The sequence below is a fragment of the Vespula vulgaris genome, chromosome 9, assembly GCF_905475345.1.
Source record: "Vespula vulgaris chromosome 9, iyVesVulg1.1, whole genome shotgun sequence".
NCBI lineage: Eukaryota > Metazoa > Arthropoda > Insecta > Hymenoptera > Vespidae > Vespula > Vespula vulgaris.
The window spans coordinates 2188418-2258969 of NC_066594.1; the positions used below are offsets into that span (position 1 = coordinate 2188418).

General features: G+C 36.7%; 5 protein-coding genes, 1 long non-coding RNA gene and 8 other non-coding genes across 23 annotated transcripts; 7 read left to right on the forward strand and 7 right to left on the reverse strand.

The window, feature by feature from the left end:
• Positions 1-2182: 2182 nt before the first annotated feature.
• LOC127066264 (uncharacterized) lies at positions 2183-4542 on the reverse strand. Its single transcript, XM_050999765.1, has 6 exons — positions 4117-4542; positions 3892-4036; positions 3385-3653; positions 3074-3312; positions 2708-2979; positions 2183-2598 (listed from the first exon to the last, which is right to left on the reverse strand). The coding sequence occupies exons 1-6, from the start codon at positions 4251-4253 to the stop codon at positions 2497-2499; spliced, it is 1164 nt and encodes a 387-aa protein (XP_050855722.1). The 5' UTR covers positions 4254-4542; the 3' UTR covers positions 2183-2496.
• A 147-nt stretch (positions 4543-4689) lies between these two features.
• Positions 4690-8326, reverse strand: LOC127066274 (uncharacterized). Its single transcript, XM_050999783.1, has 3 exons — positions 7727-8326; positions 7183-7384; positions 4690-5267 (listed from the first exon to the last, which is right to left on the reverse strand). Exons 1-3 carry the CDS (start codon positions 7911-7913, stop codon positions 5126-5128), a joined length of 531 nt encoding a protein of 176 aa, XP_050855740.1. The 5' UTR covers positions 7914-8326; the 3' UTR covers positions 4690-5125.
• LOC127066284 (uncharacterized) lies at positions 5182-6045 on the forward strand. The gene is made up of 3 exons (XR_007782349.1): positions 5182-5299; positions 5392-5449; positions 5615-6045. It is a non-coding gene; the product is annotated as an uncharacterized LOC127066284 (long non-coding RNA).
• A 2524-nt stretch (positions 8327-10850) lies between the features above and the next one.
• Positions 10851-19916, reverse strand: LOC127066275 (uncharacterized). 5 transcript variants are annotated; one of them, XM_050999787.1, is made up of 4 exons: positions 19814-19916; positions 18132-19177; positions 16792-16924; positions 10851-12184 (listed from the first exon to the last, which is right to left on the reverse strand). In XM_050999787.1, exons 2-4 carry the CDS (start codon positions 18352-18354, stop codon positions 12013-12015), a joined length of 528 nt encoding a protein of 175 aa, XP_050855744.1. In that variant the 5' UTR covers positions 18355-19177; positions 19814-19916; the 3' UTR covers positions 10851-12012. The 5 variants fall into 5 exon arrangements, with proteins under 5 accessions (XP_050855744.1, XP_050855746.1, XP_050855745.1 ...); XM_050999789.1 differs by having other exon boundaries at positions 18132-18400; positions 18976-19881; XM_050999788.1 differs by having other exon boundaries at positions 18132-18400; positions 18899-19881.
• A 1819-nt stretch (positions 19917-21735) lies between these two features.
• LOC127066269 (uncharacterized) lies at positions 21736-24150 on the reverse strand. Of its 6 annotated transcripts, none has more exons than XM_050999772.1 (9): positions 23955-24150; positions 23752-23841; positions 23483-23545; positions 23353-23418; positions 23243-23284; positions 23077-23148; positions 22914-23032; positions 22761-22813; positions 21736-22004 (listed from the first exon to the last, which is right to left on the reverse strand). In XM_050999772.1, the coding sequence occupies exons 1-9, from the start codon at positions 24030-24032 to the stop codon at positions 21736-21738; spliced, it is 852 nt and encodes a 283-aa protein (XP_050855729.1). In that variant the 5' UTR covers positions 24033-24150. The 6 variants fall into 6 exon arrangements, 5 of the variants coding, with proteins under 5 accessions (XP_050855729.1, XP_050855727.1, XP_050855728.1 ...); XM_050999770.1 differs by having other exon boundaries at positions 22614-22813; XR_007782328.1 differs by having other exon boundaries at positions 21912-22004; positions 22614-22813; positions 22914-23021.
• A 7482-nt stretch (positions 24151-31632) lies between these two features.
• On the forward strand, positions 31633-31704 carry Trnaq-cug (transfer RNA glutamine (anticodon CUG)). The gene has a single exon. It is a non-coding gene; the product is annotated as a tRNA-Gln (tRNA).
• Positions 31705-31828: 124 nt separating this feature from the next.
• Positions 31829-31900, forward strand: Trnaq-cug (transfer RNA glutamine (anticodon CUG)). The gene has a single exon. It is a non-coding gene; the product is annotated as a tRNA-Gln (tRNA).
• Positions 31901-31989: 89 nt separating this feature from the next.
• On the forward strand, positions 31990-32062 carry Trnaq-uug (transfer RNA glutamine (anticodon UUG)). The gene has a single exon. It is a non-coding gene; the product is annotated as a tRNA-Gln (tRNA).
• An 82-nt stretch (positions 32063-32144) lies between these two features.
• On the forward strand, positions 32145-32216 carry Trnaq-uug (transfer RNA glutamine (anticodon UUG)). Its single transcript has one exon. It is a non-coding gene; the product is annotated as a tRNA-Gln (tRNA).
• Positions 32217-32311: 95 nt separating this feature from the next.
• Trnaq-uug (transfer RNA glutamine (anticodon UUG)) lies at positions 32312-32383 on the forward strand. The gene has a single exon. It is a non-coding gene; the product is annotated as a tRNA-Gln (tRNA).
• An 84-nt stretch (positions 32384-32467) lies between these two features.
• On the forward strand, positions 32468-32539 carry Trnaq-uug (transfer RNA glutamine (anticodon UUG)). The gene has a single exon. It is a non-coding gene; the product is annotated as a tRNA-Gln (tRNA).
• Positions 32540-32887: 348 nt separating this feature from the next.
• Trnay-gua (transfer RNA tyrosine (anticodon GUA)) lies at positions 32888-32977 on the reverse strand. Its single transcript is given in 2 exon segments — positions 32888-32923; positions 32941-32977. It is a non-coding gene; the product is annotated as a tRNA-Tyr (tRNA).
• Positions 32978-40017: 7040 nt separating this feature from the next.
• Trnaq-uug (transfer RNA glutamine (anticodon UUG)) lies at positions 40018-40089 on the reverse strand. Its single transcript has one exon. It is a non-coding gene; the product is annotated as a tRNA-Gln (tRNA).
• Positions 40090-48686: 8597 nt separating this feature from the next.
• LOC127066195 (uncharacterized) lies at positions 48687-50501 on the reverse strand. Its single transcript, XM_050999621.1, has 2 exons — positions 49615-50501; positions 48687-48972 (listed from the first exon to the last, which is right to left on the reverse strand). Exons 1-2 carry the CDS (start codon positions 50490-50492, stop codon positions 48687-48689), a joined length of 1164 nt encoding a protein of 387 aa, XP_050855578.1. The 5' UTR covers positions 50493-50501.
• Positions 50502-70552: the final 20051 nt, after the last annotated feature.

The window sequence follows — 70552 nt, forward strand, 5'->3', positions numbered from 1 at the left end:
TAAGAGGGAAAAGGATTTTCATTATCGACCAACCACGATTCACATAGTAGGTACCTGTCCATCCATCGTCACCCAACAAACACGATCATCCGTCATTCTATCGAAGGGTGTTCGAAATTAAAACGGATCCCGTGGCTCCTAAACTCGATTATACGAGTTCTAACCACCTGGCGACCCCACTATATTTCTTTCTCTCTTCACCACAGGAAGAATTCATTCACCTGCGTCGCATTTTTCACGGGGATTAGCGATCCCTTAGCTATCTGCTACTATTCAGCATATATATAATATATACATATATATATATATCGGTTTCTTCCTTTTCTTACGAAGAAAAGAGAAAGAAAAAAAAAAGAAGGAAAGAGAGAGAGTGAGGAAGGGAGAAAAAGAGAGAGAAAACAAGCGAATCTTCTTTGCATCGGATCCTCCAATTCGGGAGGATTTGTTTCGGCACTTGGGGTGTGGTAAGCCGACATGAGACCAACGCGCTTGACGGTGCTCCTAATAACGAGGAATTATCGTGACGATACAATGAGCCCGGGGGAAATCCTCTTTGATGTCTACCACGGAAAATAATACCTTGCTAATAGACCGAGATTACTCGACTATCCTCTCTATCTCTCTTTCTTTCTCTCTCTATCTTTATCTCTCCTCTCTCTCTCTCTCTCTTTCTCAGTCTACTTATATATCTTTCTCTATCTTACTCTTCGAGCAACCTGTCATTCCCTGCTTGTATATTGTCAGTTACGAGTTCTTTGATATCTTGTTATCAAGGCCAATTAATTATCTCTTCGAATCATTATTCGATTCGAATTCTCTTTAAGAATGATTATTCTCTTTAAGAAAGATTTTCTTTTTCCCTTTTCTTTTTCATCTTCGTTGATTTCATATCGATCTTGATTTGATCTTTGATTGTTAAACTCATTATATCTTTTGAATGGAAAACTTTTTGATAGTTATTGAAATACGTGTTACATTTCCTAGAGAATAACGTTTTTATATCGACTAAATGATTCGATGTAACCAATAGAAATAGACCAGGAGAGAACGATCTAATTATTTTATCCTTTCTGCCGTTTAATTCGATGAGGGTGTCGACGGTGAGTAGAAACTAAGGGGTGAGAGGCGTAGATCGGCTTGGACGAGGTCACGACGGAATCGTTGCCCGAAGGGGCGTGTGCCCTGGACAGGGCCAAGTAGGGTGCAACTGACAGCGGAAGACAATTACCCTTCTGATACATCCAATGCCGCGTGATATTCTATGTTAGCGAGGAACCGTGTATAAGGATTCGTTACACGCTTCGTGACACTCTAGCCAATAGAACGTCATTGTCTTTTACTTATTCTTCTTCTAATCGATTCTAATTTTTGTTGATATATATTATAACTTTTGAAACGATTAATTAATTAATTTCTATTATTGCTCGTTTTAACTTTTAATTAAAAAAGAAAAGAATTACATCATCGTCATCATCATTATTATCGTTATCACTTCTTCTTCTTTTCTTTCATAAAATTAATGTTATAAGAATTTATTATTATTATTATGAAACATTGATTTTAATCATTGATCGGAATTTCATTAGAAGCGTTTATACAATGTTAGATAAAATCGATCGAACTTTCTAGTTGTTTCGAGATTGTTCCTCAATGTGACGAAAGTTATTTATCCTTCGTGTGATTTTCCATCGTTTCGTGACGCTAATCTAGCACGTGTCGATCACCCGTGACTTTCTGCGTTCTCTTATCTCACGCTTTATTGTTCCCAGAGAATTATCTACGTTCGATCGATACATTTGCTCGCGTCTACCTCGCAAAAATGCAGACATTTTAAGATACGTAGAGTTAACTTTAATGTAGAATGTCGAAACTAACGCTAATGAGATTCCCCGTGATTACTACAAAACGTACGGTCGTCGAGTGATTCGGGCTGCCGAATTTCAGGCGATTGTAAGAAGCATCGTACGTCTCTCTCTTTCTCTTTCTTTTTCTCTCATCGTTATTTAAGACACAGGTAATAAAAATGAAATACAATTTACAAGTACATTTGATTTTTAAATTATAATTTATTAACATTAACATCTTGGTTTTTCCTTTTTTTTTTTTACTAATACATACATATAATACATCGAAGATATATAATAAATAATAATAATAACATTGTATTGTTAATAATTAAAAATTGACAATAACTTTCTCTTCTTTCGATATCACGAAAAGATTCAAATCGATTTATATCAATGATTAAACGATTGATTCAAAAATAACACAGGTAACTTCAATGAGAAAGTTATCAGCTTTCATTATAACATTATTTTTTGTAACCTTGATAAAACTAAGATTAAACAGAGTTTCAATTTCGTTGTATAAAAAGTACATCAATTTTATCGATTACAATAATTTTATCAATTTCTAGAGGATTTTTTAGCGTTCTAGATTACTATTCTATTCGATGGTCATCGAAGAGAAATCTTAAGAAGAACCATACTTCCTTTTTCAATTTTCTGGAAATACGAAGGTTTTGAACTGAGATTCTAAGAATGGTTCCGACGAAGTATAAAGTTGATTAGATTCCTCATATTTTTCTTCTCTCGTTTGCTAAAAATGTAAGAAACTCTTTAATAACTTCATTGAACAATATTCATCTATATTTATTTTCGATAATTTCTTTTTTATTTCTTTCTTTGTTTCTTTTTCATTTTCTTACCTGAGGAAAAAAATTCGAGCCACCGAATTGGACATCATCGGTATCGTTGTATTCCAAATCGAACGACTTAGGTAATCTGTTCGAAGTGTCAACGAATTTCTTCGATCGTTTCTCATCTGGAAATACAACGCGATTTAATTGATTTCGTATTCGTGGCTCGTAATATCGAGTATCATTCTCAGCAACGGTATCGAACTTCAGTTCACCCGTTCCAGTCCGATCAGAACCGACCTTGAAGCCATATTCTACCGAAGATGCTTGATTCTGTTCGTCTAAAAAACGATTACGAAGTAAGTATTCAAATATATTCCCTATTCGAATATATTTGATTATTTTCAAATCTTTTAGTATAAAGCCAGTACTCACTTTGAACGATATACGGTCTTGCATAAGGATTGTTCCCGTGATTAAGTTTATTGAAAAATCGAAAGAATCCACCGTTGTGGTTGTTGAGATAATGGATCAGCTGATCAGGATTCCTAGGACATCTTGGATACTCTTGATAGCAATTTCTAGGATTACTTTTGCTTGTATATCCTAAAAGAGCGGCTTTTCCAAAGCTCAAAAAAGGAGATGATTCGGCGAAATTGAAATTTGTCAATAATCTAGAATAAAGATAAATCGATTAATTATTATATATATTTTTTTATATGTATCGTAATATATTTCATACGAACCTCAATAACACGTTATTACCAAAAAGATCGCGAAACAGGTTCGTGTCTCGTCCGTATATCGATTCTCCTGGCGTAACACCACTCGCCATCTCGCAAAGTATTCTGGGAACGCACTTCAGATCATCGTAGCGAGATATCGAATAAAGAGCTTCGAAGAGGTTTATATTAAGACCCCCCGAAGAGCCGGACAGTCCACCTACTGTAGTTTGATATTGACTCGATTGGTATTGATTGGTTACTGTATCTGAAAATTGTGGAATCTGATAGCCCTGCAAATTTAAAGTATCGTCATCGTTATTATATCAAAAAATGATTTACAAGCAAATGATTTACAATGGGATATAAATTTATATTTAATTTATATAAATTTTGTATTTTGTTTTTTCTCATTTTTTTTCTTTTCTTTTTAAGAAATCAACGGGATATGTTTTTAATGTGACTATCAAATGTGAAAGTCGATAAAAATAATTCGTTGGTTGAAAAGATAAATCGATTTTACATAAGTACCGGATTCGATACGCCGTTAAACAGGGATACGATCAAATCGGTCCATGAAGAATCCTGTCCGGAATGTAGACGACTATTATATTCATCCTTGATCGATCTATCGATCTCGCGTATTTCCAAATACGAAGCTAGGACGTTCATGCATCTGTAAAAATCGATATCAATTCATATATTACATAGAATTATTTTACATTTTTCGGTTATCGTAATATAAATAAAACTTACCGTAATAAATCCTTAGAATCGTAGTATTTCCGAGAATCGTCGAAGTCACACGTTTCTTTCTCCAACAAAGCGTTCCTAGATCGACCTTGAACGTATATTATTGCGATGGAGAAAATAAGAGCAAATTTTGTAAACATATTCGTAAGAAATTAACGATCACGAGAATAACATCGCGATATTATTCAATGAATATCATATCGTACGACGTTAAATGAAAAAGAAAAGAAAGAGCAGAAAAAGGGAAAAAGAAAATGAAAATAAACAAATCTCGAGTATCACTTCGAAATCAATATGAAAGGAAAAAAGGAGTCAGGAGAGTAAGATCGTCAGTATATTTTGTTCCGCACGAACTGACGCTTTCTTCGAAACTGTTCTTCGTCGTAGAGATTTCACGATCGTTCGTATATAGCAACGTAATGTGTAGGAAGAAACCTCGTTGGGTGTACTACTCTCACTCCATTTGTAGACCTACATACACGTATATCCTCGCATACCTACGTCTAAATCACACCGGAAGATCGTCTTTAAATGTCAATAGAAGCGTATAAGGATGATCGGAGAAAGAAATGAATGACAAAGAAAAATTCAACATTTTTATAATACAATGAAAGAACAAACTATATTTTCGTAAAATATAAACAGATATTTATTATAATCGTATTATTAGGTAATCCATTACATTATTGATTTTTATATAATAGTAATAACATGAGAAAAATATAACGAACAAATATACATACATACATACATACATACATACATACATACATATATATATATATGTATGCGTGTATATGTATGTACGTATGCGTAGATATAAATTTTGCGCTTCTATTTCGATATCAACGAAAGAAGAAGAAAGAAAAAGAAAACAAAAAGAAAAGAAAAACAATATTTTCATACGAGGAAGAACTGGTTGGTGATCAGTGTAACGTTTATGGCATCATAATATTTACAATCCCTCGCGAAGCCACACGACCTTCTTCCGTTCTCGTAACGTCCTTCTCAGTTAATCCGACGGAGTATCATCGTCACAAGCTCTTCCTCTCTTCGCCAGTTGATGGCAAAGCCTCGGACTGCCAATAACATCTCCAAGGAAGACGCTCAAAAGGTAATTCTCTTTCATCGGATTTGGCGACGATTTATATTCTCTGAAATTACAAACGTACAGGACAATACAAAGGTAAAGTAATTTTAAACGAACGTTTATCATTTTATGCGTTTTAATTATTTCCATAATAAAAATGAAGATCGTTATTAGTAATCGATTTGTAGAAAAAAGAAAAGAAAGAAAACGAAGGACGAATACTGTAAGATCTCTCGTAACATTTATGTGCGTACGAATAAATTATATTGATCGTAATAATTATATAAATTCGTAATACGAAGCTACGTATATCGATCTATTAAGATAAGATAATCCGATAGTTTTTTATTTAATATAATTTTCGATTGATCTTTGATTTGTAATATATTCTTTGTATAATTTATATCGAAGATCGTGTTTTTGTCGATGGAAGAATGTACCGATTCGAGATAATCTCAAAGGACAAAATCCCTTCTTTCGAGGATCTCTGGAGAAGACGCAAAAAGGAAGAACAAGAAGAAGAAGGTGAATGTTAGATCCTTCGTCCATGGACCGTTAAGTTCGTCTAGACGCCAGTTCCTGCCAGTACCAATCTCCGATTTATCTCTTTTCTCTTTCTTTCTTTCTCTTTATTTCTCTTTATTTCTTTCTTTCTCTGTCTACTTCATCTTCGTGAGTGCGTGCGAGGAAGCATTCGCAGGTGACAGGACAGATTATAGGATGTTTCGAGCGTGTACCAAGAAGACGAGAACGACGCGTGCTACATATTTTCAGCTTCGAGGCATTTTCGAATAGTAGATAACGTGACAGCTCTTCGAGAGAATCTACGTATTATACGTGCGTCTATGTACATACATATATATATATATATATATATATATATATATATATATATATACAATGTATACACACACACACACACATATATATATACAACAAAGTCAAGTAATCGTAAAAGCGTTAGATGGAAAACTTCGTAGGTGCCTACAGTTGTGTCTACGTGATTGAAAGCACAATGGCGTAAAAACTTAAAAATTTCGTCCTTTTTACGAGTGCACGTGTAAAATTGGGATACTAGTTTTCGAGGTAATTACTTCTTCTTTTCTTTATTTCTTTTTTTTTTCTGTTGCAAGATATAGAGATTTACAAGTAGCACGAATGAAATTTAACGATATGTTACGATTGATATATCGGATAGTATATTGTGTCGAAATCGATATAACGCAAGTATATTTAATATTGAATTAAAAGATCATAGAGAGATGTACGTGAGGATGAATTCGACAGAAAAATATTGATATAATTTAATCATCTAAAGGAGTAAAGATATTCGTCAACGATACACTCGACGCCAATGGTAGGAAGAGAGTTATCAGGATGCATTAGGGCCCTCGTGGAGTTGCCATTAAAGGCTATCTGCTCCTGGCGTTACTTACAACTGAATAACGTAAGTTCGAAAGGAGAGTCTTTGAACCACGTAAGTTCTTGAGTTGCATGGATTTCTATTACGTCGACGAATGTAAGACTATTCGATTTAAGTAAGAACAGAGAAAATATATCTCTGATAGTTGATATCAAACCACGAAGCTACCTTGTATTCGATCTTGTTCACGTTTACTTGTAATTCTTTTATATTATTCTTTTTTCCCTTTTTACTCACTTTTCAAGTATATCACGTTCATTCGACATAACGAGGACGTAATAAATATTCATAGAATTTTTTATTTTTCTTTCTTTCTTTTGTAACCTCGTTACAAGAGAACGAACATTGTAAATCAGATCGAATCAAATTTTTTTCAACAGATCGATTAGTTACATATATTAAGATAATTAGAGCTTGCATCAACTAGAAGAAAAAATATAGAAAACTAATCTTCGTGTTATCCGTATAGCTCGGAAATGACGAACTACTAAAGATCATCGGAAATGATCAGTAGAAATGATAAATTACTAAAGATCATCACTCGCATTAATCATACCTGAATATAACGTCCCAATCTAGGACACGTTCTCTGCTTCTTCTTTGTAACGTTTTCGTAGCATATTTAGCGCATATTCTTTCGTAAACGCATACATTGTTACCGAGTTTTTCAACGAGCTTCTTTTCGATTTGTCCAACATTTAAAATCTCTTCGTCGTGGATCAAACGTGTCATTCGTTTAGTTCTGTTCGCATAGGTCTCTGTAGATAACATAAAAAAAAGTGATCGAATCAAATCAAATCAAATTATATCATATAAAATATTAATCACATTCGAAATAGATTATATATTACGCGATATATCTAATTAACTTTCTCTTTCTCAAAAATCTCGGGCTCGTTAGAACGCCAACGAAAGATTAAAGCTAGTGGATTACACGTATTTATGAAGTAACTGTTCTTATTTAGCGTGTTAACTTAACGAACCGTAAGAGACATTCTTACTGTTACTTTTTTTCTTACTCAAGAAACGTTAGAGAGAACGAACCAGTCAAATTAGATACGTCACAGTTAGTTACACTATCTTCGAAAAAAATCTCTTACCTGGATTCAAAGAATAAGCCAACTTTTTAATAAAATTCGATACCCTAACGGCGGCTATGATAATGGGAAAGCCAATAAGTTGTATTGGAAGTTCGAATGACGGAGCATCTTGTGGCATCGAATCGACCATGGATAACAGGACGATGTAAAATCCAACGAAGACGTATAATATCTTTGACAGTAGCATTTCGTGGATTTTATTTAATGAAATTGAAAAATAATGTGTAAGTATCGACACTCTAACTCATTTATTATTTGTTTCACCGAACACTTAAAATTTCAACACTTTCGATGATGTATAGTTCGATGATAGATTAACGTTGACAGATAATGAACGTAATTGATATATTATTCATCGTATTGGACAACTTCCTCAAAATTTCTTTCGGAGGAAGAAAGAAAAAAGAAGAAAAAAAGAGAAAGAGAAAAAAAATAAGTTATCAAATTCGACGTCCACTTGACTTCGTTGGTAAAAAGCTGATGTTCGTTTGAATGTTCATGAAGTCAGTGCTGGAGAGAACTCGGCACGTTCTACCTCGACCTGGAGAAAGTGATCGCCCCTACCTATCCCACCTTTATTACTCGAGTCGACTTTGAAACGTGCGGGCACAACGACAATCTTATATGATTGTAACGTTTCGTAAGCAGATTTTCGTTCGCGTCATCGAACGTTCTCTTTCTCTTTTTTCTTCTTTTTTCTTTTATGTTCTGGTGATACGTGAATGGTATATTAATATCGTACAAGGTCGTTGAAAAATTTTTAAATGATCGTCAAGTTAAACTTGTAATATAGCGAGGTGAATGTATAAAGTAGAAACTGGAGTATTACAAAGGAATCACCGTTATTCGATGTTCCATAGAGAATACGATTTATTTTAGAAATCTATAAGAATTTAGTTTAGCAGGTTATAACGGATTGTTATGTTATGTGTGTGTGTGTGTGTACGTGGTAAATATATCAAGAAAAAAATTGTTTTGTTATTCGAAAATTCACTTATTTAAACATCCATGTCTATCGATTAGTTCGGAAAATCGAGATTCTATTGTACTTGTACAATTTTGTTATATATATAATTATTATTATTAATATTTATTGAATTTTATTGCATAGATGGAATGTAGATAGAAGAGAAAAAGACGAACGTACGTGAGTGCTCGTTTGATTCATAGATTGATTTATAGAAATCATTACCGCAATCGTATACATGTCGAAATAAGTAAATACTTGAAGAATTATGAATGACGTATATTGTGTTAATATTGACCGAGGTATAAAATAATAAATAAAAATTGTCCGAAGTATAGAACAATATTTAACATCAAATTCTCTTGGAAATATTAAAAATTTCATCAATAACACGTTACGTAATTATACGTATTTCAATTAACAAGAACTTTCTAAACGTTTCACTTAAACGCGTAATCACGATCCAAGATGAATATCAAAGTTTTCTTATAAAAATTCGCAAATCGTTAGTTTGTAATAGTTCGATCACGCAACAACGATAAAAACGAGGGCGAAACAAAGGTGAATAAAAATCGATTTCTCGTATGAGATTTACGGCTCGAACGAAACCGTATGATTGACCAACGTCATTTTTAATTCTACGTTTTCGGAAATCGTTTCGAACGAATACAAAGTAGTTGTATTCGTTTTAAAACGAAGCGTTCTATAATCAAATAAATTAATGTATAGCTCGTACGAAGTATGCGTGGTCTCGAAAGTGCAGCAGTATAATATTATATCTGTTAAGAGAAAGTAAAGAGACGGATCGAAAGAAAATCATGTTAAGCGACGTTTTCACGATAGATATTTTATTTCTGTCACGAAGTAATTCTATCGAATCATTAATTAATTACTATATCGAGTGGAAGAAAAATCAGAAAGAAATGAAGGAAAGAGAGAAAGATAAAGAGAGAAAGAGAGAGAGAGAGAGAAAAGACGAGTCTTTCGAGAAGGCGTCTCGATTACGATGATCATGCGTTTTGGCGTCCATCAAACTTTCGCAAGAAGTCGGGAGCAGTTTGAAAATCTCGACGATCGTGATCGTTAATGGGGCGAACGTAGTTTCCTCGGTAGGAAGAGGATCGTAGAAGAGGGTGGCGAAAGGAGAATGAGATGGGTGGAAAGTAGAGCTTGGAAACGAGCGTGGAACGAGGAAATGGCAGTTAGGCGAGAGAGCGAGTGCAACCGGGAAGACTATCGTGCAGTAGACTGTAGAGCGAACATTGAAAGACAGTGAGAGAGAGAGAGAGAGAGAGAGAGAGAGAGAGAGAGAGAGAGAGAGAGAGAAAGAGAGCACGTAAACCAGTAGAAAGTTGGCACGAAAGGAGAAGGAAGAATGAAGGTGGAGATCCTGATAAACCGAATATCCTGCGATAATTTTTGCGAGAATCTCGATGGGATTGCTTTTAAAGAAGAAGAAGAAGAAGAAGAAGAAGAAGAAGAAGAAGAAGAAGAAGAAGAAGAAGCGGAGGAAGAGTAAGAAGAAAAAAGAAAAATGGAGGAATTGAGGGGGTGGTTTAGTCGGCTTTACTCGAACGAAGCATATCGTCGAAGTAAACTGCTAAACCAAAAGAAACAAAGAGAAAGAGAGAGAAGGAGATAGAGAAACTCTTGGCACGATCTCACCAGAAAACGTTTACGATCGTACAGCTCATTGCAAAACGTCCGTTTCGTGAGTTGGCATCGTAGTTAAGTCGATAAAGGCGCCGACAATTATTCTAATAATTTTCGATAGCACTTACCGACTATTTTTGCACACGCTAGAGCTACCGTGTCCGAACGTTTCCGAACACTTTGCCTACGACTTTGGATAAGATATCTTTCTCTCTCTCTCTCTCTCCCTCTCTTTTTTCTAACTCGAATTAAACATATGAAAAGAAGAATTAAAGATAAATGTTAAGTGTTAAGTGTTAAGCGGGAAGTTATAGTTTTAGTTATATTACTCATTTAAGACTTGTAAAATAGGTGAGGAATGTAGTCTTTATTTATTAACGATAATGATTTCTTCAAGGTTATTCTTTTTTTTTTTCTTTATTCATATAAAAATCATGTTGATATTTTTAGATATTATTAATTATTATACATTAATAATTATTATAATTATTTAGTCTATTTCTTTTTATTTGTTTCTTTATTCAATTCAATAATAAAATTTACTTTTTATTTTCGTTTAATAATCTTCAGATAAAAACATATTTTATAACGTTTAATATATCAGATATTTTATATATATATATATATATTTTTGATATTATCGATTAAGTTTCGAATAATTATATTTCGTATCAATACGATTCTCTATTCATCTCCGGCTAAAATGTTAATCGTCTTTCATAATTCAATTTTGAAGGATAAAGGATCGATTGTTAACGGAAAGAGTTACGGGGGAAATAATTACTATCTCGAATGATCTCTCTTGTTATCTCTGTACGGTCGTATCGTAAGGCAGATTAAATAGCCGATTATAATGACGTTGAAAGGGGGTAAAGCGATACAGCGAATTATCTTTCGAGTATGATCGCAATAATTGCCGGAGTACGACTAACAGGGATGATTGAACTGTAGAAGAGGCGAGGGTGTAAGAGGGATGAATGAACTTGTAAAGCGGAAGAGAAGATCTATTACATCGATCTCATCTTTGGCTGGTCTCGTAGATATTATACGCTTCGCTTAAATATTATACGATAAGTCAACAATAAGTACTCGTGTACTTATTACAGTTCTCCGAAATTGATATACGAATTAAAAATCTTTCAAGTATTACGAGAACAAAATATTTTTTACGATCGTATTTGATTTTTATTTATTCTTATCGAGTATGCTATCGTGATCTTCGTTACGGTTGTCTCGTAAATACTCATTAACGAAATAAAAATATTTTGATGAAAATATTTTACAGGAACGAAACACGGTTGTAACGTCGACGATCAAGTTGATAACAATATTCGTAGTTTTACATGATAAAAATATTACAATGGTAATATCGTATAAGGTGTATTAGTAGTTCTTCGATTACATTAAAATCTAAGAAATTTCGAACCATCATCGATCACTTGTCTCGTAATTACACGTGTAATTTCATTAATATCTTATCTTACACAAAAACGAAAGAAAAAGAAAAAAGAAAAAAAAAGTAACATTCGTTCGTACGTCGTTTACATTCTCCCAACTCATCGTAAGAATATCACAGATACAGTCGTAAGTGTAAAAAACTTTCACAGCAACACGAGATTCTTCGGATAGCATCGATTAAAAAAGTATATCAAGCTGTTGATTTTTTTCATTGTAGTCTAACTTTCTTCATCATGTTAAGTACACTAACACTTGGTAGAGGACAAGTAGGATAAAAATTATGGCAGCCTTGTCCTTCCACACCGGAAATTAATTGACCCATGTGCGCAGCGAAATGATACCTCGAGGGCACTTCTGCGATCGTACTCAAACTTGTGTCCCTGAAAAATGTTTAATTAAATATTTTAATAAGGTATTATAATTACATACGATACAAAATTGATAAATCATTGAATGGTTACAATGGTTACAATTTTTTCACGCGATTGATCATATATCTTTATAAGAAAAGTTTTTTATAAATAATGACGTATCAAAAAATTTAAATAGCACTCGAACGAACTTCAATACGATTTCAAGGCAATCTTTCGACGGAATGATATTGGTCGTGCATAATAAAATGGTTGAGAACCCATAACGTATAGGAGAACAGGCACAAGGCGAGTAGCCTTTTACTTTCGATATCGATGCCGTGCGCGGTAAATGTGCGCTATAAAGTCCGGTTACACCCGGCAAAAAGGAACGTTGGGAACTTAACGCTCGAGCCTTTCTCCTAGCTTGCCGTACATTATATAGGTACATTATATATGTATATATACATACATACACACACATATATATAGACACATATATGCTAAAAACACACCTATATCTATTTGCATGAGAGATCGCAAATAAGTAAGTAAGTAAATAAGAATTAAATAAATAAATAAGCGTTTACATCCTCACCGAAAATCAAATTAATCCGTCCGAACGATTCTTTTACGATTCCACTTTAAACACTAACTTTCACCTTTTCTTTGTTACGCGTCGACGTTTAACGAGAGATCTTTCGAGTAAAAAAAGAAGTAGAAAAAAGAAGTCAAGAAAGAAAAGAATAAGAGAAAAAAAATAAAATAAAATAAAATAAAAGATGAAGAAAGAAGAAAGGAAAAGAATAACATTTGAAAAATTCTCTTCGGTGGATATATAAAATCACGGTGTACCTTCTATTCGACAATCACGGTTAAAGGGGAACGGAAACGTTAGAAAAAGAGAAATGGAATTTATCGTGAGAAAGATCGAGCGACGATTTCGCGAAGAGATCGTTTTGCATAAGAGAAAAGCGTGAGAGAAAGATGAAGGGTTTGAGAATCGTGGTAGGGTGATATAGGGGAAGGAGGATGAGGGGTAGGGGGTGGAGTTGCTGCGGAAGGTAAAGAAGAATGAAGAGTGGCAGTTTCGTCACGCATGGATCGCGTAGGAAAACGCGATCTTCCTGGCCTCACGAGAAGGAGAAGATCTTACTACCCTTGCGATCCTTTACGATCGTCCTTTTTCGAGTCTCTTCGTTCGCCGATGAGAATTCTACGATGGTGCCTATAAGTGTAGGGTGAAAAAGGCCAAAGAAATAGAGAGGAAAGGAAAGGAAAGAAAAGAGAATGAATATAAAGGAATAAACGCAAAACGGCTTTTTAGCTACGACTCTCTCCTCATCTTGATCGATTTAAACCGAAGCTTGATTCCTGCCAATAAAAATCAACCCCCTATCGGCTTTTCTTTCTCATTCTTATTCCTCTTTTTCGTTTTATTTTTTGTTTTCTTTCATTTTTTTTCTCTTTCTGTTTTACTTTCTCTTTCTCTTTTGCTTTTTCTTCTTCCTCTTATTCCTCTTGCCGTTTACGTACGCATAAAAGTAAATATAAAGTACGCCTTCCAGGGCATTAACCGAGAATGATCGTTCGTTTGGACGATTTTAAAATCCTTTTTTTATCTTTTTTCCTTCTTCTTCTTCTTCTGTTTCTTTTTTTATTACAACTTTCGACTTTTTTCATTAAAAGAAAGTCTCCACGGTTCGATCCTCGATCAATCGAATATATTATTTTTCGTTAGTATCGATCGTTGTGTAATTTTTAGAAAATATTTGTTTATCATCTTTCTTTCTTTTCGGACTTTTTGTTTTTACTTCTCTTTTTCTTTAATTATATTTCGTTTAACAAAGAGTTAATTTTCATTATTTATATACATATATATATATATATATATATATATATATTTTGATTATTTTTGTTATTATCCTAGATATAGTAAGTCATATCTTATCGAGATGTATAGAGAAAATAATTTAATGATTTTTTATCGACAGACTGAAAGATCAAAGATCCCGACGTATAGAACGTCTAGACTACTGGAAATGGATAGATTTTATCGCGAGTACTTGAAGATACCGCCGTTAACGTTAACATCTTCGAGTTCATTACTTCCTCTATTTTTCTCTATCTATTTTTCTTTCTTTCTATCCTTTTCTTTCTACTTTCTTTCACGTTTTACAATCATTATTTATTAAATACGATCGAAAGGAAAAAAGATCGATTTAAAATCGACTACGATAAAAATTAATTTCTCGATCGCTCTTACCGATAATAATAATAGTAACAAAAAAAAAACTAAATAGGATAGAATGTTTGATAATAAACGACGAAATGATCGATTAGAAAACGATCGTTTGTGAGATCGTGCGTCATCGGTGAAATTAGTTGGTTTTCCTTTTTCTTTTTCGGTTTTTCTTTTTTTCTTTCGTTAAAGAAAATTTTCCATAGAAAATAAATTTACCGAAGAGAGTCGGGATCGATAAATTCGGAAGCGCGTTGATGAATATAAAGAAGAAGTAAATTATATGTCGTATATTTGTTCTGGCAATACTGGAGAAAGTCGATGGATTAGATAATCGGAGAAAAGGAAAGTGCTTGTCGACGTTATTACAAGATATATGTAGTCGTGCGACCCATGTGAAAGAAACACATTCTGTTTTTCGGCGATTCTTACATAAGAGGAATGCAACTTTCTCGTCATATCTCTTTCTCGAAGACGTATACGAGAGAAAGAGAAAGAGAGAGGGAGAGAAAGAGAGAGAGAAACATCCGACTCTTTATTTTACGGTTGCTCTTCATTTTATTACGATTAATTAATTTACGTGAAATTTCTTTTTAAGAGAAACGATGTCCGGTGTTAAACAAATAAATCAAACGTTATTGAAACATTCATTATATCTATGGATAATTAATTTCTCCGAAAAATTATTAATAATAATTTTTGTTTGATCGAGTCGAGGAGAGTTCTTCTTTTCTTATTCTCTTTCTTTCTCGTAAAATAATTTCACATTTTATATCAATTCTCGGCGTTGGTTGAAAGTTGAAGTAAATACAAAAAGAAAAAAAAAAGAAAATTAAAAGAGATCGAGAAGCTAACGTTTTTGAAAATTCATTGACAGCGTTCGGGTTATTTTTTGCGTGCGTATTCGGTTAACGTTTCGATCCTTTCGTTTTTGAACATATCTATAAATTTGGTCTTAATCAGAGAGCTGAAAACGAGTCGAAAACGGGTCGGATCTTTCGACTCGAGAATAATTCTTTTTTTCGTTATCCGTGAATAATAATGTGAATGTATGTGTCTGTGAGTATATGGGTGTGTGTACGCGCGTTAACACACACAAACACGTTTGCGTTTACTGTGAGCTTTCGCTAGTTCCGCTTGGAACGATCGTAAAAGGAAAATTGCGAAATACGCACGCGTTTACGCTGCCGTCCAACGCGTATACGCCCTCACGCCATCCAATTTTCATTGGTAGCTCTCTCTGGTTGGATTTCAAATTCTCGCTCGAGAGGAGGATCATTCGTTTTTCCAAAATCGTTTCCGTGTAATTGTCGTTACAGGTTACGATTCCTGGCTTTTGTTGGTCGAATCAATTCCCCATACATATATCGATATATATATATGTATATATATATAGTAAATATACGTATATAAATGTATGTAAGTATATATCGTAACATAATAAATGTTATTGGAAACGTATATATATCTATTTAAATATATATTATTATTATGTGTAATTAAATACGTCGAGTATCAACAATTTTCTATATATCAATTTATTAATCTAATAACTTGCATGATTAGATTAAAAATAGAGGAGAATTTAGTGCTATATTTTTTACATGGAATATTAATTTTATTAAGGAGTATTATTTTTAATATTGACATTTTTCAAAAAGAAATTTTGCTTAAATTTTCTACTGATTTTTCTTTCAACGAATAAGAATGAAAAAATCATTCGATCAAATATTTTTAATATGAAACTTTTACGAAATATATTAAATAATAGCCGTGCTTATTTTATGTCAGACTTTCAAAATAAATTATCGCGCGGTAGCATAAAATTCTTTCTTTTAATTCAAGTACATGCTATTAATAAGGTTGAAAAAGTGAAAATTATCCTCTCCTTTGATTATATCTATGGTGATTTATCTCGGTGGATGGGACGATCGAAAGTCGTGAAAGTAGTTTTATAGTAGAATAACCGATGATGAAAATGCACAAGTCTGGGGTTCGCATTTGCCTCGTAGTAGACGGAATAATTATGGGCGCGAGATTAAACTCGGGCTTTACTCTTGCGAGGTAGGTATACCTAAGTCTCGATATCGCTCGCACGACATCTCGGTAAGCGATCTTCCAGACGGCACGCGATATTCAGTCAACCAATGTATATATACACGTATACACATACATATATATATATATATATCTACCGTGAACGAACACGCAAGATTTCAACAAGGAAGAATCGTGAAACTGTAAAACGTCAAATCGTAATGTTATACAATTTTATACTTAACGTTTTTGATCTTAATCGAAACGACTTAATAAAATCCGTCGAATTACAAAATGATGAAATTGATTTGCATAGAATGTAAGATTAATCGAACGAAATTTATCAGATAATTTTTACCGGATCAAAGTCAACAGCGAACGTTCCATCTCGCTCAGTTGATCCTGGTGAACAGAAGACGTCAATTCGCAAATAAGTTTTGGCAGGCAGGCTGTCTTGATTGTTGTCATCATTTTGGCTCGTCGTGTGATCCCTAAAAATTAGAGTTCATTACCTATAACCATTTCTACGAAATTGTAATATTCTTAGTAATAGACCTTGGAATATCGATCTATTGTACGAGAGAAAGTGGGATATCGAGTTGAGAAAACGTGTATATATCTATGGAACACAATAGTTTCGTTAGTGAGTTTAAAATATTATTTTATGATCGTCGATAATAGAATCGGATAAAATAAGTATGTGTATGTGTGTGTCTATATTATAAATATATAAATACGTGTGTGTGTGTATGTACGATAGAAAGTAGGTTGAAAATAATTTTTCTTATATACAAGGATCATTGATTGTTAATTTCTAAAAAAAATAGAAATACAATGCGGTATCTTTCGAAATTATTAGAATAATACCTATATGAACCATTTAATTAATTTATTAAACGAAGAAAAAAAAGAAAACGTCGAACATTCTAGTTATTACTTTCATAAAATCAGATAGCATATTGAAATTCGATCTCGTCTTACTTTTAGTTAGATCTCATTTATGCCTTACGCACACACTTTTATAACATTGGTTACTAAGATTCAGTCTCAGCACGTTTCACCATGCTCGACTTTCGAATAACATTTTCTTCGTCGGTAAAACGAGTATCCGCGTGCATTGAGACTCACAGGAGCGATTAAATAGCAAGTGCCAGGTAAATAAGTAGTCTGGATCTGGGTGAGGCATAATCCTGCATTGGATTGAAAAATATGAAATCGAATTTGTTAAAACTATCCGATCAGTCTACGCAATTTAATTTAATTCAGTTCAAACGTACAAACATATTTACACGTCGAAAGAAAATTAATAATGAAGATTTTTATGGACTTAACGAAAGTATCTTTGAATAATAATTAATATTCGTTAGTACGTGAACATAGAGGTACATTAGATATCTCGTTAGAATTAATCACGTTTAAGAAGACAATTCATATTTACGAAAGATTATATTTATTAAAAAAAGAAATAAAAAAAAAAATTGTCGAACGAAATATCTTCGGAAATTTACTTGCGAGAAATCTAACTATGTCTTCGCGAAGATTCTTCTTATTTTAGAATCAATCAACGTTCATGATTATTTATGTGGTTGGTTATGTATGCCGAAGACGTTTCGATGGCATTTACATGACTTACGAAATTATCGAACGTGTGAAAATTTGTTGATTAAAATAAATATGCAACGTTTCATCCTTACTTACCATTGTCTTTCTCGCTTTCTTTTTTCGTTGTAGAGTCAATTGTTAATATTTCTTTAGATCCTTTTATGGGTGGACCAATTGGTCCTTTATTAGGATTTGTATCATTCTTCTCCACGTTTTTGGCAAATATCGAAGGTATAACGGTACTGTAGTCTCCGGCATGTAGATATAAAGTCACACCTAAGAGTATTACTAGCCGTATCGTGCTCGCGTCAAAAACCATATTGATTTTTGTTCGTTAAGAAGAAGAAGGAAAAAAACATAAATAGCTAAACAAAAAAGGACACGAAAAGGACGAATGAATAAACGATGAATAAAAAGATAACAAAACTGAACGAAAATGAAAAAAATATTACAAAAAATAAAATCGAACTCTTTCAAAACTTTTCGATCCCTAAAAGTTTTACTGTTTCGAACGAGAAATAAAACGAGACAATTTAGTTGCAAAATTAATAAAATTAGTATGTTTCCTTTGTTTTCACGTGCGTATTACTCATTAAATTCTTTCTTTTAAATAAGCCGAAGTCTAATTTGAAACTTTTATCGAAAATACAACTATGTTCGAACTCTCACGTACGTGATTTTTGCATAACGCAAATGAACGAGAAACCTTAACCCATTTTTTCTTTCTTCTCTTTTTTTTTTTTCTTTTTTTCTTTTCTTCAACACGCGCGGACTTTTATATATGTACGTATTGTATGCACCCACGTGTACGTTCGACGATGTGTAACTGTGTTATTCGAGATGTACGAGCCGTAAAACAATACCTTAGCGAGAGTAAGTTCGAAGTAAGTATATATTCTGTCGAGTATGCGAACGAGAAGACAAGGAAGAAGAGACTGACCTCGAGAGTGAACTAAAACTCTCACTCTCCTTTAAATTACCACTTTCTTTCGAACCACTTATACGGTGCTTCCAAAATACGATAATTTATTTCTCTCTTTTTCTCTTTTTGACGAAAAAGATTCTTCTATTTCAAAGATCAATGTTAACGATAAATGCACAGTCTTTTTTTCTCTTTTCTTTTATATCGTCGAAAAATAACACTGGAAAAGAAGAAACGATCACTTGATCTATCACACTTTTCACAATCGATCGAGATTATTATTTAAACTCACGAATTTCGAATAACTCTTACTGCGTCGATAGTCTATCAAAGAAGTAAGAATTCACATTTACGATCGTTATTGTCGATTAAATACAAATTCCAATTTCTCGATAAGACGTTCGTAATGTGTATACACTTGTGTATATTTTACGTATGTACATACATATGCATGTATGCAGGTATGAACTTATACATATATGTATATATGTATAAATGTACATCCCGACAATGAATAATTTATTGACAATGAATGGAAAATTTACGATTTTGCATACGAGCATAAACAACGATTGCCGTATGGAAGTCGTATATCCAATGGATTTTCTTTGTTAAGAAAATTTCGTTGAAAATATTTTGTCACTGCCAGGATTATTGTTTTAATTGAAAAAAAAACAAAAAGCAGAAATAAAAAAGAAACAGAATAAAAATAAAACAAAATAAAAAAAATCGGAATAAAGAAAAAGCAAGAAAAAAGAACAAAAAAAAAATAAATAAATAAAAGAAACAAGTGAATAAGATAATTACGAAAAGAAAATTCTCATGGATTAACGAGGGAGAAATCAACGGAGAGTACCGGCGTTACCACGATCTACCGAAGTCACGGAATGACTGTGAATGATTCGAAACCACGGCTATGAACCTAACGAGTTGTCAGTGAAAGTTGGACACTCGCCCGCGAGTCTACGCGATTCGATCGTTCGCCTCCTGTTGCAGTTCTGCGGCTCCACCATTTCACTCTATAGTCGTTTATATAAATATATATATATATATATATATATATATATATATATATGTATGTATGTATGTACGTATGTATGTATGTATGTATGTACATATGCATGTGCATTTAAGTATGCACCCATCTCTCTTGCAATGTCTACGTTTTTTTGGGCAAGTATCCAAAAAATAAACTATTATTATCATCACGAGTCGAGCATATAAATATATAACCCAACAGCTGAGACAGAAATATCAAATTAATTTAATATTAGACTTCTAAATTCGTTGTTTAAAGAAAAATAAAAGAAATTATTAAATTTAATATTATTATTAATATTGCGTTTCTAGATTGGATTTTTTTCTATTCTTTGTTTCTTTCTTTGTTGTTTGTTTTAAATTTAAATTATTTCAAATAAAAAATATAAATCCTTTAAAAATTTATATATATATATATATGTTAAATATCAATGGAATTTTGATATAATAATAAGAAGATATAAGAACTTTTCATATAGATTATTCTTGAAAACAAGTTCTTTTGATTTTATAATTTATTCTTTATAGTTATTTAAAAGAATAAAAAGGATAATATTGAAGTGGTTTACCTTGAATAATACGGGACTAGTTTCTTTTAGTTTTGAACGATTAAGAATGTATAAAATAGACATATATTCAGTTCCGTTAATATATTGTATCGAAGCGACGAAATTTGATGAAATTTATGTTGATCTAAGTGAAATTTCTTAGGCGTATCAGAGTTCTTTTCATTTTTCTTTTTTTTCTTCATTGATAATTCCTTTTATTTTTTAAACGAGTGGCACAAGTCGTTCAACTATTGTCCATGGACTTACAACTTGCTTGGTTAACAAATTTTTCAATAATTCAGCGATTTACGTAAAGTCAACTGATGATACGACTAGCACTATTTACTTATCAAATACACGATCGTTTATTGAAAGAATATTTTAAAGATTTAACTTTATGATCAATGTACTCTTACTATGACAAATTTAACAAAGTTTGAATATAATTTTTAAATTTCATTAACAAATAGATCTTTATTTTCATAGTAATTATTTTTTATTATTTCATATCATGTAATTAATATTAAACATAACGTTGTTAGCATCTTTAAATATTTTATATATATATATAATATAGTTAAAAAAATAATATATAGGCATAATTTTTACACGTGTACATACATATTTGACTGTATTGTATATAATAATTTAATTCATAGCGGAAGTAAAAACATCGGAACTCTTAAACAACAATACAAAATAATTTTCAATGATACGAAAAAAATGTTTGACGCGTGTCAGAATTATGTAAACTTATGAATATCTTTATGCATAATAAAACATACGAGAGAATATTGTTTTGTAGGAAAAATGATACGAGTATAATTAGTGTATCTCGTGATCGTGTTAAGATACCATGATTACTCAAAGTATTCATCCACAAAAATGCACGTACGCTTAATTAATTTAATTCTAATGGATACAATTTTCAGTAGAAATAATCTTACCAGAACCAAAAAGAAATAAAATCAATGGATATATTCATTAAAAAGAATTTCTAATTTTCTTTGATTAATTTGATCAGACATTTCCCGTTAAGAATCATACGTTAGAATAGAATTAATTAATTAATTAATTAGCGATATATCACGCAATTAAATAATTAATTGACGATTTTTAAGAAAGAGTAACAAGTAAATATTGTATTAAGGATAAAAAATTTTTTAAAAATATATTTTGATTATTTAGAAAGTTACATAGAATTAACAAATTTCCATCCAATTTCTAAGAGAGATCTCGTAAATGGTGTGAGATTCTCGAAGTATGTTGGGGAAATTTCATACATGTTACAAATCGTGGGGTTGCATTTCAATGAGAATGATTTTCCATGATAAAGACGACGATAACGACGACTAAGAGGACGATTAAGACGACGATATAGACGACGTCTAGGACGTCTATGACGATTTCTTTTTTCCATATCCCGTAGATCGGCATGTTGGGTGGACACCCGTCTATCAGCTGGAAATCAAGAAAGCAGAAAAGCTATGGTGAACTCTCGACTCAAAGAATTTATACCTACTTACTTGCTTGTTCGTGGATAGAAAATTAGACGAATCAGGTTATAATAATTTGAAACGAAACGAAACGAAACGCGCGACGGATCGAGTTTGGTGTTATAAACACAACGGTTTATTTTCTATTTTGACCTACATACAAGACTTGTCGTGCATCGAATGACAACAAGGAAAAAGATCGTTTGATTTCAGTCTTTTAGAATCCACATATATATATACATGTACGAGTAGGCTATTAGTACATATATACATACATACATAGAAACGTACTATTAACATTTGGCCTTCTTTCTGATAAGTTTCTAATTAACTTTAAAGAAAGACGAAACAAAGTAATTTAAGAACCACGGTATTCTCTTTTTAGATTTACAGACAGATCTGCGGTTTGTCAATAAATTTAATTCCATCAATTTCTATTTCTAAATTCATTCCCGATAAATTTCTCCAAGCGGACGTATTTTTAACTTTTCTTTTCTGTTTTACCACGATTATATAGCATTGGAAAATGCAAATGATTACATTGATTTCTTTTTCTTTTTTTTTAATAAATTACTATGTGAGTGAGAACGTTGAGACGAATTTGTTGACGAATAAACTTCATCGAAGAAGCCACTGTTATTTGAATCCGATTTTGTTTTGCGCTGCGACTGCGATTGTAGGAGTTTGTCCACTGAACGGTCGACTAGCAAAGATCCCATACTTTCTAGGTGGGGGTTCGGGTGGCATGGGTGGTGGGAAAGACGGTTCGAGGATCTTAATGAAAAATAGAAATGAAAAGAAAAGAAAATATTCACATCACAAACGTGTATTAAAATTCTTACGAGGATCGTAAGAGAATGGAATTTTTATTAACTTTGATTCTCCCGAATGGTTCACCCGTTGCTTCGTCTTCTTCGCCATTTTCAATTTCTCGAATTCCGACGTCAGTCGACAGAATGCAGCATCTCTGCGTGCGCTCGCACTGAAAATCATCTGAGATTTAATAACGATCGCTGTACGAGCTTAGTTTCAATTACTTTTTCGACGACTTTCTCTAACTCGTTCATCTTATACGTGGCGGCCAATAATTCCGTGCTGAGCTTCTTCATCTTACGACAGAGATATTATTAAAATATTTGTATCTTATTTATTTGATATAATATAATCATTTTCTTTAGTAAATTTCTTAAGAATATTTCTTACTTCGCTCTCCAGTTGTTCAACGGTTACCTTTTGTGTACCCTTCTGCAAAAGTTTTTATATTAATAATAATAATAATAATAATAATCATTTTTTAAATACATATCACCAACCGCCTTCACTATAATTTCCTCATATTCGGCCTTCTTTTTCTTCAACGTAATGAGATCATCCAGTTTCTAATATCGATCAATTTATATAAAATCTAGCGTGTATAATTTTATTACAATTAAATATTCGTACCATTTGATTCTCTTTGAGAATGGCCGAAAGATCTTCGTTGGATTTTTTGATTCTCTTAATTACCTTTCAAGCAAGATAATAATAATAATAATAATAATAATAATAATAATAATAATAATAATAATAATAATAATATTTTTAATAACGACAATATCATAATAAATGATACTCTAATTCCATTTTAATTTCATTTTCTATTATTAGATTTAAATGAAGAACATATTATGTAAGTTGCGAGTGTTATGTTAATTATAAAAACAATGTCTTACTTTATTAGCATACCAAAGTGCGGTGTAAAGCAAGACGTACATGAATATGCAAATGATGACATTGTCTAGAATATAGGCACGTATGAAAGACTAAAAAAACAAACGAAATTATATTTGGTTCGTCTCTTTCTTTTTTCATTTTTTTTCCTCTTTTTTCTTTCCTTTTTGTTTTATCAAATTATTTTCTCATGGAAAGAGGTTACCTGTCGATCGTAAATATCAACGTGTCTCAAAATCGGATAGGATCTCACTAATTGCGCCAACGGTCTTTGTGAAAACATCTTCAACGAGGTGATCCATCAGCGGGAAAGGAAAAAAAAATTGAGAATTAGATAAATCGAGAAGATAGAAACTTCTTTACGATTGAAAGGACAAAAATTTCGACGATCCTCGACGTCTTTTTTCTGACCTCTTATCGATAATAAACAATCGATCTTCCATGCAATTAAAGGTAAATTGACAATATTCATAGTAACAATATAATATCGATATATATATATATATATATATATATATATATATAGTATATAATATAATAAATATCTAATACATTAAAAAATAACTATTAAGAAGACGATAATAATAAATCAATACATAAATAAGAAAGTATTATCGAATGAATAATATTTCTCTGTATAAAATAATATATTATTAAAACTTGTTCAAAGTAAAATTAATCGAATAACAAATTTTGCCTACGTCAAAATGTTTTCGGAAACCAGTATCAAATGTTAAAGGTTAAAAAGTCAATTTTTTAATTCAAAATTATTGCCAGTCGAATTAATATTGCAATCGCGATTATCGATCGTCGTATAACGCAATAATGGAGGTCGAGACGGGACGAGAGTCACATCGATAACGAGAATGATAAGAAGAAAGCCGTCGTGTTGATAACATCGAGTAAAATCGCCGCTGCTACGTAACACGCAGTGGGATTTGTAAATTATTACCTTATTATTATCACGGCCCATTAATCAAAGTACTCGTGCGAGTTATTCGAAATCGAGAAGACTCGGACTGCGTTTTATTATCGTATCCTCGTAAAGTTATTCGCGTATAATTTATGAAGATTCCAATTATCCTAGTCAACCCGACGAACTTTATAGTTGTATCATTTGAAATTACTTTATGAATTTATTATTATCGTTGGAAAAAGAAAACAAAATAAACTAGTAAATTTATTTAGATCTATATACTGATATATATATATTTATTTTATTTATTTATTTATTTATTAATTATATATACATATAAATAATTAAAAAACATCATGGTTTTAATTCATTATGAAATGAATAAGTAATTAATTAATAAATTAAGATATAATAAAACGGAGAGATAAACATAAATCTTATCGTACTAATATACATAAATTCTTTCAATGAAAATTTCTATATTTACTTCTAATAATATTTTACGATATAACGTGAAATCGTTCAAACTTAAAATACGAATAGAGAAAAACGAGACCCTTTGCTTTAGAATAAACAGAAGAGATATAGCGAACGAGTAATGCGATACACACGTGGGGTGTAAAGTCTCGGTCGAGGAGATATTAAAAGTCTTGAAACGAGCCATTAGGCAAACAAGGTGGCATACTTCGTCGAATATATATATATATACACATACATACATATATATATATTAGTCCACCATCATCCCCCTTTAGCGTGTCCTTTCGAACGAGCTCGGAGGCTAATCCAGGCTGAAGTTTTCCACGCGAGAAGAGCTCCGGCGATTCGTCGACGTTTATTATTAGCATTCGATTAAATAAACGGGGATTAGCACATGAAAGGCAAACCGTAGATATATAAGCAAGGAAGAGATAGTAAGAAAAAGAGAAAAAGAGAGAGAAGATATATTCGATCGGTTCAAACGAAGCCACTTGCCGGTTCCCAGCTCGGAAGGAGCAAGGGTAGGCTAACTAAATAGGAAGTTAGGCAAAATGAGGCCTGAGGCTTGGATTAAACCGAGCTTAAAAAGCTCTGCCCGTTATAAAAGATAGAGAGAGAGAGAGAGAGAGAGAGAGAGAGAGAGAGAGAGCGTAAGGGAAGGGGTTGGAACGGTGCGAGGACAGAGGAAAAGGGAGTGGATTCGAAGTGTAGTCGCGACGAATCAACTGCGAAAACACTCGAGATCACTTAGAGGAATCTCAGTCCTATGTTCTCCCTCCTTTCATAGTTATGTATATCTCCTTCTCAGTTGGTATATGTAAAGGTGTAGGTATACATATATCCAACTTCCAAACAGTGCGACGACCGGCTTTACTTATTCTTCTTCGTTGATGGCCAACCAACCCTCGGTAAGAGAAATGTTTATGTAAAACAGTAGCCGATAACGCATCCCATTGGAATGGCGAGGACGGAGACAGGAGCAAAGAGAGACCCACCACTTGACGCGTCAAAAACGTCAGTTACATATCGGAGGGTGGAAAGGCGAGGGCTGAGACAGAGACAGAGACAGAGATATAGAAAGAGAGAGAAAGAGAGAGATACTCATAGCGTTGTGTTTCGTAGGGTGAAATTGTCGGGCTTTGTGTGTTTCAGATAGAAAGAGGAAGAAAGAGATGGACAAGGATTATCGAGAGTATCCTTGTCTATCGAGCAAAAATCAGTTCCATTCTGTTCGTTCAGGATTTCTTTCAGAAAAATAACGACTGCTTTCCTTTTCTCTCTTTCTCTCTTTCTTTCTATCTATCTTTCTCTCTCTCTCTCTCTTTCTCTCTGCGTTCTTTGTTCCTCTCGTTCTCTCTTCCATCGTAATCCCAAAACCTTTTTCGTCCCGCTCGTAAACTCACCGTCCGTGATTCAAGAAGGAAATCGCCGATATGTAGTTTTCCTTATCGCTGACCCAAAATCGCTTATCTCGTAGTTCGGTGCATTTCACCGAACAGCGCTTAAATAATATCCCATATTTCTTTGGGTTCCTTTATCGCTTTGAAAGTTCCAATTGATTTTAATCCATACAGATAGATAGCTAGAGATATTCGAAAATACGCTAACCCGTCGAATTTTATACGATCTCTTTCTCTCTTTCTTTCTGTAAAATATGTATCTACGTAAATATTATATACGTTGAAAGATCGTTGAGTTATTGAAAATGGAATTAACGAGATAAGAAGAACAAGGGTTTTGTTTGATTTTTCTTTTTCATTTTTTCTCTCTTTCTTACAAGATAAAAGAGCATTAATGTTTTAGAAAGAAGACAGAGGAAGAGAGAGAGAGAAAGAAAGAGAGAGAGAGAGAGAGAGAAAGAGAGGGGAGGACATCCGTTCTCTCGCATCGTAGCTCGCTCCGTGATCTCTTGGCTCGCTCTGCGGGGAGAGACTTAATTATCTAATTAATTAACCTCAATCAGAACGATGAGTAATTTCTCGCTCCGCTGGCGCCTTTGCCGTCGCGTTGCGTGCTTGCCTGCAAAAGAGAAAGAGAGAGAGAGAGAGAGAGAGAGAGAGAGAGACAGTCTTTCTAGTCACACCGAACACGAGCCGAATTACGGATGAGTTCACTGCAAATCGATTATGTCCCGATGCTATTGCTTGCCGTAGAATTTCAGCTTCTCTCTCTTCCCCTCTTTCTCTCTTTCTATCTCCCTCATACACATTAAACTTCGTCTTCTATCCCAAGTTCATCCATCCTCCTCTCACTCACGTCGTATCCTTCGCGTTCTAGTAACAGGACTACACCACCGTTATCCTGTTTTCGGTGAGCAACCAATTTTCCATCTTGTCTCCGTCCACCCTACGTAGTACGTGCCTTCTATCCTCAGTCGGTTTCACGCCGATCGCACGATGTTGTACTTCGTTGACGATGTGACTCACAAAGACGTTGCCTTTGCTTTTGCTTCACTTTGCTTTGCTCTCATCATCTCGTCTACTCGTCTTCGTTCGTTCGTTTGTTACGATAAAGGAAGATAACTAACAAATCGAAGCTTTCGCGTTCTCGATAAAACCAATAAGATGGAAACTTTTTTATTTATATCTTCACATAAACATATACGCGATTATATTATTTACGATATCTATATTAGATCGGATGATGATAATTTTTTATTATTTATAATTCGAAAAAATGTTTTAAATAAGGGACAGTTCAATTACTCGAATTATCTCGGAGTTGTTAATAAGAAAAATATAATATTGATCTTACGTTCATTCAGATATAAAGTAATGAAAATTCTGACATAAATTATTGGTCATGATAATAAAAAGGAAAAAGAAAAAAGAAATAAACGAAGGAAAAAAGGATATAAAGCAGAACAGTTACGTACTTTCATACGTGTTTAAGTTAGAAAATCACGATATAACTTTTATCTTTTATCTCGAAGATATTTTATAAACGTCGAGAGACAGGTATATAAGCGACATAGGTATTATAATACGATATATGAAAGAACTCTTTACACGTGACACTTAACGAGAATCTCATAATCTTGATAGGAACGTCTATCTTTATCTCCCTTATTTACCACCCTTCGTCTTCTCTCTATCTCTCTTTCTTCCTCTTCCTCTCACGCTTCGGTTCTCGCTTCTCTCTCGATGCCCAGTAAAATCCCTTTGAAGCTCGCCCATTGACGCTCGTGGTTTAATATTCCGTCACGAATATTAATGCCCTTCCTCGCCCAACGACTCCTTGTAAATCAGCAAAGCTCCATGCTGATGCACTTTTCGCTGCGGTTTTCCTGCGCATCTTCTCTCTCTTTCTCTCTCTTTCTCTCTCTCTCTTTCTCTCTCACTCTCTTTTTCTATATATCCTCTCACCCTATCTCTCTGTCTTTGTTTCTCTTTGTCTCCTCGCAGTAAGCGAGGACAGTAGCGCTGATTGAGAATAATGCGAGGTACCAATTACTCGTTCGCATAAAGAGGAATTCATTAACGAGAGAAAAGCGTCAGCGAGGCATCTCTTAAGCAACCGTCAACCTATACTACCTGCACGCGCCTTTTGTACATAGAAATGCATTTCTCTGACGAGTACTTACTTCCTATATTGTCCCTTTTCGTTTCCCGTTACTGCAAGTGCATTGCACGACAAAAAAACCCGGGAGGAACCGTTTCGAAATGTGATCAACCTTTGGATCATCCCATGAGGATTAACTATACGATAGAAAGAAAAAGAGAGAGAAAGACGAAAGGATTTATTCCATTACTCTCCTGCTAAATACTTACATCTCATTAAAAAGTTCGCAAAAGAAGAGTAAGAAAAAAAAAATAAAGAAAAAGAAAAACGAGGAAAAAGATTTTTTTGTTTAGAACTTTGTACGACGAGTAATTATATTTTCCTTGTCTCTCTCTTTCAATTCTTTCTTTTTTAATTTTTTAATTTGTCGTTCGATCAGCTTCGAAGTAATTTTTCTTTTCTTTCTTTCTCTTTTTATGTTTTTCTTTTTTATTTTTGAAACCTCCGTATATAAAAATATTTTTGTTCGGTTATATTCTTCAACTCAAATAGTTTATTTTTTGATATTATTGTAACGAAAGAAAAATATTTATTTCTGCTATATAAAAATATATATTCTGTTAATTATAATATATTCCGATACGACGTTTCTTTTTCTCTTTGATATAAACACCTTCAAAGAAATTTTTCGATGATAACATTTCTTACTGATTTATTTTATCAATCAAACGAAGTGTCACGTATCAACGACGACCTCTCACGACGCAAAGAGTTTAATTTTACATTACGTTGTTGTATCCCATTCGTTTCTCAAAAAATATATATCAAAAATATGAGAAAGCTAGACAGATAGATAGATAAAGAAAAAGAAAAAGAGAGATAGAAAGCAAAAAAGCTTCGAGCAAAAGCTCTTTGATCTACGAGGATATTTTCAACCCTCCATTTTTTCTTCTTTCTTTCTCTCCTTATTTTTTTCGTCGCGAGTAAATCAAATAATAGAATAAATTTCGTCGCTCCATCGTCGACGCTTATAAGCTGTTACGAGAGAATTCGCGTACATTCCTATGTTACTCCCACGGAGGAAATATAAAAAAAAAAAAAAAGAAAAAGAAGGAAGAGAAGAAAGGAAAGGAAAGGAAAGGAAAAGATAAAAAAAAGAGTAACAAAACAAGACGAAACAAAAAAAAATTGAGAAGAAAAAAAGAGAAAAGAAAGAGGAGCTCCTCTTTCGAGTCTCGATGTTCCGCCGAGCATGAAATAAGTGTACACACGAAATCCCCCGTGGCAAAGAGAGGGCCGTAAGACTTCTTCTTCGTGTTTCTTCGCGATGATAAAGCGAACGTGCTTTGCGAGCACACGAAGTACCTAGTACGTAGAATACAACGTGTACGTACATATACAAACGCGCGAACGCGCTCGCCCACACGCGCAAATATAAACTACCAAGCAACAATAAAGAAGAAACGCAAAGGGACGGAAAAGGAGATCGCACGGGAAACGCGAATCTTCTTTTCTTCTTCATCCGATCGAACTGCAAATATAAATCCCTCGTGCATGAGCCGTTATAAAACCATAAAGATATAATCGCGACTCGAAAAGGGCATACCTATGGATCTCAAAACTAACAAAACACGAACACTTTCTGTTTTTTTTTTCCTTTATTATTTCATTTTCTTTTTCTCCCTTTTTCTTTTTTTTTTTTTCATCAAACGAGTCATTCTACGTGATAAAATCGATATTATCATTTCTGTGGTTAGACTATTACTTAGATCGTTTAAATCAACAACGATTTATTTTACATTTCTCTAACATTATACATATGGTATTACTTCATTTTGAGAAACGATTTATTAACATTTATAAGAGAGTTTATTAATATTCGTAGAAAAATCGTCAGGATTTAAATCGAAGTAGAAAATAGAGCGATCTTCAAAGCAATGCATGAGAAATGAGAAAAAGCGATGTGCAGAAGATCTAATCATTCTGTTTTTTCTACAATCAACAAATTCGTACTAATTATATATAACACCAATATATACATATATAAATTTGCTTTCTATTTTTCTAAATATAAATATACATATCTATTTATTCACTTATCGAGAAACGATTTAATATCATCCGCAGGACAATCTAAACGTGTAAAGAAATTCTAAGTACGTAATCGTTCGATCCTCTCTCTAAAAACAAAAAAAGGATAAAAAAGAAGGGCAAGCGACAGAACCCCTGAAAAGGAGATAGGGCTAAAGTAGATTTAAGAGAAGGACACTTGCCTCGGCTTGCTGTCACTCGAGCTGACAGAATTTCCGCACCTATCGAGCGTGACCGGAGAAGAGGTGAGGAGGAGGGTTGAGGGTGAGGTAGGGTGAGTTAGATCCGATACGTACCGTCGTGTTTTTGAATCGTTTCATACAATGTTGGTGTGCAAGTGTCATGGGACTCCTGTCAGTCGTGGATCAGCGAAGCGTAAGAAAAAGCATTGTACGGAAAGTATAACCAGGAATGGAATCGAGGGTGTTACACGAATTCTAGCTATAGGAGGGTGCTACCCATTCTGTATAGTTGCTTCCTTATTTCTACGAGCTTGGTGGCTCGGACCAGTTCTTATTCGACGTCCGTCGCTCGGTTAGCAACACGTCAAATCGAAAGAATATGCTTTGACTTGAAATTAATTTGAGTGGTTTCCACATCCGTGCACTTTGTCACGATTTCGACCCCACCTTACGATTTTCTTTTCTTTAATTAATTGTTTTTCTCCCTCTTCACTACAACCCCCGTTTCTATATTTTCACCATATGGGTTACTCCTTTCGTTTGGTTTATTCGTTTTGTATTATTTTTCAAAATCGTACATCTTTGTTTTATTTTTAATTGAGTAATTATCTTTAATGTAGTAATCATCGTATGACATGTTAAATATCTCCATCTGATCGTACTTTATTAGTTGAAAAATTTTATTTGTTAAACGTAATATTTGTTAAACGTGAGGTTCCATGGTGTAATGGTCAGCACTCTGGACTCTGAATCCAGCGATCCGAGTTCAAATCTCGGTGGAATCTATGCTTTTGCGTTCTCGAATTATAAATAAAAAGAGAGGAAAATAAAATGATATAAAATAAAAAATATAAAAGATCGCCAAAGAGTATCTTTCTTATCGAATTCAATAAACATCCCCTATCGGAGGGTTCCATGGTGTAATGGCTAGCACTCTGGACTCTGAATCCAGCGATCCGAGTTCAAATCTCGGTGGGACCTGTTTTTGTTTGTGTTCATTTTTTATTTAATATAAAAAATGACAGATATAATCAATGAATTTAGAGTACAAATGTGTTTAACAATACACAGGTTCCATGGTGTAATGGGTCAGCACTCTGGACTTTGAATCCAGTGATCCGAGTTCGAATCTCGGTGGAACCTTCTTCATTTTAAATAATTATTTTGAAAAGATAAGATAAACAAATAAATAAAAATTTTGATTTAGAGTACTTTTATTCGTGTAGGTTCCATGGTGTAATGGTAAGCACTCTGGACTTTGAATCCAGCGATCCGAGTTCAAATCTCGGTGGAACCTAATATAACATTCTTTTTGTAAAATTTTTATTTTTAAAAATTGGAATTAAATAATCTCATGGGAAAATAAGAGTTATAGTAGCGGCTAGAATCGAAGGTTCCATGGTGTAATGGTGAGCACTCTGGACTTTGAATCCAGCGATCCGAGTTCAAATCTCGGTGGAACCTAAATTTTTTTATTTCGTTTATATATTATATCTAAAAATAAAGATTGTCTGTAATATTATCAAAAAAAGTTTATTGGTCACCGAAGGTTCCATGGTGTAATGGTTAGCACTCTGGACTTTGAATCCAGCGATCCGAGTTCAAATCTCGGTGGAACCTAAAACTTTCGGACATCAGCTTTTTTGCTCTTTCATTCAAACGCGAAAAGAATGAATTTTAAACGAGAAAAGTTTGTTGCGTTTACTTCTTCTGTCATCAGCAAAAATTCGTTTAGCTTTATATGCTGTAAAAGAAACTCTGCATAATTTTTAAACCAAGAAAAAGAGGAAAATAAATTTTTTTATTCTTACTTTTACTTAAAGTCAAAAATTTCTAGCTTACAAAGAAACTATTTATTTGTAAAAATTCTTTTTAACTTCTTCCATTACAGTAATGATATTATATTAAAAATTATTTAAACGATAAGATCTTTCAAACAAAATAAAAAAATGGTAATAAAAAAAAGTATCCTTCGAGCCGGATTCGAACCAGCGACCTATGGATGTCTCTTATAATTCCAACTACAGTCCACCGCTCTACCAACTGAGCTATCGAAGGTATTGAAGGACGTTTTTCAAATTATAATTATTAGATTACCTAATATATCATACATTTTCATATTTATTTATCAATACATTTAAACGTTTCCAAGAAATTCTATTACTCTTACTATATTTTTCTTAACATTAATAACATTCTGTTATACATGCTTCTCGATACAAGAAGTTTTTAATCACTAACAAATATATAATGAATACATTTAAATCAAAACATATTCTTACACGTCAAACTCGTTCGCATAATTTAAAAGACAAAATTTTAACGAATTTAAAAGAAAAATGATTTCGAATCCAATTTGTTTTTTCTATTAATTCATATAACGCAATATTTCCCATGGATTAGGATGCATTATACTTAACTCTAATTTATAATTTTATCGATTCTTATCCACATTTAATACTCTTTTTAAATGATCTTAGATAAACTGAGTGGTACGTGTCGTATTACGTCAAAAAATCTTACATACCTAACGTATCTCACCAATCACCATCAAAACGTCGTGGATGTTCTTGTTTCATAGCTTGATACAGTTTACATAAAACTATAAAGTTATGGTCGTAGTCGAAAAGAGCGAAGGATAGAAGGAACGTTAGATAAACCGATGGGGGTATGGGAGTTGGGATGGCCACTCGTAAACTCGATGGGATATTTTTACATGAAGTCATTAAAGTCGAGTTTTACTGCGAAACAAAGTACCTCTGCCTTACCCCTTCGTCCCTTCTTTTTCTTTTTTTTTTTCATAGCCTCCATCTAACCACCTACCCTCCTTCCTCCACTCTCTCGTTCACCACCTCACTCTTCATCCCTTCTACGTCCTACGTCCCTTCGCTTAATTACTCCTCATTGCCGAATTAAGGAGTTAGATCGCACTACGGTTTAATGAGAGACGAATGTTTAACGAGGGACACAGCCGCAACGCTTGCAAAATCTCAAGACAGTTTTCAGGGTGTTAAGAAATTCAACGAGATCGTCGATCCAAGACGAAGTATTAAAGGCAATGTGATATTTTTAAGATGTCTCGAGCACAGAGGCGATGGTCGGCCTTTTACTTTTTCAACATATTTCGTTTCATTCGAATTCCGACCATTTCGAAATAAATCTTTCCTGTTTCTTTCTTTTTCCTTTTTTTTTGCGTCTACATTTTACAATTTATTATTTAACTTGTATAATTTATAGTCATACGTATGACATATGAATTAGAAGAATATATATTATTATTATTATTATTTATTATTATTATTATTATCATTATTATTTGTATATCTCACGTCTTGTAGTTTTAAGAGGATCTGACGAATTTCGATCAAGTCACATACCATTTTATTTCTGCTGTAGTATTTTTTTGATCATTGCAGCTGTTTTTAAAATGACCTCTTTCTTCGATGTTTTGTACGTACTGCGTGTATGTAGTCATTTTTTTTTTTAAAGACATTGTGAGATTTTTCCTTATACCATTTTTATCATCATCATCATCATCATCATTGTTATTATCATTGCTATTACCATTTAATTCTATGATCTTATTTATTAGTTCAAATTCTTCTACTAAACTACGATCGACTCAAATTAACATGGTTCGCTGATCCACTTTCTCCCCTCTATTCTTCACATTACGGAATGTACACATTTATTGCAGCGTTTTTTCTCTTGATTTCTCGCATGCTCACGATGCCGAGAAAGATAAAACATGCGTGTGTTTACATTTAACATCTTGATTAATGAAGTCAAGCATGGTAAACTTGCGCATTTCACTTTTCAAGATCGTGTATAACTTACACGTACAATTTCTTCAATCATATAAGATCAATATCTTCAATTACGTTTACATATATAAACGAATCTTTTTCTTTGCTCGTAAAAACGTGACCATTAAAAAGTCGCCTCATTCTTCGTATTAAAAATAAAAAATAAATAAATAAAAAAGTAACGAAAAATATTACAAGTTAAAGAGACAAAGAAGGGAGTAGCTGCGTAACGCGATACATAAACCAAGGTGACGCAAGGACAAACAATTTTTAAGGGGCAGTTAAGTCGCGACATTGTATACGATGTAAGAGTGAAATACACCATTCATGGTAATCATTTCGATACCGGAAGATAGGCCATTTCCTGGCCTACAAAAACGACGACGTAGCGTCTCGAACGATTTCCCTTTCTTTCGTTCCTTTTTCTTTTTACGAAGGATCACCACCGAGGCTCCTTAGAATCCTTTTTACTATGGCGCTATACGCAAGTAAGTACTTTTGTCGAGGAATAATAATAAAAAAAAGAGGGAGGAAAGAAAAAAAAAAAAGAGAAAAGAAAAAATTCTGCGCGTCTTATTTAAACGTCGTCGGCCATCGACAGAGGAGGCACCTTTAAAAAGGAGAAACCCTAATAACGGCACTTTTACGATATAAGTTTTCGTAAAGAGTGGTGGTGGAGAAGGTGATGGTGGTGGTGGTGGTGGTAAAGAGGAGGTGGCGTTAGTGGTACCAAGCTATGAACGAACGACCCCGTAGGACGTAATAAAATGCATTATAATTGGCGTGACGCACGTAAATCTCGAATATCAGACTTTTACGAGTGCGTTGGCAAATTGGCCGAAGGCAGCCATACCTTCCGTAATTCTACCTTAAGATATGGAAAAGATTTTAGATAGGAGGGGAAGTTGTCACGTGGTATATGCTATTGATATTGAAGATTAAGAAGAAAAAGTTCGATGGGTTGGGTCCATAACGAACGATCGTTTCGTTCATAGACGATATTCCTATAAAACGTTTTATCGTAATATCGAGTGGGTAACGTAGTAATACCAAACGATTTTCAACGGATCGATGATGTAGCTCTTTGGAATGATATTATACATATATCCTACTTAAACTCTCTGATACTTTTACACGCGGTGGATGATACGACACGAAGTACTACGAATAAATGGAATAGTCGAGAGACAGAAAGAAAGAGAGAAAAAGAGAGAAAAAGAGAGAAAAAGAGAGAAAAAGAGAGAGAGAGACAGTTACTTATTTTATGTTTGGATTTGAGGAAATACTACGGCTATAAACTATGAGGATTCGAGTTATAACTACGAACCGGTATCGCATTTTATTTAATTGCGAGGCGCGAATAAGAAAATGGAGAGGGTGAGGAAGAGAGAAAGAGACAGAGAGGGGACGACTACGACGACGACGACAACGACTAGCACGCATAATATTATTTATTGCCAAAGTGCGTAGTTAAAGTTGTTTAATGTCTCGAAAGCGAATTCGTTCGCAAAATTAAACGCGATAAAATGTTTGTTATCCAATCGAGGGCTGTCTCTTAATGCTTTCTTCTCCTCTCTTTCTCTCTTTCTCTCTCTCTTTGTCTATCTATTTCTTACTTCCCTCAAATTCTACAGAAAGCTACTCTGTTCGCGCATTATCTCTCTCGCATAAGCTTCGAAGACAGACGAGAAGGATAGGTTTACGGCAATGAGGAGTAGGTATTCGTTCGAGATAATTGTAGGAAGCGAGCTTTCACGGGAAATTCGGGAAAGACATACATAGTTAGGTACTATATTCGCCAAAGTAAAAGCTCGACGTTGCCGATCGGCTAAGCTCCGCCGCGGGAGTTTAAAGGCCGATAAATTCCGTTAGCTCGAGGTATAAATCTGTTTAATTTAACGCTACGTTATTTTTACGGTTACCGTTACTTGCCGGTAAGAGATGAACGCATTCGTTGTTTAGTATTCCCTACGAACGATCGAACGTATACGTATAAACATTACATAAAAGAGATACGTACGTATGTATATATGTATATTGGAAGTGTCTCGAAAATATTTTTATGATGGTATATCAACTTGCTAATAATACTTTTGTAAAAATGAAGAAAATATTCTTGTCGACAGGACGACTCTCGAAGGATGCATCTTTCTTTTTCCTTTTTTTTTTCTATACACTATCAAAAAAGAGTGAAAGGGAGAGAGAGAAAGAGAGAGAGAGAGAGATAGAAGATGGCTCACGCGACTCTAGATTACACGTTTCGTCATTACCGAGGGTATTTTATCGTTCGTCTGAGTTATGGGGTTCCGCTCGTTAACCGGAAAGTTCCAGAGGATCGTCTCTCTCTCTCTCAAATTTAAATTGAGAAAGTATTTTACGAGCGCGCGAGAGTTTCACGGTAGCGTTGTCACATCTTGATGAACTTCCGGTAACGATCGTAGGAAAATGTTCTTCTTGGCTTAGGTCGACGTCGTCTACCTACCATCGTCGTCTGTCTTCGTCTATTAGACGTTACTTCTCACCGATAGTCGTCGTTTCGTCGAAATCCATGAAATTAGAACTCGGAACGATCAATGAACGACTTTAGCTAAATTAACTATTGTATATATACCATTCAATAATTTCATTTTCCTTTATTGTTTACGATTATCGTCGATTAATCTTGACATTCCATATGGTTCCACACACACACACACATATATGTATATATATGTATATGTATATTCTCGTATATATTTCTTTTCTTTTTTGATTGCCATCTCACTCATTAAGTTTTATTACACTAATATAAGTTTTCTCGACAATAATATTCGAACGAAATATCCGCCAGTATTATCTATCATCATGGATCATTGTATCGATAATTATGAACGATAGATCAGAGAACGTAGTAGTTTGTCAGAGGTGCGATAAACGAGATACGAGACGGCATAAATGTTCGCTATTAAAACCACGTACCTCTTCCTATATTCTAGAGAGTGAGGTAACGGAAATAACAAAAAAAAAGAAAAAAATAGGAAAAAGGGGAAAAAAATAGAGAAAAAAAAGTGCAAATAGATAACTGCAAAAAGGAGAGAATAGACAATAGGAGGCACGAGAGAGTGGTATTCGCATCTAAAATGGATGAGCTCAACAGCAAAAGCATTTATCTTCGAGCTTTGCATGCTTTTCCCTATCGCTTTTGTTCCATCTGGCTCGTTAGACTTCTCTCTTTTTCTTTTCTCTTTTTTTCTTCTTCTTCGTCCTCTTTCTCCTTCTCTTTCTCTTTCTCTTACTATTTCTTTTTCGTACGTTCGTCCATTCGTGCGTTTTCACGAGAGGGCATCATCCGATATTCAGCGACACGAGCAAAACTAAGAAAAAAATGAAACTAGAAAAATTATCAGAGAGAAAAGAGGAAAGGAGGAACGAAAAATATGTGAAAGATTTACGTACTTACGTACTTACGTATTTACATACTTACGTATTTACACCTGACGGTTCGTTCGTACCTTCCGTCGTCTCGACGGAATCGTAAAGGTTCTCTTTATGTACCTCATCGTCGTCGTAGTCGTCGTTGTTGTCGTTGTCGTCGTTGCTCCTACGAAACGGCCAAAGGATAAACCTGGTTGGAAGCATTTGCCAAGCACAGATTACGATAAACTCGCGAGAATATAGCCACTGCATCCTTTACCACGTTCCTTTCTCTCTCCTTCTTTCTCTTTCTAACACATATACACACATATGCATATATACTCTTTCTCTATCTTGCTTCCTCTCTTTCAAATCGATTTTCCAAAGTACACCTACAGAGTCGACGTTCATGCGCCCAGAGACGACTGAGTGTCATGCAAATGAGATCATGTGAATCTGTCGAGAAAGGAAGATACTTACGATCTTACATCTTGTAATTAGAATTCGCTGACGAGAAAGAGTATTATCAACTTTTAAATTATTCGTCTGCGTTACGATTTTTTCGTTATCATCGTCAAATCAATTTTTATCATTATAAACGAACGATTATCGATAATGATAATATCAGCAGTGTTATATTTATTAGAACGTTACGTTAATAATAATTTATATAGTATAATTAATTGTTATGGTTTATTGTTATAATCATTATCGATGATAATATTAATATTTATCAAGACATTCGATTTGTTTGCATGTAGGAGGTAGATCGTTAATAAATGACGATAATCTTTCGTGAATAAATAAACGAGAATGATATTGGTATAATTATATCGATAATACATTTTAAAAACAACCGATCTTATCCTATCTTGTAAAAGATTTCTATCTCTCTTTCTCTCTTTCTCTCACTTTCTTTCACATTCGCGTTGTCTCACTGATGAGTTTCTATTTCTTTTCTTTTTTTTTTCTTCCCAATCACCGGTAGTATCGCGCGTCACGCCATAATTTTGTGTTAAAACGCAAAGAGAGAGCGAATGCGACCAGGTGCAACAGCGGGTAGTAAAAGTCAATGCGTCGTGCGACCGATCGAAGATAAGTGTTTGACGAACGAAGCCATTGCGTTTCGTGAAAGTGCTTTCGACGATGGAGATAGATCGTGGAAATAGATCTCTCCTAAATTGTCTCTTATTATAGATATGTACATACGTTGTTAGTATACATGTATTATGAAATATAAATGCGTATAATATGTGCATACATGTGCATATATATATATATATATATATATATATATATATACATATATAGAGAATGAGATCGTGTTGTCACGATTCGAGACGTTATTTGGAATTTCGCAATTAGAGATTAGCCTATACCGCGATCAGTCTGCACGCAGACACATGGCTTACGTAACATCAACTTATCTAATCGACAATGACTAGTTCTATCGTATTATCGTAAATTATTAAATAAATTAATTCGACTTTCTATCGAGAATAATGGGTATGCTATTTATTTTGTAAGCTTCAGTATTTCTATTAATATCTTGTTGGTCAGTACTTATAATAAAATTTAAATGACGCAATCACTGGCACATCATTATTTATATCGGTCAAAATATTTATATATAACGAGCATTTATTTTATAATATACTTGTCGTTGATTAGTTAAAATACTGATTAAGATACTGAAATAAATAAAAGTGGAGATGTATCTTTAGATCCATCGTTGCTCAAGACAAATTATTTCGACACGAGCGTAGTGGTCATTACCATTTATTTCATTAAAAAAAAATATATATATAAATTATTTACTACTCAGAAATTGTTACGATTATTTATTAACGTTCTTCGTTCGATTTTCTAACGAAAAAGAAGAAAAAAAAATATGTCAGAAGGTCCCACCGAGATTTGAACTCGGATCGCTGGATTCAAAGTCCAGAGTGCTAACCATTACACCATGGGACCTCGATGATATACCTTTTCAAGATTATCTACATTAATAGAAGATTATCGATTTTATTATTCAATTATATGTTTCATTATTATTTTTCAATTATATATTATTATTAATCATAAAATCGAAATTATGTTTATCCTCGATTAATCTTAAAATTTCTTACGTTCTTCTTACGTCGTTTAATAAATCCAGAAAGAAAATATTATTTATTTACTTAAAATTTCATACGTCAATTTTCAATCATCATTAGAGAAAGAGAGGGAAGGGAGAGAGAAAGAGAGAGAGAAACAATTTATTAAAAGATCATAGAATATCAACAAAGCGTTACGTATACAATAGACGACAACACGTCTAAGTACTCGTTCGGTGTCCCACCTCTAAAGACGGCTATTTGTGAGAAGTTCAGTGATGCGTGTTAGACACTCCTTTCGACCCTCGATAGAAAAAGAAAAAGACAAGCCCTCGAACAATTTCGCGAGCGTCGTCCCGAAATCGGAAGAAGAAAAAGGAGTGGGAAGGAATGGAGAGGGGTGCGAGCGGTATAAATTCATGCCGCCCCTTCTAAATAGGGACATAGATTTCGAAAGGATCGACAGGGCAACAGAGAAAGAGTTCCTACACGTTCGGTTTAGGAACCCTTCCCTTCATTTCATTCACTGTGTAACTTTCTCTATCTTTCTCTTATTACTCAAGCGAGAACCGTGTCAACCCTTAATTGAACGGAAGCCGGCAATAAATATTATGTTACTATTTTTTTTTCCTCTCGTCAATGTGGGACCCGATTTTATAATGGCCACCATGGAGAAACTTTTACGGAAGCGGATGTGCAATCGGTGTGACATGTGCTCTTTCGGTCTCGCTACGAATTTATTTTCTATATCGTTTTACAACCGGATCATTGTATTATATACCGTTACGTTTAAGATAGAAAGAAAAAGAGAAAGAGGGAGAGAGAGAGAGAGAGAGAGAGAGAGAGAGAGGATATCACGAACGATTAAGCCAAACGCGAGGGGGAGAAAAATTAATATCGAGTACCACCCTGGGACTCGAAAGTTTAATCGTCACCCTCCCCACGTTACTTCGTATACCGGATCTATCGTTTCAAAATCGTTGTAATTGAGGCGAGCTAATAGCTCGTTCGACCGTAAAGAAAAAAGCATCAAAAATATATTCCCAATACGCGAGATTTTCGTCACGTATCGAGTAATTATTTTAATTGCTTGTTATCGTTATTCGTTATATAAAAAAGAAAAAAAAGGAAAGAAAAATGAAACGACGATACAAATTAATTATTAGATTGGTGCGAAAATAATTGTGGTTTTTATCATTTACAGAGGACAATTATTTTCGCATAGAAGCAATGAATTATATTCTCGATTTAAAAGAATAATAATTATATCCATAATGCTTTCTTATTTTCCCTTATCGTTTAAGATTATCGAAACGAGATCGATGTCTTGAGCCGTGACTTCCGGTCTCTCTCTCTCTCTCTCTCTCTCTCTCTCTCTCTGTCTCTGTCTTTCTTTCTCTCTCTTTCTCTCTCTTCGATAATTAGAAACGGGCCTCTTCTCCTATAATAACAATAATGGCGCGTGCTACAGCAGTACGGCCCCGGGGGCAGCTCGTTTGACATCAAAGTGACGCCCCCTGCTGTCGGTATGCATCGGGGTACGACTAATGAGATTCACTTTACAGTTTACCCCTCTCGCGAAACGCCGACGACTCTACAACACCACCATCACCATCACCATCACCATCACCACCACTAACACAGACGTCGTTCACCACTTTTCGATCATTTTGATCATTTCAACGATAGGCGAACCTTGCGATGCTTCGCGCGCCCTTCCTTTCAATCTCTCTCTCTCTTTCTCTTTTCTGCCTTTTGATACGCCGCAGTACGTATGTACTGTCGTCCTTTGTCGCAATACCGACCCTTTTCCCTTTGAATATGTTTTATAAATTCGTTGAATTTAAAAATCCCTACCTTCGTCCGACCCTTTCTCTTCTTCTCTTCTCTTTTTTTTTCTCTCTCTTTTTCTTTTCTTTACACTCCCACTCGGAGCGATCGTTGCTCCTTTCCGATTAATTACAAATGAAAAGAAAAGAAAAAGGAGACCACCCGCCTTGTCCCATACGCATTATGGTATATACCCATATGGTATATCTATTTAAACGAACGCGATACTCTATTATCTTATAATTCTTTATTAATTTTCTTTTATATTTAGGATCGTAGGAAAGAAAGGAAAAAAAGAAGAAACAAAAAGGGAAAGACATAGAGAGGAAAAAAAGCAGGAGAAAAGATAGAAGAGAAAATTGCGAATATAGTAGTTGCGAAACGAAACGAGACGTACGTACGTACGTACGTATTGTACGTTTTAATAAACGGGACCGAACTCTTTGACACCTTGAAATTACTCTTTCGAAAATGACCCTTGTAGAACGGCGAACAATAGGTACCTAGATGGTTAATAAAGGCTTCAGTTGGATTAAAGATTGATATCACATAAACCAGGGGAGGCATGAATTATCTATCGAGCCATACCTATTGCCCACGACCATATTCGTTGGCATACGTCTCTCTTCGTATTTTCCTCGTCCTCTTAATTGGATCGATTCAACCTCTCTTTTCCTCTCTCTCTGTCTGTCTATCTCTTTTCTTCTCTCTGTCTGTCCGTCTCTCTCTCTCTCTCTCTCTCTTTCTCTTATTCTCCCTTCGAGCAATTTCAACCTATACCACACTCTACATTTATAATCTCTAATTTACCTTGTAAGGCCTAATGATCTCTAATGTATGCACGTTGCTCGTGTCTTGTCGACGAGTAGTTTGCACGACCCTCGGTATGGTCGTGCCTTCGTGCGATATACACTTTGTCAGAGAAAAGCAGTAAACCAAGAAGATAGTCCATCGAAGTTAAATAGGAAATTATAAATTATAGAGAAGATAGTGTATCACTGGTGGATGTAATATTTCCCAAGACTATATATCATTAATATCGTTAATAAATTTGATGATATCGATTCATTCTCCTATCATTTTCTTTGATGGTCTTTAATAATTAATACAATAGTAACAATGTTAATGACAATTATATTATTAGAAAATTTAATGTATTAATGAAAATAATATATCGGCATTAGGTTTTATTTTCTCGTACGTATCATTGCGCACATGCACAAGCGTATGCGCGAATATACACGTAAACATTTTAAACGTTAATTCTTATCGTCGTGTTCATTTATTAGGCATGCATTTAGGTCAGCGATCGCGATGCAACGTGGAATCGCGTTTATGTGCAAACGCATTAAGTAACCCCTATGCCGCCACGTGGCTGACTCGCGCTTACCGAACGTTGAGTTTTAAAACGTACGCAAGGAAAAGGGACGAGGGACGTCGTGCCGTCAAGAAGACGACGAGGCGGAAGAGGAAAAAGAAATAGGAGAGGGGAGAGAAGGGAGATGGGGACACTAGTCACTTCAAAAGTTCGTATGTAAGTGTATATGTGTAACGTTGATGTATGAAAGGTTCAACCAACCGACACGAATTAACATTGGAAAATAAAAGAGCTTGTGTGCATGTGTGTGTATGTGCTCGCATACATGCTCGTCACGCCTGTTGGTAAAATGGCCCGTGACTAACGTAACTACTTTCAGCAGCTACTCGATTTATAAGAAAAAATCTAATAATCGTTTGTTTCGATAGGAAGTCTTTTGGATCGATCAAATTATTGGTATGTCTTATTGATTCATTTTTTAATTAAATTTTTCTATTACTAATTTTGTTAGCTTACTAAAACGTTAAAATAATTAAAATATAAAGAAATATATATATATATATTAAACAAACATATCGATTTAGATATTTACAACAATAAGATCAAGGGCACGTTTTATTCTTTTATTCTGAATATCAGAGTAAACAAAAGCTCGTTTTCGGTACGTGAACTTGGCACGATCTTGTTAGTATTCCATTGGAATATTTTTGCGCAGGTCAGTTCTGAGACGAACTCATCAACGAGAAAGTATATAAGAAAGAGAGAAAACGGGACAGAGAACAGACAGAGAGAGAGAGAGAGAGAAAGAAAGAGAGAGAGAGCGCGCGCGAGAGAGAAAAACGAAGATAGAGAACACCGTTCGTAAAAACATTCAACGAGAATGAACGGGGGTCGATAAATTTTCTCGCACTCGAAGTAAAGTCGAATAAGAACGATTCTCAAGCGGAAGTTCCGGCTGGGTGCGAGCATTCTCAATACACGTGCGCGTTCGACCGGATTTTACGTGCATGCGTGCGTGCCTGCACGAGTGAGTGAGTGAGTGAGTGAGTGAGTAAGTGAGTGCGTGCCTGCGTGCGTGCGTTTACGCGTGCGACTTGCCGTACACGTGCTCCAAAGAGGTCGGACTTTTATATCTTAAAATCTGCATCGGTTCTTCTTCCCCTTTTCACTATCTCTCTCTCTCTTTCTTTCTCTCTTTTTTACTATTATTACACACTCTTGGTTCGTCTCTCTCTTTCTTTTACTCTCTTTCTTTATTATTACTACGTACTCTTCGTTCATCTCTCTCTCTCTCTCTCTCTGTTTTTCTTTCGTCGTTGTGGTCGTTCTCGTCGTTGCATCGGCTAAAGTTGAAGGAGCAGATGCCACGATGCGGGCGTTATCTGCCGATGGCATCTACATGGTCACGCCCATTTTAGATCATTACTCTAGTTGGCGGTTATCATTTCACTTTTGCTGCCTCTCAGGCCCCGGATAATGGACGAGCGTGGAAGGAACATTGTCAGGAAGGGAGAGTTCCGACCCTCTTCTCGTTTCTTCGTTTTTCTCATTCTCTTTCTCTCTCTCTCTCTCTCTCTTTCTGTTTCTTTCTCTTTATCTTCATTTCTCTCTCTTATCCATTCTCACACGTTCAGTATGTACCACCCGCCGTGCAATTGTGTCAACTTTAATGCTTTTTCGCTCTTACAGTGAACTACATCGAAAGATGAAGAGAAAGATAAAGGAGAGAAAGAGAAGGAGAGAGAAAGAAAATCTCACCCTTTCCAGCTTCAATTTTACTCCTTCACAGTTCGTCGATCTTCAAGATCGAATCGAAGCAGACGTTCGCCAAAGTTTTGGCACTCCAACTGTGTGATCTAAAATGAAACGCTTCGCACGAGCAAACCTGTAAAGAGTACTTTTCCTAAACGATCCTTTAAAATCTTGAAGAACACGTCCGAGTGTTAGTCGCAAGATTCAAGGAGATTATTTCCTTTTCTTTTCTTTTCTCTCTTTTTTTTAGAGAGAAAGAGAGAGGAGAGAGAGAGTCGAGATAAAAATATCTTAAAGTGAATACCTACTTCTTTACTATTTCAACGTTTCACGAATTTCATGCACTATACATACGAGCTATCTAATCGAATACTATCGTTTACGTTACAGGTAAGTAGTCTACCCTTTTCGAGAAGGTTCAAGTTCGCCACGATGGTCATTCTAGTTGTCGTTCTCTTCGTCGTCGTCGTCGTGCGTGATAAATCGTTGGATCGGCCAGGGTAGATTCTTGTAATTTTAGATTACACTTCGTTGCCCGTTGTGGCGAGCTACGGTTAACGCATGGCCGAAGCACCGAACCCCCTTTCGGCCATCACGGAGTATCTTGTCCAGAAGGGTTAGATTAGATACGTCGTTCACTTCGGGCCGTATATCTGTTCGACCCTGTCTTTCCATCGCTATGCTCTCGGCCAAGTTCGTGAGAGCGGGTGAACACACACACAAAGATACACGAACACTCACACATTAACCATCTGTATTCTATCGGAAGCTATACGCGTGCATCTATCGACCATGCGTGTCGGTATACCTACATATATGAGAATGTGAGAATGTATGGGTGAGAGATAGAGAGAGAGAGAGAGAGAGAGAATACGCTCCGGTGAGTTACGGGGCTGCGGACAGAGTGATGCATTGCCGTGGAACCGAGAAGGACCAGATATCCCGCGGGAATCGAACGAGGAACCCTTACACCTCACACCATTACGTTCCCGTGACAGAAACTGCCTGAATTATTGGAATATCGACGCCAGCGGGCATTAAATGCTTCAATTAGGATTATTATCGTAATTTATTCGAATTATAACGTTTATTGATGTTACTTCGTTAAACGATTTACTACTTTCTAATAATTGATTTATGTCCAAATTTTTATATATATATATATATGTGTGTGTGTGTGTGTGTGTGTGTGCGTATGCGTATGTGTGTGCGTGTGCGTGTGCGTGTGCGTGTATGTGTGTGTGTGTTATGTCTTTACTATCTCGAAAAATTGGAAAATCTCATGTTTGATTAATGTAAATATATATTTTACAGATATATTTCATATGAAGAGGAATATCATACGGAGCAAAATCTTCCCTGTGCAAGACAACTGATGAGGGACATTTCAAATCAAAAACATTTCTTCGAATGGAATTATATACTGATCTTCCTATACATTCACCGGAATGCAGCCACAACAATCAACAATATGCACTATGAAGACATTCATTATAGTAATATGCCATAAATAATATTACATATTTGTAAATAGTTCATAAGGAAAATATTATATCGATAGTTATAAGCTGTTAGGAAGCATGTTGTGAACAAGCACCGAACTTCGTATGTAATAAATAATAGTAACTTAGAAAGATCAATTGTTTACAATAAAATATAAGAAGATCGGAATTTGTTAACAGCAGAAATATACCGTATTATATTGTATTACACTGCATTATACTATCGCATAATTTCTACAATAGAAAAAAACATTTTAATAAGTGTACAATAATATGTATGAATCTACTATGTATTACACACAAAAACGAAAATAAACACAATCAAGTTGAAAAGAAATCAAGTGTATTCAATTAAAACCCTACAAAAACTCAAACGATAACCTCTCCTTTCAAAAATAATGACCAAATAAAAAAATCTTCCCAACTTCGATATACTTAATAAGATGCCCATAAGTGTAGTACGTGAATCATTCAAACAACAGATGAAACACATACAACAGTAGGAGATAGAAAACCGTAAAGAAAACAAAAATACCAATGACAGGTAAGGTAATAGTCCATTATGAGAAAATATAAAATATTTGTTCCGCTGAAATTTTCTCCGCAAATCAGGATTTGTATCAGGATCATAGGAACTACGAGGAAGTGGCACGTTCATCCCCGCCAATACCAGGAAGCGTAACCTCCCTTTCTGAGTAAATACAAAGGATTGGTTCCGCGGAATTTTTCTCCGCAAATCAGGATTTGTATCAGGATCATAGGAACTACGAGGAAGTGGCACGTTCATCCCCGCCAATACCAGGAAGCGTAAACGCCCTTTCTTAGTAAATACAAAGGATTGGTTCCGCGGAATTTTTCTCCGCAAATCAGGATTTGTATCAGGATCATAGGAACTACGAGGAAGTGGCACGTTCATCCCCGCCAATACCAGGAAGCGTAACCTCCCTTCCTGAGTAAATACAAACGATTGGTTCCGCGGAATTTTTCTCCGCAAATCAGGATTTGTATCAGGATCATAGGAACTACGAGGAAGTGGCACGTTCATCCCCGCCAATACCAGGAAGCGTAAACGCCCTTTCTTAGTAAATACAAAGGATTCGTTCCGCGGAATTTTTCTCCGCAAATCAGGATTTGTATCAGGATCATAGGAACTACGAGGAAGTGGCACGTTCATCCCCGCCAATACCAGGAAGCGTAAACGCCCTTTCTTAGTAAATACAAAGGATTGGTTCCGCGGAATTTTTCTCCGCAAATCAGGATTTGTATCAGGATCATAGGAACTACGAGGAAGTGGCACGTTCATCCCCGCCAATACCAGGAAGCGTAACCTCCCTTTCTGAGTAAATACAAAGGATTGGTTCCGCGGAATTTTTCTCCGCAAATCAGGATTTGTATCAGGATCATAGGAACTACGAGGAAGTGGCACGTTCATCCCCGCCAATACCAGGAAGCGTAAACGCCCTTTCTTAGTAAATACAAAGGATTGGTTCCGCGGAATTTTTCTCCGCAAATCAGGATTTGTATCAGGATCATAGGAACTACGAGGAAGTGGCACGTTCATCCCCGCCAATACCAGGAAGCGTAACCTCCCTTCCTGAGTAAATACAAACGATTGGTTCCGCGGAATTTTTCTCCGCAAATCAGGATTTGTATCAGGATCATAGGAACTACGAGGAAGTGGCACGTTCATCCCCGCCAATACCAGGAAGCGTAAACGCCCTTTCTTAGTAAATACAAAGGATTCGTTCCGCGGAATTTTTCTCCGCAAATCAGGATTTGTATCAGGATCATAGGAACTACGAGGAAGTGGCACGTTCATCCCCGCCAATACCAGGAAGCGTAAACGCCCTTTCTTAGTAAATACAAAGGATTGGTTCCGCGGAATTTTTCTCCGCAAATCAGGATTTGTATCAGGATCATAGGAACTACGAGGAAGTGGCACGTTCATCCCCGCCAATACCAGGAAGCGTAACCTCCCTTCCTGAGTAAATACAAACGATTGGTTCCGCGGAATTTTTCTCCGCAAATCAGGATTTGTATCAGGATCATAGGAACTACGAGGAAGTGGCACGTTCATCCCCGCCAATACCAGGAAGCGTAAACGCCTTTCTGAGTAAATACAAACGATTGGTTCTGCGGAATTTTTCTCCGCAAATCAGGATTTGTATCAGGATCATAGGAACTACGAGGAAGTGGCACGTTCATCCCCGCCAATACCAGGAAGCGTAAACGCCCTTTCTTAGTAAATACAAAGGATTGGTTCCGCGGAATTTTTCTCCGCAAATCAGGATTTGTATCAGGATCATAGGAACTACGAGGAAGTGGCACGTTCATCCCCGCCAATACCAGGAAGCGTAACCTCCCTTCCTGAGTAAATACAAACGATTGGTTCCGCGGAATTTTTCTCCGCAAATCAGGATTTGTATCAGGATCATAGGAACTACGAGGAAGTGGCACGTTCATCCCCGCCAATACCAGGAAGCGTAAACGCCTTTCTGAGTAAATACAAACGATTGGTTCTGCGGAATTTTTCTCCGCAAATCAGGATTTGTATCAGGATCATAGGAACTACGAGGAAGTGGCACGTTCATCCCCGCCAATACCAGGAAGCGTAAACGCCCTTTCCTAGTAAATACAAAGGATTGGTTCCGCGGAATTTTTCTCCGCAAATCAGGATTTGTATCAGGATCATAGGAACTACGAGGAAGTGGCACGTTCATCCCCGCCAATACCAGGAAGCGTAAACGCCTTTCTGAGTAAATACAAACGATTGGTTCTGCGGAATTTTTCTCCGCAAATCAGGATTTGTATCAGGATCATAGGAACTACGAGGACGTGGCACGTTCATCCCCGCCAATACCAGGAAGCGTAACCTCCCTTCCTGAGTAAATACAAACGATTGGTTCTGCGGAATTTTTCTCCGCAAATCAGGATTTGTATCAGGATCATAGGAACTACGAGGAAGTGGCACGTTCATCCCGCCAATACCAGGAAGCGTAACCTCCCTTTCTGAGTAAATACAAAGGATTGGTTCCGCGGAATTTTTCTCCGCAAATCAGGATTTGTATCAGGATCATAGGAACTACGAGGAAGTGGCACGTTCATCCCCGCCAATACCAGGAAGCGTAAACGCCCTTTCTTAGTAAATACAAAGGATTGGTTCCGCGGAATTTTTCTCCGCAAATCAGGATTTGTATCAGGATCATAGGAACTACGAGGAAGTGGCACGTTCATCCCCGCCAATACCAGGAAGCGTAAACGCCCTTTCTTAGTAAATACAAAGGATTGGTTCCGCGGAATTTTTCTCCGCAAATCAGGATTTGTATCAGGATCATAGGAACTACGAGGAAGTGGCACGTTCATCCCCGCCAATACCAGGAAGCGTAAACGCCCTTTCTTAGTAAATACAAAGGATTGGTTCCGCGGAATTTTTCTCCGCAAATCAGGATTTGTATCAGGATCATAGGAACTACGAGGAAGTGGCACGTTCATCCCCGCCAATACCAGGAAGCGTAACCTCCCTTTCTGAGTAAATACAAAGGATTGGTTCCGCGGAATTTTTCTCCGCAAATCAGGATTTGTATCAGGATCATAGGAACTACGAGGAAGTGGCACGTTCATCCCCGCCAATACCAGGAAGCGTAAACGCCCTTTCTTAGTAAATACAAAGGATTGGTTCCGCGGAATTTTTCTCCGCAAATCAGGATTTGTATCAGGATCATAGGAACTACGAGGAAGTGGCACGTTCATCCCCGCCAATACCAGGAAGCGTAACCTCCCTTCCTGAGTAAATACAAACGATTGGTTCCGCGGAATTTTTCTCCGCAAATCAGGATTTGTATCAGGATCATAGGAACTACGAGGAAGTGGCACGTTCATCCCCGCCAATACCAGGAAGCGTAAACGCCTTTCTGAGTAAATACAAACGATTGGTTCTGCGGAATTTTTCTCCGCAAATCAGGATTTGTATCAGGATCATAGGAACTACGAGGAAGTGGCACGTTCATCCCCGCCAATACCAGGAAGCGTAAACGCCCTTTCCTAGTAAATACAAAGGATTGGTTCCGCGGAATTTTTCTCCGCAAATCAGGATTTGTATCAGGATCATAGGAACTACGAGGAAGTGGCACGTTCATCCCCGCCAATACCAGGAAGCGTAAACGCCTTTCTGAGTAAATACAAACGATTGGTTCTGCGGAATTTTTCTCCGCAAATCAGGATTTGTATCAGTATCATAGGAACTACGAGGAAGTGGCACGTTCATCCCGCCAATACCAGGAAGCGTAAACGCCCTTTCTTAGTAAATACAAAGGATTGGTTCCGCGGAATTTTTCTCCGCAAATCAGGATTTGTATCAGGATCATAGGAACTACGAGGAAGTGGCACGTTCATCCCCGCCAATACCAGGAAGCGTAACCTCCCTTCCTGAGTAAATACAAACGATTGGTTCTCCGGAATTTTTCTCCGCAAATCAGGATTTGTATCAGGATCATAGGAACTACGAGGAAGTGGCACGTTCATCCCCGCCAATACCAGGAAGCGTAAACGCCCTTTCTGAGTAAATACAAAGGATTGGTTCCGCGGAATTTTTCTCCGCAAATCAGGATTTGTATCAGGATCATATGAACTACGAAGAAGTGGCACGCTGAATCCCGCCAATAACAGAGAGCGCATGCGCCTCTTTTAGAAAATACAAACTATTGGTTCCGCGAAAATTTTCTCGGCAAATCAGGATTTGTATCCGGGTCACATGAACGACGAGGAAGTGGCACGTTTAATTCCGCCTATACCAAAAAGCGTATACGCCCTTTTTAAGTTAATACAGACGATTGGGTCCGTGGAAATTCTTTGGACAAATCATTATTTGTAATAACGTATTTGTTATATGTGGAATTTGTTGTGATGTTGGTTAGGTTCAATAAATGGCACATTCAATTCTTTTCAAGAGAAATATTTATTGTTATTTTGTTTGTTTATATATACATTTTGTTTGATACTTATTCGGATATTTACTAACTAATTAGCGAAACAATAAAATACATTATTATATAATTTGAACATATATAATTTAATAGTATGTTACATATTGTAAATTTATTTCTATTTATTTAGAATTGATAGCGACATGTCGTTGTGGTTCTATATTCTGTTTCCAGGATGTCCCCATCTTCTATGATTCATATCGCTGCATTCATTCGTTTCATAGTCTTCTTCTGAGAACTTTGTTTCATACTTCTCTTTGTTTTCTTACTTCGACGTAGCTTCTATATCCTGTTGTATATTTTCTTTTTCATCCCTATTGGTTATATCGTGTAAACATCTCGATTCCAATTTGATTATGTTGAGATTCTTCTGGTCAACCTATAACAGAAAATTATATTAATTTTACTTTTCGTATTCGTGTAATTTATTTTCTATTGTATTTAGAAAAAAGAATCATTGACTGATTCTCTTTCCTTTATTCCTTGATGACACAATATTAATCCCTGCTTTTTAATATTATTAGGACATTCTCTGTATATGTTTGTGTGTATGGATATTCGATTTACTCTTAACCGTTTATAAATTTTTTGATTATTCCGTATTTTTCATCTCGTCGTCCCTCGTCTCGTAGAATACTAAAAGCACAGCGCGAATTTGCTTTATAGAAGGTAGTAAAGGGCTTCGCTCTAGTAATAAAATAAAAGGAGAAATATACGGCAGGCGAACGGCAGGCATCGATATCGGTCTTGCTAATGCAGATAAAGTACATAAAGCTCCAAAGGCTATGCGGATTCGTGGCGCGAGCCGAGAGTTTCACTCGGTTTGCGTTATGCCACAGTAAAACTGTCCACGGTAAAATACACGGGGGAGTCATAGTCCGTAGGGGTAAACGTTATTGTTGCACCATATAAATCGCGCTTGATCGCGGAGGAGTATGGATCGTATATCAAAACTACTGCCGTACCGTCCTGGCAATTTGTGGCCTGTAATAGAAGCGAGGGAGAGAGCAAAAGAGAGAAAGAGAGAAAGAGAGAAAAAGAGAAGGAGATAAAAGGAATGAGAAAGAACGTCCAACAAAATTATTATCCAGAAAATACGTATAACATAAACGAAATATTCTCCTACCTCTTTCGAAGCTCGTTTCCTTTTTTAACAACGACCGGTCAACTCTATCTTTTACTTCTTCCTTTTTAGAACGAGTGAACGTGCGAACGACAAGGAGTGTCCAAAGATCTTCCCAATGATTACGGCTTATATATTTCCATCCTCGTAATAAATTTGCGGCGTCGAAATGAAAGAGAGCCAAATGGTGAACGTCATACTTACTTATCGTGCGAGCCGATCGTATTCAAAACGAATTCGGACGTACTTTTGTGTTGAAAAGCGAATGAAAACTTATCACCGGCAAATCAATCCATCCCCCTCGCGTTCTATTTCTTTTGAAATTTCAACTTCGATTACGATCGATTTGATCTTTTGTTTTGCCCACCGTCCATCGAATCATTTTTCTCAAGGGATCTTCTTTTTGGCGGATGAATGATAATCGTTTTATCTATTAAACTACGTGAGTGCATCTAGGCGATCACGGAAAACAGGGCAAAGGATTGAAAAGTTTTGAACAAGACTCGTTAAAACTATGCGTCCTCTTCGCAATCGCTAATGCGTCCATCTGGGCGCATCCACGGCAGTTTATTTTTATTTAAAGCGTTCAGGGAATCTACCAACCTCCTCCTCCTCCTCCTTCTCCTCTTCCTCCTCTCCTCGTCCGCCCCAGCAACTTCGTCCCTCCCTCTATCCCTCCTTCCGTATTTCCGTCGATCCAACGAAGCGACGATGCGATCCGAACGCGTTCGTCGTTCACCACCGTTTACCTCTGCCCCGTACTCCTCTCATCATCCCTCCTGTCTACTCTCGCTCGTTTCGTTTCGTTTCGTTTCGTTTCGAACGGAGTTTAGGTGGGTGGATTCGATCGATTACCGCGATTAAAATAAAATGTAAATGCTGGGACGAACGCGATTCGTGTGTTATGCAAATTTCATCGGATCGGTAATCGCTGAGTGGAAGCTGATGTCTTCCTTTAATGGTCCACGTGGAGGGAGAGAGAGAGAGAGAGAGAGAGGAGAAAAGTAAAAAAAGAAAAGTAAGATAGAAATGAAAGAAACGAGTACGGAGATGACATAACGAAAAAGAGAAGGAAAGGAAAAGAAGAGAAAAAGGAGAGGGGGAAAAAGGAGAGTAAAGAAAATAAAGATGAATTCATTCGATTTGAACGTAAACTCTTATCGAGATACCGTCTCAATCGATCGATCTATCGGATCTAGTGAAAACGTACGTCCCTGTATTCCGGGCAAACAGAAAGAGACAGTTAAGGGTTGGGTAGGTGTTTCATCGAAATAATCAACGTCCATCCAGAAGCGATGCGAACACACGTTGGCAGTAAGCGCGATGCGATTCGGTGCATAGCTGCAGCAGTGCCGATAGGCAAATTCAATGCTCGTCCGATGTTTGACGGACGATGAGAAAACGAGAGAGAGAGAGAGATAGAGAGATAGAGAGAGAAAGGCCGTATGCAATGGCAACAGCTACGTGAGTCGCAGGACGAGGTCCTAAAACGAAAGGGCTCGTGGTGGACGTGCACGAGACGCATGCCGATGCATTCATTGCGCGATGGACTCTCCTCCTCTCCCTCCTCGTCCTACCCCTCCAACCCCCGCTAGTTCCCACCCTCGATCTCACCCAGCTCATCTTCCTCTCTTTGGGGTCTACGCGCTCGCGCGCACACAGGATGATTAATTAGTTGTCGTGCGTTCCATGTCACCGTGTCACTCTTGTCACGGCTTTGTCACTTCGGCAGCAAACACCCGCTTTCGGACGAAGAGGGTAGAGGTACGTACTGTTCTATATGGATGGCCAAAGAGAGAGAGAATGGGAAAGGGGTAGGAGAGGAGGAGGTAGTGGAGTAGGGGGTGGGTGCATTGGCGGTGGTAGGGTGTAGAGAAACGGTGCATCGCACTGCAAACGCTCGCATACTCTCGCAAAAGCAAATTGCATTGTAACCAGGACTGCAACAGGCGCGCCATTAATCAATGCCCGTTGCATCGGAGTGGCGAGCGTTTCTGCCAATTTCCAAGTAGAGCCTATCTCGTCGGCTCGTACAGAGAACAAAACCGACCTAGCTAGCTAGCTAGCCAGCTAGCTATCCCGGACCACGTGTTCTCCTCGCCTCGTGCTATCGCCATGGATTACCGGAACTACCGTGGTTAATGAGTTTCGTTTCATGGGGTTACCTCTAACTCGTCAACCCAATTGAGAAACTTTGCTCTTAGGAATATTGGATTGTGTTTAAACGTTAGTTATAACGATTCTGACGTGCACTTTATTTATTTATTTATTTATTTATTTACTCATTTATTGGATCTCTCGAATTTTTGATTAACTCATCGAATTCCGTTGGTTGCTCGATCGAACCGCAATTAATGCACGTAAACGCGTTTGCTATATAATCGTCACCTATGGATCAATCTACGTGACTAGGAACTAGACGTCATTTGTCATACAGTCGTCATAATGAATCTATCGCTTACGAGAGTATTCGTGATCGCAAGAGAACGTGAGAATTAACGTAAGCATGACAGTAACATAAGTAACGAACACCTTAATCGCGATCATTACGTCAAAAAATAGCAGGAGGATGATCCGTCCGTACATCCGGTGATCGTCCAAATTTTCTTTCCTTTAACACGTAAGTACTTAAGTATCACATCCTCCATTCTCGGATTTCGTTTTGAACTAATTAACTGAGCTGAGAATTCCCTTTTGTTATATGTCCTCTCGGTGAACATGTTCTGCCTACTTGTCGGTTCGAATCTGATAGCGAATGGCATCCGGTACTGATGCCGACACAAACGGCAAACGGGCCAATCTACGGAGGAATTCTCTTTTAGTTCGCGAAGAGAGATTCGTCGAGGAAGTAATGGAATGTAAGTAAGGCACGGTTGAAATTTCACGCGATAAATATATAATTGCGAATCTCGAGGAGAATCCTCAACGATTTAGGATACGTGGGTACGTATAAACGAGACGAATGTTAAGAGGAACAAGGATAAATGAGAAGAAGATGAAACAGAGAGAGAGAGAGAGAGAGAGAGAGAGAGAGACAGAGAAAGATGATAAAAGAGCAAATTCTTGTTTCTCACTTTCGAGCTACACTTTAAAAGAGAAAGATGGAACGATTCAACTTAGTCACGATTTTACCTACCTGCATTTTTATTATTTAGTCGACTCACACAGGAAACGAGCCGAACGAAATAAAGGAGGCAGAAATTAATGAAAGGACGATGGCCTCCGTCACAGGGAGGATAAGAGACTAGAGTTATTTCTTTCGCTTTTCTTTTCCCTTTAAATTACGGCCGTTTAAGGAGAACCCAGGTGAGAAGCAACCAGCGATGCTTAATATCGTTCTTCCTTTTCTTCCTCATTCTCGTCCCAGATGATAATTGCATAGGAAGCGTGATTTCTAGGGATACCTTCGCTTTTCTTTTTCTTTTCTTTTTTCTTCTTCCACACGCTTCGTCACGTACAGAAAATCTGATAACCTCAGGACATTAAACTTCGTCACGTACGATGGATTTCTTAAACGATCTAAATCGTCCATTTTAATTACTACAAACGATTTTCCAAAATGTTTAAAGTAGCAGAACAAACGATAATGAGAAAATTCGTTATCAAGAGAATTAAAGAATTTCTAAATACATTGAAACATTTTCGAACTAATAATTATTTAATTGCATTATGATGAAGACATTATAAGGAAGAAAAGAAGATAAAGAAAGCTATACACGATCTTCTACAAAATCCAAGATATCTTTCAGGACGTTCTGCCTTTCGATAAAGACACTTGAGATCGGTTAGCCGGTGATCAGCTTGGGCCGAAGCATTGTCATTAAATGATCCAGCAAGGCTTAGCGAATCCTCAGCTTTAAGACCTCAAGCTGTTGCTAAGGGATTGATGGGGTCACCATAGCAACCGCTGAGGACCTATTGTTGCACCCTGTCGGATGGTGGGTACTACAGTGGCACTCCCCCCGCAAAGCAAGCGTCGCAGTACACGCACCTCCTGCACCCCTGGCATGGCATATTTATTTGCATGTAGCCTGGCTAGCTATAGCTACAGGCTAACGTACGATATGCGTCTTGATCGTGTATAAGCACTCACACGCACATATCGCGCATCTCGCGCGTTTATGCATCTATGCCAGTGGTACCAAACCCCTTGACGCGTTTCCCCTCCTCTCTCTCTTTCGTTCTCACTCTCTTTTTCTCTCTCTTTCTCTCTCTTTCTCTCTCTCTCTCTCTCTTTCTCTGTCTCTCTCGGGGCAATGTCCTGCCTTTAAAGACGAGGGATCGACCGGTAGAAGTTTGCAAAAGGAGTGAGATGCTTTCGAAGAACGATCGTTTAAAGTTTCTTCCCCGTTGAAAGGCAACAGAGAGAGACAGAGAGAGAGAGAGAGAGAGAGAGAGAGAGAGAGAGTGAGAGAGAAGAAGAGATGTTTTTACTCCACTATAATCGTACAAGAACGAGTCGCACCATCCAGACGATATAATATAACGATTATTATTCTCGTATATGGAATTAAACTAGGTCACAGGGAGAAAACACTTCGATGCTAATGTTCTTCTTCTTCTTTCTTCGAGATAATCGTTATCGTAGCTCGAAACCCTCGTTAAGGGTATTACCGAGATTAACCGAAATAAAAAGCTTCTCTTCCACGATACTTATCCAAAGAAAAAGCCTAGGTTAGACTAGACGTCGCTTTCTACGTATGTTTCTCGATGAATCAATAAGTTTATCACGTTGTTATCACAAGATTTTACATTACTAATCGATATCGGTAACGAGTTTAAACAAATCTACTGTCAATTCGGACACGTGATTTTATATTTATGCGATAAATATTTTTTTCTCTCTTTCTCTTTCTTTCTCTCTCTTCCTCTCTCTCTCTCTCTCTCTCTCTCTCTCTCTCTCTCTCTCTTCGTATGAGGAAATAATTAATTAATAATTATCGAGGAATCATTAGTAGTGATTACGTCAACACCGGTATGATTCATCCTTCAAAGTGGTGGATGATATCATCGGTGGGACAAAGATTAACTGAAATCCATGAAGTACCTATGTATGTACCTAACTACAGTGGAGACTTTTTCTTTTGGTTTCGTGCTCCGGTGAATGCGGAAGAGAGTGAAATAGAAAGGAAGAGAGAGAGAGAAAGAGAGAGAGAGAGAGAGAGAGAGAGAGACAAGAGAACTTTTCTAACGCAAAGGGTGAAAAGAAGCATGACGCACGCACGGCTTTTAAAGTCTCTATTGTTTCCCGACTGCTCTCTCTTATTCTTCTACTTCTTATTCTTCTTCATCTTCTTCACATTCCTTTTCTTTTTTCCTACTCCTCCTTCCTCTTATCCAGAGAACCACCTATTACTTAAAATTTAAGCTCACACCGAAAATACAGTAATCGTAGTAGTGGTTGACGTTAACATTGACGACGAATACTGAGACGCGATTCGAGGTTTCGTTCTATTCCTTTCGTCTTTCGTTTGAATATCGAAGAGAAACGAAAGAAAATGACGCGGCATCGTCTCACCAACCAACCAACCAACCAACCAACCAACCATTACCATGACCATTAATGTTACCAGTAACAGTACCACCACTACCACCAACCATCACTACTACCATCACTACACTACCACCATCGCCAAAGGATGATACCATGTCAGCCCTTTCGCATTTTTTAGCGGAAGAAGATTCTCGAGTGCCACCAGTCATGGAAAAGAAAATCAGAAACTCGTAGTGGTGATACGAACGAACGAACGAACGAACGAACGAACGTTTCTCTTGCGGTTGTCGGGGGAAAAAAGGGGCTAAAGGAGAAAAAAGAAAAAAGAAAAAGAAAAAGAAAGAGAAAGAAAAAGAGAGAAAGAGAGATAGCTACGTACATACATATATACATACATACATACATACATACAAACGTACGTACGTACGTACGTACGTAGATACGTAAATACGTACGTGTATACGTAGATACATACGTGCATGCACGACGGGACACGCACTTTCATCCCGCGTAATTAAAATCACGGCGTCATCCTTCGGCTAGGGAGAACCGAGCATAATGACGCGACGACTCGCGAAGACAAGAGAGACGACGCATTTCTATCTATCTCGTCTATCTATCTCTTTCTATATCTTTCTATCTATCTCCTTCTATCTCTCTCTCTCTCTCTCTCTCTCTCTGATATCTCCCTTCGCGGCCCGTCGTTTTAAACTCGCGAACGGTGCGTACTTCGTACGCGAACGCGTTCGATGATTACCCCAAGTTATTACCTAGATGCGCTTTTGTGTCAAGCAGAGGACGTCACGAAGCTTTTCTCGGAAACATCGTCGTCGTCGTCGTACTCGTCGTCGTTCGGTTCCTCAACGAAATATTACTCGTATCGCGTGTTATTGTACTCCTTTTATAGAGAGAAAGAGTGAGGGAGAGGGAGAGAGAGGAAGAGAGAGAGGGAGAAGGAAGGAAAGAGGGAGAAGGAGGAAGAAGAACGTTCATCCTCCTTCGAGAGGATCGGGAATACGATGCTGCTACACTCGTTTGGATTCGTTCGAGCATTGTCTTTTTGATTAGTAATCCCTGCATCGATTCGACGATGGAAATGATGCACTCGCGATGTTCTCAATTATTCCACGATTTCTATCTTTTTCTTCTTTTTTCTCTTTCTCTCTCTCTCTCTATTTTCGTCCCGTTTGTTTTTCCCTCGTTTCAATATGAACTATGTAGTTCCAACGATAATAGTAGATATATGTTGACGAAGGAAATCATTCTGATGGAAAGAATGATTTATTTATTAAAGTAATAGGAACAATGATAATAATGATATTTGATTATAGCTGATAATATATAATTGTAATATTTACTTTATTATTTATATCAATTTAAAAGATATATCTGAGACGATTAAATTGGAAATGATGATTGAAATAATAGAAGTATATGTATATATATGGTATCTAAATTTGTGTTAATAATAATCAAGTAACTTTTGAAGGAATGAAATATATTTTTATATGGATGTTAATAATTAAGTCAAAATCCTTTGATTTAATCTTGTTCGAATGATGCTACCTCATGAGCATAAGCTTATCTTAATTGCTCGCGTCACGAAGAAAAGCGTCTCGTAGAAAGCGTTAACCGTAAGCAGAGGTAGCTTTTGATAACGTTTCCATGACTAACGAATCGCTTTAATCTTAATCTCGTGGAGCTTTAAGCTTCTATCGTCAAAGGAACTTCGTTCACGATGGGAGAAACCTCGTAGCGACTGGGACGCTCGAGAGTAAACGATTGTTATAAAGTTTCGCGACGAAACGAACGAACGAACGAACGAACGAACGAACGAACGAACGAACGAACGAACGAACGAACGAACGAACGAACGAAAGAACGAGTGAGTGAGTGAGTGAAAAAGAGAGATGGTAAATATGTTGGTTCAAACGCAAGCTCAAACCCTGAGAATAAACTCCGTTTTGTGTAGAAAGGGTCGTGGTTTGCCTTTACGATGCTCAGGAGCGACTTTTGCCTTGGTACGATATCACCACCCTGATGGAACACATACCTATAATACTAACAAGACTACACATAGGAAACATTTTTTTTTTTTCCTTGCGATAAACATAGAATATACATATATATGTATGTATTCACGTACGTACGTATATATGTATATACGCACATAGTATACATATGAGAAAGTATAAAGAGCGTGGTCCCGTTAAAGCGTTAACTTTGTTAATATCAAAGGATGTAAAAAAGAAAAGAAAAGAAAAGAAGAAAAAAATAAAAGAGTAGAAGAAAGCGAATACGAGCATGTTAGCTCGTTTACGAATATCGGTGGCATGCAGGAGGATAACTCTTTCTACCGGCTGTCGGAAAACGTAGAGAAAGAAAGAAAGAAAGAATGAATGAATGAATGAAGGAAGGAAGGAAAAGAGGAAAGAGGGTAATTTTTCCGCAAACATTCGCTTAACTCAGTGAGATCGTAGATCGCAAAGACCGAAACGACGAATACGAACGGCGAAAAAAGAAATGATAAATATAAACGTAAAAAAATGTAGAGAGGGAAAGAGAAAGAGGGAGGAAAAGAGAGAAGAGAGAAAGAGAGAGAAAGGAGAAAGAGAAATGTGACGAAAGTCGTAACTTTTTTCAACTCGGGAATTATAAAATTAACGTCGAGTATCGTTCAAACTCTTCAGCTTTACCCCCGTTTTCCATCTAAAAATCCAAACGCGAAACGCAAAACGCAAAACGTCAGCCCCTCGAGCAACGCGTAGTCACGCCAACGGAGGAACGCAATAATCGTGAACGTCAAATTTAACGTTTGCGCTCGGCCAATGCAATCCATTAGATATTGCTCGTAAAGAGACCTCCTATCTCGAGCACGCATGCACGTGTATACGACGAGAACGATTCTTTTTCAACGAGAGAAGAGGTGGGTAGCACTTTTAAAAACTTTCTCCCCCTTTCCTACGTTTCATAAACGGCGAACGAAACGAAACGAAACGAAACGAAATGAAACGAAACGATAGGATACGAAACTAAACTAAACGGAATGGAATGGAATGAAATGAAATGAATCGAGCTCTGAGTCGAACTGATATATTCTTTTTTTTTTCTCTCGTTAGTTTCGAGGACTATCCGAGAACGATTTACGTGCGAATCTCTTTATCTACTCGTTAAAATTCTATACGAGTTATTCTACCCTATCGATTATTTATCGACTATAGTCTCGATTTGTTGACGAACTTAAAACGATCGACTTTTTAAAGAAATTCGTAGTTCTTAGAAATTTTTAGAGTATACGGTATATCGTTTTATGAAAGTGATTTGAGAGAGATAGAATCGTTTTATTCTAAAGAAAAAGAAAATATATTTATCATCGAAAATAAGAAAAGAAAAAGATAAATGAATAGAGGAAAGGAAATGCGTTTGGTAAATTTATCATTACAGATTGAGATTAATATTATTCCAAGATATTGAGAATTATACCCAGCTAAAAATACAATGATTTTTATTGTGCAATAATATATTTCTAATTGTGAAAACGTCAAACGATCATCTTCGAAATCTTTTAATCCCGATTAGACTGACCGTTCTAATCTTTATCGAACGATTTAACGATCAGTTGCATACCTTATCAAAATTCTATCCCTCGTAGCGGTCGTTATCCTCGTCGTGTTCTCTCGCTCGTGATGCGTCCTATCACGTTCGATATCTTAATGATACGTCGAAGCTCGATATCTCGATTCTAATAGCGACGATCGGCCCATCCAACGTCATAGAACGGCGTATCAAACAGGAGCGAAACGATAATGCGAGTACTAAACATGGGGACGAGTGTTGTCCTCGTTGTCGTCGTCGCCGTCGTTGTCGTCGTCGTCGTCGTTGTTGTTGTTGTTGTTTTTGTTGTCGTTGTTGTTGTCGTTGTCGTCGGTGTACGAGATAATCCTTTGTGTAGATGCAAGTTCGTAGAGTAAAGTAGCGATTTTGCGTACGTTTTATGCACCCGCTAACTAACACAAGTACGTACAATATACAATACATACACATGCACGTAAATATGCTCGCGTACAGACAGAATAATCTACGTATAAATAAGTTTACGCATTTATTTGTACACACATGAATGTGCGTACGAGTACATGCTTGTTTACGTACGCGCGTGCATACCTACGTACTTTGCGTGCGTATGTTTATGTACACTCACACTGTCATTCTCATTTACGAGGAAACATTTTTTCCCGTCCGCTAGCTGGAACGCTTTAACGAACGCAATAAAGTTCGTAAAAGCCCTCACTTTTAATTCCTTATCACTCAGTCTCGCATGGGACCCCATGGAACGTACAGTTACGAATTATTCATGATTTCCCACGTGCATCTCTCGTTTTACACTTGTTACAGAATCAACAAACGTTAAAGGATAACGCGTGTATTATAGATAGAAGGCGCTCTCGTGTCAGACGCAACTCCAGCTTCGCGTTTCCATCCCGGGAAATTCAAAACCTGGAAATAAAGACGAAACGAAATGCTTTTGTTCACTACTTGCTTTACTTTGGATTCATCTCTGAAATGGAAAATACGATGAAGATGATGCGATGAGTATCGCCTTTCAAAATGTTCAACGCACTTTTACGGATTCCTTCAACGAAGAGATGTTTCTCTTATGTTTGCGGATGTTGCGGATGTTGCGGATACAGGAGCTTCGAGTTTCTGATAAAATGAGAAAAGGGAGAGAGAGAGAGAGAGAGAGAGATAGATAGAAAAGAGATAGAAATTGAGATAGAAATAGAAGAAATATATTTATAGAGGAAAAGATAATGTAGTCCCGTCGGGCAAACTTCGATCTTCGTTAAAAGCTGAAAGCTCATTAGCTTAAAAAGACATTAAAATCATCGCGATAATTTTAATAGATACTAGCTCGTTTCCACGAATGATAATATTCGATTATCCATTCGGCACATTGACGTGCTACATTACTCTCCTATTTCAACGCTTATTACCCGCCATTGATCGAGCACTGAAACGTCGAAAGCACTCCGAACGAGATGTTACGCGTATAACGCGTTCGAGAAGTATTCAACTGGCCGTGCGAAGCTTGAAAAGATACGAATTGACGTATTGAAACTCGTTTGTCGTTTCGTTTATAAATACATCTCTCTCTCTCTCTCTCTCTCTCTCTCTCTCTCTCTCGCTATCTCTTTTTGGAGTCACATAAAAATCCAATAATTGAATCGTATTTATACACGACTATAGATTGCATTTCGAGTGGTCGATGATCGAGAGATAACGAATTTATAATAGGAACGAGTTTTGATTATAAATGGTACGACAGAGAAAAGAGAGAGAGAGAGAGAGAAAGAGAGAAAGAGAGAGAGTCAGTGAATGTGTTAGTGAGTGAGAGAGAAAATAGAAGGGCCGAGATCGTTGGGGGAATCTGTAAAGTGTAAATGAATTTCAACATCGACGTGCCCGTGGTCGGAGCATCGATGGGTTTTCATGGTACGCGTTGATGGTTTGCTCGGTAGAGGCAAATGGTAGGTTTCGCGAGAAGGGTTTTCTCTCTCTCTCTCTCTCTCTCTGTCTCTCTATCTCTATCTCTCTATCTCTCTATCTATCTATCTATCTCTCTTTGGGTAACGTAAAACGCAAAGCGGGTTCTGTATCGGTGGTGGTCTCGGTTACTCTCTCTCCTTCTCCCTCTCCCTCTCTCTCTCTCTCTCTCGTGCAATATAGTAGTCAGTCTCTCTACTCTCTATCGCATGTTATAACGCTGTTAACACCCGTGATCGCTTTCAATCCGCGTAGTTCATCATCGCATATTGGCCCCCAACACATTCGCGAGAGAGAGAGAGAGAGCGAGAGAGAAAGGGAGGAAAAGGTCGAAAGGAGAGGAGAAGAGGGATATATAGAACGAGAGAAGGCTCGAACGGGTAAAGCGGAAAATCATCGTGTGACATGAAGCGAGATCATCGGTTCGGCACACGTTCGTAGTCATCGTTATTACGAACGGTGTGCTTCAAACGGACGGATGCTCGCGAAAGGGTAAAGAGTATGTTTATCATTTTGCGAATATTTACAACTAGCAACCTTCATAGGCAGGGTAAGGTATAAAATGGTTCGATGAATATTCTGAAATAAAAATGTTCTTCAGTAGGATTTGGAACAAAAAAGCTGGAAGAGGAAGAGAGCAAGAAAGAAAGAGGGAGGAAAAAAGAGAGAGAAGAGAAAATAAAATTAATGATCGATGATGGTGAAAGAGGGAACGTAGTAGAGAGGGAGAGTCTCGGTTCACCTCGATGACGAATTCGAAGCTGTAATCAAGCGGTGTTGTTTCGCATTGCCACTCCTCTCCCTTCCTCCGCTTTTCGTACACCCTTTCACGGGTATCATCGAGTGCACCCTCGTCGACGGTAGGCCGATGGTTTATCGTTCATCGAGACGACGATAGCGATGATAACGATGATGACGATGATCATCGAGGATTTCGTCTCTGCGGGCAACGATGATAACACGTTTGGGAGCTACCGATCGTTTCTCGTCTGGTCCTACGTCCTCTCTAATCACTTTCTCTGATACGCTCGATCCAATATTCGATGATGACGACGACGACGACGACGACGACGACGACGACGACTAGGACTATGACTACGACTATGAGGACGATGATGAACTGCAAGGATTGAAAACAATCGCGGCTATTAACGCCGTTATCCGTTGATTAAAGCACCCCAACCAGATTCAATAGAGACCACCCGATGACATCCTCGCTGCTCGGATAGTACTATAATTAAGCAGTTATTGAAACGGTACGACTAATGCGCCTGATCGTTCCGATATTCTTCCATTTTATTATTTTTTATATTTTTTTATGAATCTCTCTCTCTCTCTCTCTCTCTCTCTCTCTCTCTCATTTCTCTTGGTTTTTCTTCTCCTCTTCATTCCGACATTTTCTAATGCACGAAATTTTGATCATATACACACAAAAAGAGAAGAGAAAAGCGCTACTTGAAAACTCTCCTAGCGTTTCACGAGATTCAAGTTAATTCTCTTAGCCGTTAAACGCGAGCACGCGAGTACCCATACATTTATTATACTAGCCCACTCTATCTGCCTATAGAGACGTGCTGCTATAGGGAGTCACGGGATGCGTCCAAAAGTTTCGCGCGGAAGCCATGAAGGCGGGAAATGGGCAGGCGAACTCGTAGCGTAATGGAGTTAGCGTGGGTTTAAAAAAAAAGAGAGAGAAAAAATGGACGAAGAGATCGAGAGAGAAAAAATACAAGAGAGAGAGAGAGAGAGAATGATGCGTATGCGAAAGCTTGACACGCACACATTTTATACTCTCGCGTTGTTTTCTACGCTCGTAGTATACGCATGTCGAGAGAGCGAGTCGCTCGAGATGAAACGGCCAGCACGATGCGTTGTTTTTCGAAAGCGTCTGTCTCGCACGCTCGTATCCTGGATATATGGAAACAGCGAGCATGCGAGTCGTTTCAAAAGCGTATGGCGTTATGCGAAACTCCAAAAATCTGGGTGTAATGAGAAAGACAGAGAGACAGAGTAGATGAAATGAGAGAAAGAGAGAAAGAGTCACGAGAGTCAGATTGAAACAGATATAGAGATAGTACAACAGAGAGAGAGAATGAAGAGAGATAGAAAAAATGTTTTGAGCGTAGAGAGAGAGAGAGAGAAAGAGAGAGAGAGAGAGAGAGAGAGAGAGAGAGAGATGGAGAGAATGAAGAGAGGTAGAGAAAAATATTTTGAGCGTGGAGAGAGAGAGAGAGATAGATAGAGATAGTGGCCTCTCGGCCCCGAACTGCACCACGGTTTATAGCCATTTCGTAGCGCGGCCGCAATCAAAAGCGAGAATCGAATGGCTCGGGCCGAGCGGCCGCAATTTCACAGGGCATGAAACACTGACTTCATTATCCGGTTGTTAATCCTACGCTTTCGTTCTCCTCTCTTTCGCTAGTCGTCGTTGTCCTCTCGTCCTGATCCTTCTAAACCAACCCCCCTTCCACACCCCCTCCCACGCCCTTTCCATCGTTCTCCTTTATCTCACTTTTTGTCTCTTCGTTACGCGTCAATTCGCTTCTCGATAACGTCATTCTCGTGAAAGAATGCGGGAAACAAAGAGAGAAAGAAAGAGAAGGATGGTGGGATTTCTTTGGAAAAGTACATTTTTTTGAAATTTTCGATATCCCATTAAGGAAACTTTTACGTGGGAGTATGAATAATAAGGAACTTTCTTTTTCTATTTTTTTCTTTTTTTTCTTTTAACGTACATACTCTCTTCATTTTATAGGTCGAATCTATATCGAATCTTTTTAAAAAATTCTCGTCAAAATCAAGAGAGAGAGAGAGAGAGAGAGAGAACGAGTTTCCATATTTTACCTCGTAAAAGGTTCGCCCTTATATTGAACTCGATTATAATCGATCGACTTTGTCCCTTTCCTACCTCCCCTTCGACAATATATATTACATACTTACTAAGTTTTAACTGTTTGAATTCACTTCTTTTTCGTATTTTTTTTTCTTCTATTTTTTTTATACTTCTCCTCCTCTTCCTCCTCCTCATTAATCTTTTCGAGGAGGAGCTTGAAAAAAGAAAAAAATAGGTCGAGCACGTTCGTCGAGAATAAACTCCGATGGTTAGGGTGTTCTTTCAGAACGAAAATTCTAGCGTGGGATACACGCGAAGGGCATGGTCCGCGAGAAAGAAAGAGAGAGAGAGGAAGAGAGAAAGAGAGAAACAGAGAGAAAGAGAGGAGAGAGAGAGAGAGAGAGAACTGGTACATAGGAAGTAATAAGCGAGGTGAATAGTGGTGTATTCATAATGTACGGTGGCCTCATCCCCCACTCTTCCAGCCCTTCTTGCCGCCTGTCGCATTACCCCGACCTCTCCAAGCATCGTGCGGCACACCGTACACGTATACACACCCTTTCTACTTTCCTATATAAGACTGCACTTAATGCATTCATTGCATCGTTCGCATTGACCGGATCAATGCGTTCCAATGTATACCCTTCTCCTTTCTTCCTTCCTTCCTTCCTTCTTTTCCTCACTCCTATCCACTGTTCCTACTGCCTTCTATCGTCTACGTGTCACGGAATTTCAATTTCTCTCTCTCTCTCTCTCTCTCTTCTCTCTCTTCTCTCTCTTTTCTCTCTCTTCTTTCTCTTTCTCTTTCTTTCTTTCTGTATATGTTCATTCAATCTATAGATATACATACAAACACGTACTTACGTATATATACATAGATAAGTAAATAGGTATACAAATATAAAGATAAAAATTTTACCTTTCAATTTTTCTCTTCTTTTTTCAATCGAGAGATACGAACGATCGAACTCTCCTTTATATATCTATTAAGAAATCGTTTCGATTCAATAGAGATAAATAATACCTCTCGATGTATGCGTGAAAAATGATAAAAAGGAATTATCATTCGGAGTATGCACTTTGTCGAGAAACGTAAGGTAAGAGCGATTAAACGACGTTTCAAGAAGGAAAAGGATGCTGCCTGAAGAGGATGCTCACGAATGCGTATCTTGACTCGTCCTACCGCTTTTCGTATTCGTTTTTTCGTCTTTCTCCAACTCCAACGGAGTAGTATCTCTCTGTCCTTTTTTTTCTTCTTTTTTTCTCTCTTTTTTTTCCCCATCTCATACTACCCCACTCGCCGTTTCTCCGGAGTCTCGCGCCCCATGTAAAATTCTCTCTATCACCCCTTTTCTGGATTGCATCGTGCATTCTCCCTGGTTGTGGTGTTCTTTCTGTCTCTCTCTTTCCCTCTCTTTCTCTCTCTCTCTTTCCCTCACTCACTCACTCTTTTTATATGTGTGCTTCATAATCCGTGTGCAATAAGGACCTCCGTATGTGTTTCACCAGGTCAGGTCAACGTCCTGTCCCTGACAGCTAAAGAGAACGAACGAACAGCCGCAAGAGAAACGCAGAAATAATGGGAGAAAGAAAGAGAGGGAAAATAGTGAAGGGAGAGAGAAACAGAGAGAGAGAGAGAGAGAGAGAGAGACGATCCTCCAGATATTGCACCCTCCTGCCTGAATGCACTTCTTCTTCTGCAACGTCGAGCCAAAGGGCTGTACCTACTCGTACCGGTTGAAGGCTGCTTCGTCTAGCACTCTCTTTCTCTTTTTCTTCTCTGTGTGAGGGTGCGATATTACGATTTACGAATATACTTAACAATACAAACAATCTATTACAAAAAATCATCTAATCTCTTTATGAAACGTCACATTCTATCCATATGATCATTCAACGTTCCATTAATTACGCGAGAATCTATACAACTTCGTTATCGATCAAGAACAATTATAGATAAGATTAATGGAAAAACTCGTCTCATTAAGAAATGATTGAATTGTTTTAGGAAAAGAAAAGAGAAAAAAACTCGCAAGTACTACAATAGACAATCGTAGAAAATGAAAACTGATTTGATTCAATAATATGGAGAAAGAGAGGTTGGCAAAGGGGTTGGCAGAAAAAAAAGAAAGAGAGAGAGAAAGAAAGAAAGAAAGAAAGAAAGAGAAAGAAAGAAGTGCTTCTTTAAAGCGTTCACAAGGCAGTACCAGTCAAAGAAGCCTTTCATGAGGATTTTCACCTCTGGATTTACGCGTCGTGCGATAAGTCGCACTCATGGTATTCGGCTTCCCACTTCTCCTCGAGCTCTACGTGCTCGCGCATCCATTTGTCACGCGCGAAAAAGATGCGACCAGCTAGAGCGTTACGCATCTCACACGCTGCTTCTCTTTTAATGACGTTGGATCCGCCTCGCTAATGGGTACTCACTTCCTCTCTCTCTCTCTTTCTCTCTTTCTCTTTCTCTCTCTCTCTCTCTCTCTCTCTCTCTCTCTTTTCCATCGTCGTTGGTGGATCATAAACCGTCCCACGGTTGCAAAAGCGAAATGCAAATGACTTCGGTGCAAAACGTTTACTGATAAACGTATCTACGTACCTATACAGAGTGAAATATTTATATTAAAGCATGAAAATATTTTTATTTATCGCGAATATAATAAATTTTCGAATCCGGAATGATAAAATATAATACGATAGGAATCGCGATGTTTTCGAAATAGTTTAGTTTATTTATTTGTTTATTTATTTAAGAGAATAATTAATATAATCTGTCGGATTTATATTATTTTATTTTTCCATATAGTATATATATATACATATATATATATGTATGTTTGTGTGTGTATATATATATATATATTACATACAATTATATACGTACATAAATCTCGTAATGTTTTTTATGCGTTCGACTAGTTACCCCGAATGAAAAGGGTCGATCCCTTAACCCTTTTATCATGAGATTGAATCTATAGATGAAAGTCGTGTACGCGTCGATCAATTCGAACTTCGAAAGTCAGAAAAGGTGTGAGTGCCCGTAAAGAAATCGATGGGGGAAACGAAAGTCGAGATTGATTCCGACTCATACGAATGAACGTTTGCTTTTATTGCATTAGCTATACTATATGTATATATGTATACATCCATGTACGAATAACGTTTACTGGGTCAACTAGTTATTTCCTCTTTTCCTATATTTTCCCATATATTTCTCAGAAAAAAAATATTAACGGAGGGAATCTTCCTTTTTTAAATAATATTCAACCACCGTGTAAATACTTACTTTCTATGACTTTCTTCGAGAGCATCGAAATAATAAATAAGAGAGAAACAGAAAGAAACTTAGAGACAGAGAGACAGAGAGAAAAGGAGAAGAATAGAATGAAGAAAACATCCCTGAAAGAAAAGAGAGAAAGAGAGAAAGAAAGAAAAAAGGACGACCATTGCTACGTTAGAAAAGCAGGACGAACGAAAAGCTCGTGCCAAGACTGATCTGAGAATTGATTCGTCGAGAGGAACCCCTCTTGCCACGCCTATTCAAAAGAACACGCTCCACTCTTCTCACTAAACCCCCTTCTCTCTTTCCCTTATCTTTTTTTTCCTTTCTTTTTTTTCTTTTTCCCTTCTTTCCCCTTACCACATAAGAAACGAGAGAACTACGCGTAGTACCTACTTACTTTAATACTTTTTCCACGTTTTTCATTTTTTATTCGACTTTCTTCGACTGAAAAGAAAATTTGACTGACTTGATAATTTTTCGCCTTCGAGAGTTCCGTGTAAAGTGAAAAGAGAGAGATCAGAGGAAATCATTTTATACTTATCCTCTTAATGAGGAAGTTCTCTCTCTCTCTCTCTCTCTCTCTCTCTTTCTCTTTCTCTCTCTGTCTCTCTCTTTCTCTTTCTTTTTCTTTATATACGTCTCCTTCAAGCTAAACATCGACGTAACTCAAAGGATAATTTTTATCC

What these genes read in the sequence shown, in the direction of transcription:
- LOC127066275 (XM_050999787.1), bottom strand. Translation starts at nt 18,354, where the DNA reads ATGGTTTTTGACGCGAGCACGATACGGCTAGTAATACTCTTAGGTGTG. An exon ending in AGAAAGCGAGAAAGACAATG is followed by an intron (nt 16,925 to 18,131) that starts GTAAGTAAGGAT and finishes TCTAATTTTTAG; the next exon opens with GGATCACACGACGAGCCAAA. An exon ending in TCGCTGTTGACTTTGATCCG is followed by an intron (nt 12,185 to 16,791) that starts GTAAAAATTATC and finishes AACATTTTTCAG; the next exon opens with GGACACAAGTTTGAGTACGA.
- LOC127066264 (XM_050999765.1), bottom strand. Translation starts at nt 4,253, where the DNA reads ATGTTTACAAAATTTGCTCTTATTTTCTCCATCGCAATAATATACGTT. An exon ending in GATTCTAAGGATTTATTACG is followed by an intron (nt 4,037 to 4,116) that starts GTAAGTTTTATT and finishes CGATTTTTACAG; the next exon opens with ATGCATGAACGTCCTAGCTT. An exon ending in AAGACCGTATATCGTTCAAA is followed by an intron (nt 2,980 to 3,073) that starts GTGAGTACTGGC and finishes ATCGTTTTTTAG; the next exon opens with ACGAACAGAATCAAGCATCT.
- LOC127066195 (XM_050999621.1), bottom strand. Translation starts at nt 50,492, where the DNA reads ATGAACGTGCCACTTCCTCGTAGTTCCTATGATCCTGATACAAATCCT. An exon ending in GTATTTACTCAGAAAGGGAG is followed by an intron (nt 48,973 to 49,614) that starts GTTACGCTTCCT and finishes TCAGGAAGGGAG; the next exon opens with GTTACGCTTCCTGGTATTGG.
- LOC127066274 (XM_050999783.1), bottom strand. Translation starts at nt 7,913, where the DNA reads ATGCTACTGTCAAAGATATTATACGTCTTCGTTGGATTTTACATCGTC. An exon ending in GGCTTATTCTTTGAATCCAG is followed by an intron (nt 7,385 to 7,726) that starts GTAAGAGATTTT and finishes TGTTATCTACAG; the next exon opens with AGACCTATGCGAACAGAACT. An exon ending in GATTGGGACGTTATATTCAG is followed by an intron (nt 5,268 to 7,182) that starts GTATGATTAATG and finishes TTGTAATTTCAG; the next exon opens with AGAATATAAATCGTCGCCAA.
- LOC127066269 (XM_050999770.1), bottom strand. Translation starts at nt 24,032, where the DNA reads ATGTTTTCACAAAGACCGTTGGCGCAATTAGTGAGATCCTATCCGATT. An exon ending in AGGAAATTATAGTGAAGGCG is followed by an intron (nt 23,285 to 23,352) that starts GTTGGTGATATG and finishes AAACTTTTGCAG; the next exon opens with AAGGGTACACAAAAGGTAAC. An exon ending in TCAACGTTCTCACTCACATA is followed by an intron (nt 22,005 to 22,613) that starts GTAATTTATTAA and finishes CTTGATTTCCAG; the next exon opens with CTGATAGACGGGTGTCCACC.